This window comes from Nicotiana tabacum, chromosome 3 (assembly GCF_000715075.1).
Source record: "Nicotiana tabacum cultivar K326 chromosome 3, ASM71507v2, whole genome shotgun sequence".
In the NCBI taxonomy this organism is placed as follows: domain Eukaryota; kingdom Viridiplantae; phylum Streptophyta; class Magnoliopsida; order Solanales; family Solanaceae; genus Nicotiana; species Nicotiana tabacum.
Genome location: NC_134082.1, coordinates 172843897 through 172915985, shown reverse-complemented (window position 1 = coordinate 172915985; position 72089 = coordinate 172843897). Strand labels below are relative to the sequence as shown.

Genomic DNA, 72089 nt, shown 5'->3' with positions numbered 1-72089 from the left:
TTGCCGGGATAGTGCAGACCTTATTGATCCCTTGTCGGGACACTCGTTATAATTGTAAATATTATACATAGATCGGGTTGCACGCCGCAACAATATTATATATGGATTGGGTTGCATGCCGCAACAATATTATATATAGATCGGGTTGCACACCGCAATAATATTATATATGAATCGGGTTGCACGCCGTACCAATATTATATATGGATCGGGTTGCACGCCGCAACAATACTATATATGGATCAGGTTGCACGCCGCAACAATATTATATATGGATCGGGTTGCATGCCGCAACAATATTATATGTGGGTCAGGTTGCACTCCGCAACAATATTATATGTGGGAGTGGGTGGTACGCCTACCACAAGATGTAATGAAATGGGTGCGGGTGGTACGCCTACCACAATATATAATGAAATGGGAGCGGGTGGTACGCCTACCACAAGATATAATAAAATGGGAGCGGGTGGTACGCCTACTACAAGTTGTAATGAAATGGGAGCGGGTGGTACACCTACCACGAGATGTGAAAAGAAAGTGAAATCTGCCTTTGTTTTCATTACTCTTGTTAGTGGTTGGATTTTGATTCCTTTATAGTTCTTGTGATAATCTGTTCTTACCTATTATTCCCCGAAGCATGTTTTCCTCTCCCATCTTTACTTGTTTATTTCTGCTTTACTTTCCGCTGTATATCATATAACTGCACATATTTATTTGGTAGTCTGGTCCTAGCCTCGTCACTACTTAACCAAGGTTAGGCTAGGCACTTATCAGCACATAGGGTCGGTTGTGCTGATACTACACTCTGCACTCTTTTGTGCAGACCCCAGTGTTGTGGACTTCGGACCGCAGTGAGATTGTTGATTCTTGATCATCAGGCGACCCGAGATAGTCCTGCAGGCGTCCGCAGGCCTTGGCGTCTCCTTCTATCTACTATTCCTGTTTCTTTCTTGCATTTCTAGAGACAGTGTTGTATTTATTCCTTTCAGACCCTTTATTAGTAGTATTCTTAGCCGTCTGTGAAACTGTGACACCAGTTCTGAGTAGCTGAGACTCAAACAGTTGTATTAGATATTCATGTTCAGATAACTTAATGTTTCTTTCTTCCGCTCGTGTTAAATTCCGTTATTTAAATGTTATTATTTCGAAATTGTTAATGAATATAAAATGGGTAAAAAGGTAAATTGTGCAATTAATTGGCTTGTCTAGCTCGTACTAGTAGGCGCCATCACGACTCCCGTGGGTGGGAATCCGGGTCGTGACAACATATCAAAGATCGGATCTAAGACATACCTGGTGAAGAGAATCTTGTTTCAAAATTTCTTCGATAGTGCGAAGACCCTATGCGTATCCACACCGAGATTGGTCCTTGCTATCAACTCTTTGATCAATGAAACCACCTGAACAAATTGAATGAAAATATTGTGTTGAAATATTTCTCAAAAATCTCAACTCATAGGTAGAAAAACAAGAAACAATTTTCTTGTACTAGTATTTTCTATCTTGGTTTTATATTGCACTATTACTTTCTCAAAGTAAATTTTCTTCTTAAGAATAACTCTCTTGGTTTCTTTACAATATGTATAAGATTTATATGTCACTAATTCTCAATTAGGACACACACACACACACACACATATATATATATATATACACATAATTTCCATTGGAAAATACAAATCACATGTCTTATGGTAAATATTTAAAAAAAAACATGTAACTTATTTATGGAATTCAATTGTAAATTGAATTCTACAACTTAGTCAACATTTTAAAATAAAAACATGTGCTCATTTATAGAATTCAATTCTAAATTGAATTCTATAACTTAGTCACCATTTTAAAATAAAAATATTTAACTCATTTATGGAATTCAATTCTAAATTGAATTCTACAACTTAGTCACCATTTTAAAATAAAAACATGTAACTCATTTATGGAATTCAATTCTAAATTGAATTCTATAACTTAGTCACCATTTTAAAATAAAAACATGTAACTCATTTATGGAATTCATTTCTAAATTGAATTCTATAACTTAGTCAATATTTGAAAATAAAAACATGCGACACATTTATAGAATTCAATTCTAAATTGAATTCTTCTTATTAATATTTTCCTATTAAAAAATTAACTCCCATATCAAATGGGTTGAAAAATGTAGGCAATACCATAAGGACTTTCCATGTTGATTAATCCAATTCAAAATTGAATTTACTAAGAAGACTTTATTAATATTTTATATAACATCTCTTATATAAAATAAGCGCTAATTATATATATATATATATCACATATATATTTTAACCAAGAGATATAATTTCGTTTTTCTATTCCAAATAGAATATTTTAATTTGTTCACAATATTAATTATATCCTTTGTGCTAGCAAAGAATATAATAATATTTCATTTGGACTAATAACTAAATTTATTTGACTAATTAAATTCTTTAATTTAATTATCAAATAATAAAGTAATTAATCCTTTAGCAAAGATCAGAACACTCGTTAGTGTGCGACCCCATAGGTTCAATACTAAGCCGGTAGTAAATTGATCACATCAATATACTAATCAAGGGTGGCGTCTAGCAACACTCCTTAACGACCGGATAGCATGAAGTATTCAATTTACTCTCAAGAACCTGTAGAAGAATAATATATTAATTCCTTCTGTCATTATAGCTCTGGGTCACCCTAGGATATGGTTCAACTGTCAAATCCTAATAGGCGACCAACTATGTGTTCATGTCAAAATATAATCAACCATTGAATGACCCAAGAAACTCTTTTCTTCTTTCATTCAATAGCTCTGACCAAGGTCTTAATTTGGTCGGTTATAATTCATGACAATATGGAGCTTAAACTCATTACCAAGAGTTGACAGATTCCATCTTGATCAATCACTAATTCTACAAGTATTTAATCATACCTAATATCCTTTCAACTATCGCCCTAGGGCCATAGGTGTCTAGTATCAAAGTACAATAAATAACTTGTCAATTACTATGATGATATCAGGTCAAAGGAAGTTCTTACATCACATTCTTCCAGAGAATATCCCATTGATAGTTTATGGTAATTCTAACCATTAGGAATTATCCAATGAGTCAGTTCAATGATCATATCTCTATATGGATCATCTATCTATGTGATTTAGTTAATGAGATCAACTAATCTTTATCCTATAAAGATGATCACATAGATATTGATCTAACCGGATTATTAATGTCCAAATTAATAATCCTATGATCAAGAACATAATTTAGATTAAATTATAAGAGACTTCACTTTCATTATCATGATCTTCATCACAATGTCAAGTCTCAAAATTTAATCAAGGACTTTATCAAATTAATCAAGCAATTAATAATAATGATAAAAGAATATCAAATGCCATATATATATTTTATATGAAATAACGTTCACAAAAAAAATATGTTCAAATCATCAGATATGACATTGGATCTCGGGCATATCTAATATATCTCTAACGAGCATTTAGTTCAGATTTGTATATTCTTTGAATTGCGCATTAGTTATCTAAGCGATTATATACGAGTGCTCGTCTGCTTTATATTTTATTACTATATGGTTTGCTCTTTGCTCCACTTTATTATTGTACTTTGACTATCAACTTTATCAAACTATATATGAGGTTACTTCTCAGTTCACTGTATAAAACCGGTAGCATTAATCTCTACATCAGATATGTTTACAAACATTTATAATCACCTAGATTTTACTCCTGCTAGAATTATGAGGAATTGTGAGGAAGATGATGAGAAACTTGGCTCTTTTGTTTCCTTGGGCCACCTGACAATGAGCTGCAAATTACACAATTGGAAGAAGATATGAAAATGATCCATATCATTTGATGTGCAAGTGAGGTACAACCTCAAGCTTAACCCTGCCAAATGCGCATTTGGAGTTCCATCTGGAAAATTGCTGGGATTCATAGTCAGTCGGCGAGGCATCGAGTTAGACCCGTCAAAAATCAAAGCCATCCAAGAATTTCCACCTCCAAGGAACAAAACTGAAGTAATGAGTTTGTTGGGGAGGTTGAATTACATCAGCAGGTTTATTGCTCAGCTTACGACAACTTGTGAGCCTATTTTCAAATTGCTGAAAAAGGATGCTGCAGTCAAATGGACCGATGAGTGTCAGGAGGCGTTTGATAAGATAAAAGGATACCTGTCGAACCCACCCGTGTTGGTCCCGCCAGAGCCAGGAAGACCTCTGATTCTTTACTTAACAGTCTTGACAAATTCATTTGGTTGTGTATTGGGGCAACATGACCTCACCGGCAGAAAGGAACAGGCCATCTACTACCTTAGCAAGAAATTCACAGCTTATGAGATTAAGTATACTCATCTGGAGAAGACATGTTGCGCCCTGACTTGGGTAGCTCAAAAATTGAAACACTATTTGTCATCCTACACTACTTACCTCATTTCGCATCTGGATCCGTTGAAATATATTTTTCAAAAGCCTATGCCAACGGGAAGACTTGCAAAGTGGCAAATATTGCTCACAGAATTTGACATCATCTATGTGACTCGAACTGCAATGAAAGCCCAAGCACTGGCTGATCATTTAGCTGAAAACCCGGTCGACGAGGAGTACGAGCCGTTGAAAACCTATTTTCCCGATGAAGAAATAATGCATATCGATGAGATGGAGCAAATTGAAAAACCTGGCAGGAAACGTTTCTTTGATGGGGCCGCTAACATGAAAGGAGTCGGGATAGGAGCTGTAATCATTTCTGAAACAGGGCATCACTACCCTGTTACGGCTCAATTACGATTTTATTGCACCAATAATATGGCTGAATATGAAGCTTGTATTTTGGGTTTAAGGCTAGCCGCAGACATGGGTATCCAGGAAATCTTAGTCATGGGAGATTCAGATCTGATGGTACATCAAATTCAAAGAGAATGGGAAACCCGAGACTTGAAACTCATACCATACCGACAATGTCTACATGATCTTTGTCAGCGATTTCAATCAGTGGAGTTCCGGCATATTCCAAGGATCCATAATGAGGTTACCGATGCATTGGCTACCCTGGCATCAATGTTGCACCATCCAGACAAAGCTTATGTGGATCCACTACATATTCGAGTCCACAATCAGCACGCTTATTGCAATATGGTTGAAGAAGAATTTGATGGTGAACCATGGTTCCACGACATCAAGGAGTATATCAGAATTGGAATATATCCAGCACAAGCCACAGGAGATCAAAAGAGGACCATTAGGCGATTGACAAATGGATTCTTCTTAAGCGGAGGAGTTTTGTATAAAAGAACACCAGACCTTGGATTATTAAGATGCATAGATGCCCGACAAGCTACGACTGTCATGTCTGAAGTACATTCGGGAGTTTGCGGACCCCACATGAGCGGATATGTGTTGGCAAAGAAAATTCTCCGAGCTGGTTACTTTTGGCTTACCATGGAGCGAGATTGTATCAGTTTTGTGCGCAAGTGTCATCAATGCTAGATACACGGGGATTTGATTCATTCTCCACCATCCGAGTTGCACACAATGTCGGCACCGTGGCCTTTCGTCGCTTGGGGCATGGATGTGATTGGACCAATTGAGCCGGCAACATCCAATGGGCACAGGTTCATTCTGGTAGCTATTGATTATTTTACCAAATGGGTTGAGGCCAAAACATTCAAATCAGTGACCAAGAAAGCTGTGGTCGATTTTGTCCACTCAAATATCATATGTCGATTCGGAATCCCAAAGGTGATCATCACAGATAACGGTGCTAATCTTAACAGTAACTTAATGAAGGAAGTATGTCAACAGTTTAAGATTACACATCGCAACTCTAACCCATATTGACCCAAGGCGAATGGAGCAGTCGAGGCAGCCAACAAAAACATAAAGAAGATACTTCGGAAAATGGTAGAAGGTTCAAGACAATGGCACGAAAAACTACCATTTGCGTTATTGGGATATCGCACTACTGTTCGCACTTCAGTAGGAGCAACTCCTTATTTGTTGGTATATGGCACTGAGGTAGTAATTCCTGCAGAAGTTGAAATTCCTTCCCTTCGGATCATCGCCGAAGCTAAGATTGATGATGATGAATGGGTCAAAACCCGTCTGGAACAGTTAAACTTGATTGATGAAAAATGATTGGCCGCAGTATGTCATGGTCAATTGTATCAAAGAAGAATAGCAAGAGCATACAACAAAAAGGTGCGTCCCCGGAAGTTTGAAGTGGGTCAACATGTGCTGAAACGTATTCTTCCACATCAGGTTGAGGCAAAAGGCAAATTTGCCCCGAATTGGCAAGGACCATTCATTGTGACCAGAGTATTATCGAATGGTGCACTATGCTTAACAGATATCGAAGAAAAATGCATAGACATGACTATCAATTCTGATGCGGTAAAGATATTATGCATAACTTTTTGAATGTTTGAATTTGGCATTATTTCGAAGATTGGAATGACAAAGGCAATTTATTCTGTTATCCAAACACTATACCCTTTGCTTCCCCTTTGAGCCACATTTGTTTCTTTCCTACCCTCTCTTGGAATCAATAGAAATCAAATATGAAAAATAATTTAAAAAAAAAAATCACTATTATTTTAGTGAACTACGTTTGACCTGATTCCTCAAAGAAGGATACGTAGGCGCCTCACGACTCGGTCATAGGGTGCACGATATGTATAATGTGCACAAAAAGAAACATCAAGAGACCCCAATCAAGAAACTGGGGCAGGAATTGTATTGGAAACAAGAAAAAGATTCCAAGAGTTGTAATTTTAAACCCATGTCAAAACTGTTTAACTTTTTGATACCTTTCCATTCTAACCACATACCAAAAAGACCTTTAGATCAATCTTAGAAAAATACTGTGTCAAGCAAATGAAGATGGTTCATAACACTCTGGTCCAAACAAGAAAAGAAAGTAAAAATGAGAGAGTCTTATAGGTGAAAACCCACACGGGCACCATAAGACGACGGAAGTTGAGAGAAAGTAAAATGAGAGAGTCTTATTGGTGAAAACCTTCGCAGGCACCATAAGGCGAAAAGGAATTAAGAAATGAACAAGTGAGGAAGGTTTGTCGGTAAAAACTCTTTAAGATATTGCAAGTCAAACAGGTCTGTAAAATAAAAAAATGAAGTTGGGTTATGGAAATTTTGGGAAAACAAAATGAGACAATTGAAAGGAGATTGATTAAAAAACTGGGTTGATTAATCCAAAATGCATACCATGATCATTGGCGCCAGTGACTCCAATCAGATAAGTCCTTTATTCTTTCTCCAACAATCATCCAAATTTGGATTTTTCTTTTCATTTTTGATTGTCAAAATCGTCATGTTTTCGTCACTAATAATCTTACTCTTCTAAAGCTTTTGAGATGAATTTCGTTCCAAACAAATAAGAAGGAATGTCAAGGTATACTACCAAGATTCAAAATTGCATAGGACAAAATACGACCATGATGGGCAGGAGGTAATAGGATAAAAATAAGATATGGATGTAAGAAAGGTGGAATCAAAAGTGGTTCAGCAATGTCAGGAGAGACATATGACTACAGTTGAATATGTTTGAAGTGAAAACAACAGTTGGGGATCCTATAAGATTAATTAAAAGGACAAAACAGTCTTCTCAACCATTCCAAGGCAGTAAAAACAAGACAAAGAGAAACCCCACCATCGGCAAGAATGCCCCAGCTAACCACCCTGCTTTAAACTAACAAAGTTTTCTTTGATTGGAAACAGGGGAAAAAACAACATTTGTGTCAGGAAACACCCGGTGAAAAATTTAAGAAGAAGTCAGGCGTCCACCTGGAGAATTAGGATAAAGAATTTAAGAAAAATTCAGGCGTCCACCTGGAGAATGAGGATGAAGAAAAGATAAAGAAGAAATCAGGCGTCCACATGGAGAATGAGGATGAAGAATTAAAAAAGAAATCAGGCGTCCACCTGGAGAATGAGGATGAAAAATTTAAGAAGAAATCAGGCGTCCACCTGGAGAATGAGGATGAAAAGATAAAGAAGAAATTAGGCGTCCACCTGGAGAATGAGGATGAAGAATTAAAAAAGAAATCATGCATCCACCTGGAGAATGAGGATGAAAAATTTAAGAAGAAGTCAGGCGTCCACCTGGAGAATGAGGATGACGAATTGAAGAAGAAGTCAGGCGTCCACCTGGAGAATGAGGATGAAGAACTAAAGAAGAAATCAGGCGTCCACCTGGAGAATGAGGATGAAAAGATAAAGAAGAAATCAGGCGTCCACCTGGAGAATGAGGATGAAGAATTAAAAAAGAAATCAGGCGTCCACCTGGAGAATGAGGATGAAAAATTTAAGAAGAAGTCAGGCGTCCACCTGGAGAATGAGGATGAAGAATTGAAGAAGAAATCAGGCGTCCACCTGGAGAATGAGGATGAAGAATTTAAGAAGAAGTCAGGCGTCCACCTGGAGAATGAGGATGAAGAATTAAAGAAGAAATCAGGCGTCCACCTGGAGAATGAGGATGAAGAATTAAAAAAGAAATCAGGCGTCCACCTGGAGAATGAGGATGAAGAATTAAAGAAGAAGTCAAGCGTCCACCTGGAGAATGATGATGAAGAATTTAAGAAGAAATCAGGCGTCCACCTGGAGAATGAGGATGAAGAATTAAAGAAGAAATCAGGCGTCCACCTGGAGAATGAGGATGAAGAATTAAAAAAGAAATCAGGCGTCCACCTGGAGAATAAGGATAAAGAATTTAAGAAGAAGTCAGGCGTCCACCTGGAGAATGAGGATGAAGAATTTAAGAAGAAATCAGGCATCCACCTGGAGAATGAGGATGAAGAATTAAAGAAGAAATCAGGCGTCCACCTGGAGAATGAGGATGAAGAATTTAAGAAGAAGTCAGGCGTCCACCTGGAGAATGAGGATGAAGAAATAAAGAAGAAATCAGGCGTCCACCTGGAGAATGAGGATGAAGAATTTAAGAAGAAATCAGGCGTCCACCTGGAGAATGAGGATGAAGAATTGAAGAAGAAGTCAGGCGTCCACCTGGAGAATGAGGATGAAGAATTAAAGAAGAAATCAGGCGTCCACCTGGAGAATGAGGATGAAAAGATAAAGAAGAAATCAGGCGTCCACCTGGAGAATGAGGATGAAGAATTAAAAAAGAAATCAGGCGTCCACCTGGAGAATGAGGATGAAAAATTTAAGAAGAAGTCAGGCGTCCACCTGGAGAATGAGGATGAAGAATTGAAGAAGAAATCAGGCGTCCACCTGGAGAACGAGGATGAAGAATTGAAGAAGAAGTCAGGCGTCCACCTGGAGAATGAGGATAAAGAATTTAAGAAGAAATCAGGCGTCCACCTGGAGAATGAGGATAAAGAATTTAAGAAGAAGTCAGGCATCCACCTGGAGAATGAGGATGAAGAATCGAAAAGGCAATCAGGCTTCCGGCTGGAGAATAAGGGAATACAATTGAAGGATCAGCAGTCAGACGCCCACCTGAAGAACAGAATGGCAATGTAGTTTGACATTACGGATGAAGTCAAAAGCCCGCCCATGTGAGAAAGGAGCACACGTAAAGTCAATAAAGCAGAGGAGTTCAACCAAATCCCCAGTAAGAAACAACAAGAGTCCCAAACAAATAAAGGAAATACGAGACACAATGAAAGGAAATGCAGAACAAGTCAGAAGCAAAAGATGCCCAAAAGTCACCAAGACATCAAGACAACAAGAAACGCAAGGGCATGATCTAAATAAGATCTGTAATTCATATACCATAGTCTAGTTTAGCTTTTGTTTTACCTTTGAAGCAAGGTGTAATAAGGAGGTCAGCAAGCAGTAAAAGCAGCACAAAACAGCAGTAACATCACAGTCCCACGGTAGTCCCAGCTACCCAAAACTTCCTGAACTACATTGACCTGATTCCTTTATAGCCAAGGATATGTAGGAAACCTTTGAAGCAAAGGTTCGGTCAAATCTTTCAAAAAATGCTTCCCGCGGAGTATTTGAACGGGCAAAAATCGCTCGTATCCGCTCACTTTATCTTTGCACGAAAACTCTTCGAGTTTCCGCACAAAGAGGGGCAGCTGTGAGCACGTGATTTTTGCCTCACGAAAATTACTCCAAAACAAAATAAAATAAAATAAAATAATAATAATAAAACAATTTTTGCTTAGTGTGCAATTTTTAGAATTTGTATGGCGTTTATTAAATATTGGTGTTATGTCCGTAAATGTCTACTTTGTTTGTTAAAATGAAAAATAAAATAAAAAAAATACATGTTGCATGCATAATTAGGATTTAATTATGCATTTAAGAGTTAATTAAAAGAAAATCACAAAAATATGCATTTGTTCTAGTTTTAATGTTTCACTGTGTGATTAACGCTTTGTCTATGTGTTAAATAGTTGTTAAAAAGGTAATTAATATTGTTTTATAATTTTAATTAGGATTTTATAATTAGGATTAAAATTAGGAAATATAAAATAAATTTAAAAAGGTGAAAAAGTCGGACCTGGACTGAAATCCAGGCCCAAACAAATTAATTCCCCACAGCCCAGTCCAAACAACCCCAGGTCCGGTCCAATTCAAGGCTAATACCAAACGACGACGTTTGGTCATATTTCATCAAGGGCCGTTGGATCAAATCCATCCAACGGCTGAGATCTCACAACCCTTACCCGTAACCTCCTACCCGATCCACTGTCCCGATCTAGCCTGACCCCAACATTTAACCAAACGACATCGTTTGGTTAAATAAATTGATCTCAACCGTGCATATTAATTGATCCAACGGATGAGATCAATCCACCCCATCCCTATATAAATCCAAATCCCTACCCCGGCCCCCTAACTAAACACCCCCCTCTCCACTGTTCATCTTCATCTCCGAAAAAACACACCCCTAACCCTAGCCTCCCTCATTCCCCATTGCCTGAAACCTGGCGGCAACAACGCCGCCGGTCACCACCTTAACACCCTCGACTCCTCACAACCCCCTCTTCACAGATCCGGGGTTAGTTTCCCTCGAATCAGACCACATAGTCTCAAATCTTCGATTGAAGGTTGGTCTGAAAACCCAACCTTCTCCGATGACTTCCTAATTAACACCATAACACCTCCTAACCTGCCTCGTTATGGATCTGGTATTTGTTTGGTTCGAATCACCTCAGAGTGCTTCGAATCTTCTTTTGAAGATTCGAACCAAACATGAACTCACTCAGATTCGCTCCAAACTAACACCAAATGACCCCTAGGCCTCCCTCACCCTTGTGTCATCTTTGGTTCCCTTTGAATCTGCCCAGAAGTGTTCGAATTTAAGATCCAAGAATCAGAAACCCTAAAAATTTCAATTTTTGGATTCTGCCCCAAATTAAATAAAAGGTTGGGGTCTAATCGACCTTAGTCGAAGTATTTTCAGTTGAGAATACTTTGACTAAGGTCTGTTTGATTTCAAAGGTCCAAATCCAAGTTGACCCTGTGTCCGTGTGAAATTGAAGATTCAGAGGTATTTTTCTACTTCTTTTTGTTTCCTACATGTATATTGTTTCCTGTTTCAGTAGCTTGTGTAATTTATTTTTCACATTTTTATTTATTTGATTCTATGATTCTATCTCATACCTGTTTTATTTGATCAGAATTATAGCAATGTTTCTGTTTGTTGTGATTGTTTATAATGTGTATAATCGACTCGATTAAGTTCGTCGATTAGTTGTTTTGTAAATTCTAGTTTCCGTTAATGATAATTGTAATAGCCTGCTTATTTGTTTTGGATTGATTATTATCATTGAAGTCAGTTAATTAGTTCTTCCTAATTAGTTGATTCTCGTTTAATAAGTCAGAAAATTTGTCAATTATTTGTGTGTTGATCCCTGGGCAATAAATTTCAGAGCATTGTCAATATACTGACAATGCCCCTGCATCTGTTTGATCTTAGTCCAATGTTGAAGTCCAGTTTGATTTGTTATATTGAATTCAGTGTAATGTTGTTGTGATGTTAGGTTTAAATTCAATTTCACAAATGTTGATTAGATACAATTGTGTTAGAAAAGTGCATTCTCAGTTAAGATTCAGTCCAGAACTTAAGAGAATTGGTTATAGCTGTTTTAAATCAGGTTGATGATTAGGTTTGAACATATTTTTAAATCTGTTTTGTAATAGATTCTGATTTTTGTATTAAGGGCAGTAATAACAGTAGGATTTCAGGGTTGTTTTGGGAATGAAACAGTGAAAGTCATATGATAATGTTAGTGTGCTGTTGGTGGATTGTTAATGGCTATAATCTAATAGGATAATGGGAAACAAAGGGTAATGGGAATGCTGAAAATCAGGAAAAGATCACTTAATGGGATTTAAAGTAGTAAAAGCAGATTTTAATGGGATTTTCTGATTTTTAAAAGAACAAGGGGGTCCAGGCAGCACTGAAAGGAAAAAGGGGCAGACTTGTATAAATACAGGGATCTGTTTATAAAGAAAGGCAGTTTTTGAGGGAGAAAAACTGAGATTTTAATACACACAGAAATACATATACACAGAGAGAGACAGAGAGAAAATCCGGACAAAAATTAAGAGAGGAAAAAACACACAGAAGCAGAAATAGAGATCTGATTCAAGAAAAAGAAAGAAAACAGAAATAAAGAAAGAAAAATCAGAAGCAGGAAAAAACAGATTTCTACAATAGAAGCTAGTGTTAAGGTTGAATTTCTGAGATTGAAATTGTCAGTTTGCTTTCTCCTAAGTCCTGAAAAAATCAGAAATACTGTGTTTTATCTGTCTGGATTTGTTCAAATCCCATTGTTGAGTTTAAAGTCTGAAATTTCTTAAAGAGTCATTCTACGTTGTGTCTGGGTTCTCGGGTTCTGTATTATTGCTCAAATCTGTGGAAATACTGGCATTTTCTGCTGATTTTGTTACTGCTGTCACTGCTGAAATTTACTTCTTCTACCTTCATTTCCAGGTACATATCTGTAAACTCATGTCATGCAAAGCTTTCAACATGACAAATAAATGAAGCTCGAATTGTAATTATGTCTTCTATACATTTAAGTTCGTTAGTTTAAATTTCAGCTTTGTTTCATGTTGGTTAACTAGTAGTGAGTTCGACACGATGGCTATAAGTTAATTATCTTATTTTGAAATTCGTATAAAAGCTTTGTAATAATGTTATCCATTTCGAAATCTCATTAATATAGTTATATCTGAATTGTCAAGATAGGGAACATGGCATAAAGTTGGCCATTAATTAAGTCTTGTGACATTGTTAGTTAGGTACAGGATAGTATGGAAATGTCAAGAAAATACATTGTTAGCATATTTTGTTAATTATTTGGTTGTGGTTTAAGGCTAGATGATGTTGGTTGCATTTTGTTCATATATGGCGTAATAATGGTTATGTTTATAATCAATAGTCGAAAGATGCATTGATAAAATCCGTTAGGTTCACAATGTTGGAATATGGTGAATGGTGTAGGGGTATATTCATGTTATATATGATATCGTCTTATTAAAGACAACAGGTAGATTAGTTCTTTTCTTAATAACAAATGACCTAGTTATTTGAATGTAATCACCTCATTTCTATAAAAAATAATGTAAACAATAAGTCAACAATTTTTTTTACGTGTAAAGTTAGTGTTTGCTAATAGTTCGCATAGGTTGAGAATAAAAATCGTTTCGATTATGTACATCCCAAACTCAATCATAAGCAGAATTAACTAAAATAATCATGCATATCGGATTAAGAACAAGTGATGTGGAAGGAGATTAGGCTTATAAATTGTAACAATTTTAAGAATGTAATATAGCATTCGTTACAAATAAAATAATGAAAATTCTTCGAAAACATCTCTTCCTTTCATAAATCAATTTTTTTAGTTTCATACGCAATTCACTTTTTGGGTATACATATATTATATTTACGAGAAAAATGGTAGTATTAATCACACTTTGTTTATTTTTACTCCTAAAATTTGAATGGCTCGGAAGAATATAATTCACATGTAAAAATATAATCAGCGGTCAACATTTAATAAATTGTGAATTCTTTTCAAAGAATTTAAGGGCATCTCAAATGGGGATTTCTCATGATTTTCACATAAAAAATTTGTGGGTGTAATAAACAATTTGTGGAAAATCCATAATACCATTAAGAATATTTTGCGTGATTAGGGATGCGTTCGCGTAACCTGATTATATTTTTAAAAGCAATTCAGATTATGCGTTCGCGCAAATTCGAGCAATTTTTTAATAAAAAAAAAAGAGGTTCTCCGAGGATGTTGAAATAATTTCATATAACCCGAGATATGCAGTTCACTGTTTAATCATACAAGGGCGACGATGTTCTTAATTTTATTTCTAATTTCGAACGTATGATTTTTTTATAATAAAAATATAAAAAATATTATCAACCTTTTTGTGAACACGTATGCGTGGCACGATTCTCTATGATTATAAAAGGTATATAATACGAATATACGTATGCGTGATTCGTTTATATAATTGTAAACAATCTAAACAAAAGCGGTAATAAAATCAGGTAAAAAAAAAGGGTATTTAGTAAATCAAGATAATTAAGCCAAGAATAAGAACAGTTAAGCGACCGTGCTAGAACCACGGAATTCAGAAATGCCTAACACCTTCTTCCGGATTAACAGAATTCCTTACTCAGGATTTCTGGTTCGCAGAATAACAAACAGAGTCATATTCTCCTCGATTCAGGGATTAAAACTGGTGACTTGGGACGCCTTAAAATTCCCAGGTGGCGACTCTGAAACAAATAAACAAATCCCGTTTCGACTGTCCTTCAATTGGAGAAAACTCCCTACGCCCTCGTGGCGCGGTAAAAAGGAGGTGCGACACTGACTTGGTCAGCCTATCAACAATGACCCATACTGCGTCGAACTTGTTCCGGGTCTACGGGAGTCCAGTAACGAAGTCCATAGTGATCCGCTCCCACTTCCACTTGGGAATCTCAATCCTCTAAAATAATCCACCAGGCCTTTGCTGCTCATACTTAACCTACTGACAATTCAAACATCGAGCCACATATGCAATGATATCCTTCTTCATTCTACGCCACCAATAATACTGCCGCAAATCCTGATACATCTTCGCGGCGCCCGGATGAATAGAGCTCCGAGAGCTATGGGCCTCCTCTAAGATCAACTATCAAAACCCATCCACATTAGGCACACAAACTCGACCCTGCAATCTCAAAACTCCATCATCATCTAAGGTAACCTGCTTGGCACCTCCGTGGTGCACCGTGTCTCTGAGGACACATAAATGGGGATCATCATACTGCCGATCTTGGATATGCTCCAATAATGAAGAACGAGCGACTGTGCAAGCTAACACACGGCTGGGCTCAGAAACATCCAACCTCACGAACTGATTGGCCATAGTCTGAACATCCAAAGCAAGCGGTCTCTCACCGACCGGAATATAAGCAAAACTGTCATACTGGCTGACTTCCTACTCAAAGCATCGGCCACCACATTGGCCTTTCCCAGATGATATAAGATGGTGATATCATAATGTTTCAACAACTCCAACCACCTCTTCTGCCTCAAATTCAACTCCTTTTGCTTGAACATATACTGAAGACTCTTGTGATCCGTGGACACCTCACATGCCACGCCATACAGATAATGCCTCCAAATCTTCAACGTGTGAACAATGGCTGTCAACTCCAAATCATGAATTGGATAGTTCTTCTTATGAATCTTCAACTGCCGCGAAGCATAGACAACGACCTTGCCATCCTGCATCAACACTGCACCAAGTCCAATATGAGATACATCACAATAAACTATATAAGGCCCTGAACCTGTGGGCAAAACTAACACCGGTGCCGTAGTTAGAGCTATCTTGAGCTTCTGAAAGCTCGCCTCACACTCATCCGACCACCTGAACTGGGTACCCTTCTGGGTCAACCTGGTCATCGGGGCTGCAATAGATGAGAACCCCTCCACGAACCGACGATAGTAGCCTGCCAATCCCAAGAAACTTTGAATCTCTGTAGCTGATGCTGGTCTAGGCCAGTTCTTGACTGCCTCAATCTTCTTCGGATCAACCTGAATACCCTCTGCTGATACAACATGACCCAAGAATGCAACTGAACTCAACCAGAACTCATACTTCGAGAACTTAGCATATAACTGACTATACCTCAAGGTCTGAAGAACCACTCTAAGATGCTGCTCGTGCTCCTCCCGGCTGCGGGAATAAATCAAGATATCATCAATGAAGACTATCGAACGAATCCAAGTAAGGCCTGAACACTCGGTTCATCAGATCCATAAAAGCTGATGGGGCATTTGTCAACCCAAATGACATAACCAAGAACTCATAATGCCCGTACCGAGTGTAGAAAGCTGTCTTAGGGACATCGGATGCCCTAATCCTCAATTGATGGTAGCCAGATCTCAAGTCAATCTTCAAAAATACCTTGTCACCCTGAAGCTGATCAAACAAATCATCAATCCTCGGCAACGGATACTTATTCTTGATCGTAACCTTATTCAACTGCCGGTAATCAATACACATTCTCATTGAACCATCCTTATTCTTATCAAACAAAACCGGCGCACCACAAGGCAAAACACTGGGTCTAATGAAACCTTTCTCAAGCAAGTCTTGCAACTGCTCCTTCAACTCTTTCAATTCAGGTGGGGCCATACGATACGACGGGATAGAAATGGGCTGAGTGTCCGGAGCCAAATCAATGCAAAAATCAATATACCTATCGGGTGGCATACCTGGCAGGTCTGAAAGGAATACCTCAGGAAACTCACGAACAATGGGCACATAATCGATAGAAGGAACCTTAGCACTGGAATCACGAACATATGCCAAATAGGCCAAATACCCCTTCTCGACCATACGTCGAGCCTTCACATAAGAGGTAACACTACGGGTAGAATGACCGGGAGTCTCTCTCCTCTCTAAACAAGGCAAACCCGGTAAAGCTAAGGTCACAATCTTGGCATGGCAGTCCAAGATAGCGTGGTAAGGTGATAACCAGTCCATCTCCAATATAACATCGAAATCCACCATGTCTAAAAGCAACAAATATACACGAGTCTCAAGACCTCCAATCACAACTATACATGAACAATGGACGCGATCCACCACAATAGAATCCCCACCAGCGTAGACACATAAACATGGGCACTCAAAGAATCACTAGGCATGACCAGATACAACGCAAAATAAAACCGAAGCTTCTCTACCAGAAACCAGAATAGTACCTGCACCTCTACCTCTAATACCTTTACCTCCACCTCTAATACCTCTACCTCCACCTCTAATACCTCTCTCTGAGTGATGTAGAGAAACTTTTCCAGGAATAGCTGCGTGAACTGTTCTCAAGTCAAAACTGATGACCAAACTGGTATAGCCAATCAATAATCTCTCCAACAGGTCTTGGCGGATCCAGACAAGCGAAAAGTAGCAAAATCGACCCCATTGGTCTCCACGATCCCCATGTTCCTGAGAACCTCATGATATCTGTCTAGATAATGTTGGGGATCCTCATAAAATGCACCGCTGAAAGTAGTAGTGAAGAGCTTGGTAAAACCTATCCAACCTCTACAAAGCCTCCGAAGACATAGCTGATCTATCACCGATCTGTGTTGCTGCTCGGCTGAAGAAGCGGTACATGACCTTGCCATTCGTGAAAGGACAAGAGTAGAGGTTTCAATTAGCATTGAGAAACCAAAATCGCACGACAGGAAAGAATAGATGTGAAGTTTTTTCCCCTAACTCTGTAGCCTCTGGGGGATAAATACAGACGTCTCCGTACCGATCCCTTAGACTCTACTAAGCTTATCTGTGAACTGTGAGACCCATGTAACCTAGAGCTCTGATACCAACTTGTCACGACCTGGATTCCTACCCTCGAGAGTCGTAATGGCGCCTACTAGTACGAGCTAGGAAAGCCAATTAATTGCACAATTTACCTTTTTACCCATTTTATATTCATTAACAATTCGAAGTAATAACATTTAAACAACGGAATTTAACACGAGCGGAAGAAAGAAAAATTAAGCTATCTGAACATGAATATCTAATACAACTGTTTGAGTCTCAACTAACCAGAACTGGTCTCACAGTTTTACAGACGGTCTAAGAATACTATAAATAAAGGGTCTGAAAGGAATAAATACAATATTGTCTCTAGAAATGCAAGAAAGAAACAAGAATAGCATATAGAAAGAGACGCCAAGGCCTGCGGACGCCTGCAGGACTATCTCGGGTCGCCTGATGATCAAGAATCAGCAATTTCACTACGGTTCGAAGTCCACAATACTGGGGTCTGCACAAAAAAGTACAAAGTGTAGTATCAGCACAACCGACCCCATGTGCTGGTAAGTGCCTAACCTAACCTTGACAAAGTAGTGACGAGGCTAGGACCAGACTACCAAATAAACCTGTGCAATTATATAATATACAGCGGAAAGTAAAACAGAAATAAACAAGTAAAGATGGGAGAGGGAAACAACTTCGGGGAATAACAGGTAAGAACAGATTATCACAAAAACTATAAAGGAATCAAAATCCAACCACTAACAAGAGTAAGGAAAATAAAGACAGATTTCACTTTCTTTTCACATCTCGTGGTAGGCGTACCACCTGCTTCCATTTCGTTACATCTTGTGGTAGACATACTACCCGCTCCCATTTCATTATATCTTGTGGTAGGCGTACCACCCGCTCCCATTTTATTATATCTTATGGTAGGCGTACCCCCCGCTCCCACATATAATATTGTTGTAGTGTGCGACCTGACCCATATATAATATTGTTGCGGCGTGCAACCTGATCCATATATAATATTATTGCGGCGTGCAACCCGATCCATATATAGTATTGTTGCGGCATGCAACCCGATCCATATATAATATTGTTGCGGCGTGCAATCCGATCCATATATAATATTGTTGCGGCGTACAACCCGATCCATATATAATATTGTTATAGCGTGCAACCCGATCCATATATAATATTGTTGCGGCGTGCAACCCGATCCATATATAATATTGTTGCGGCGTGCAACCCGATACATATATAATATTGTTGCGGCATGCAACCCAATCCATATATAATATTTACAATTATAACGAGTGTCTAGACAAGGGATCAATAAGCTCTGCACTATCCCGACAAGGGATTCGACGACATAAGTAATTACATCCCGGCAATGGAGAAACAGCTATAACCAAACTTGTTACAACACCTAACTACCTCATCTATAACCAAACTTGTTCCAACATCTAACTACCACAACTATAACCAAACTTGTTACAACACCTAACTACCTCAGCTATAACCAAACTTGTTACAACACCTAACTACCTCAGCTATAACCAAACTTGTTACAACATCTAACTACCACAGCTGTAACGAAACTTATTATAACACCTAACTACCTCAGCTATAACCAAACTTGTTCCAACATCTAACTACCACAACTATAACCAAAATCCTTACCCAACACAATGAATCATCAACCTAAGCGTCCGTAATATCATTTAAGAACACAATGCAAGGGAACCACAACTTAATAATAGCCCGGCAAGGGGGCAACATAATGATCTCTTCTCTTTCTCACTTTTACTTCACAATTCACTTCACAACTCGAGCCAATGCTCTAGAGTTTCAATTATCACATATACTTTCACAATTCATTATACAATTGGAGCCAATGCTCCTCATTGTTCATAGGTCACAATTCTTTCCACAACTCTACACAACAAATAGAAATCTTCACCAAGGCATGAATAATACAACAAAATCATGAAAATCACAATATAAGACTCACGGTCATGCTTGATACCAACGTATAGATACTCGTCACCATGCCTATACGTCGTACTTAACAAGAAACAAATAGCAAATAGGACACAACTCCTACTCCTTCAAGCTAAGGTTAGACCAAACACTTACCTCGATGCCACGAACACAACTCAAGGTTCAATTATAGCTTTACCCCTTGATTCCACCGCCAATTCGCTAGTATCTAGTCACAAATTACTTAATTACATCAATAAACACTAAATGAATCAACCCCAATGCATGAAAATGAGTTTTTCAAAATTTTACCCAAGAAGTCAAAAATCGCCCCGGGCCCACGTGGTCAAAACCCGAGGTTCGAACCAAAACCCGATTACCCATTCCCCCGCGAACTCAAATATATAATTTGTTTTGAAATAATCCCCAATTTTTGAAAAACCTAGGTTCTACCCAAAACACCCAATTTCCCCCATGAAAATTATTGATTTGAAGTTGAAATCATGTTAAAAGATGTTAATGATTGAAGAAAACTAGTAAAAAATGACTTACAATTGATTTGGAGAAGAAATGTTGTTTGAAAAATCGCCCCTTATGTTTTTGGGGTTTTGAAAAATGAAACATAACTGAAAATCTCGTCTATTTATTCCCCTCTCAGACCCCCTGTGCGGACTGCACAAAATGGACTGCGGCGGCACAAGCCTTCCTGAGGGTACTGCGGTCTACTGCCCTGTGCGGACTGCACGAAATGGACTGCGGCCGCACAGTCCTCCACCGCGCAAAGCCGAACGCGGACCGCAGTCCTTTCAGCGGTCGCACACGCTTTTGTGCGGACCGCACTGGCGGGTTCAGAGACCTGTAACTTCTCTGAACCTGTCACAACTGTGTTTTTAGGCCTAAGGCATCCCAGAACCTACCCGAAACTCACCCGAGCCCTCGGGGTTCCAAACCTCAAAAACATCCTACGGACTTATTCGTGTAATAAAATCATCAAAATAACATCATGAACATCAAATTAAATCTCGAGATCAATGAAATCTTCTCAAAACTTCTTTAAACATCAACTTTGCGATTTAAGTCCGAATCACGTCATATGACATCCGTTTTTCATAAAATTTCACAGAAACATCTTAAATCATATATAAGACCTGTACCGGGTGCCAGAACCAAAATACGAGCCCGATACTAGCATGTTCTAATCAAATTTCATTTCAAATTTCCTTAAACAATTTCAGAAAACAATTTTCTTTGAAAATTCATTTCTCGGGCTCGAGACCTCGGAATTCAATTTCGGGCATTTGCCCAAGTCCTATATTTTCCTACGGACCCTCCGGGACCGTCAAATCACGGGTCCGGGTCCATTTACCCAAAACGTTGAACGAAGTCGAATTTACTCATTTTATAACCAAAATTTTATCATTTTTCACAGATTTTCATGTTTAAGCTTTCCGGCTATACGCTCGGACTGTGTACACAAATCGAGGCGACTCTAAATAAGGTTTTCAAGGCATTGACGACACAGAATTCAATTAAAAGTAAGTGATGACCTTTTGGGTCATCACATATGTAAATAAATTTTAAACACGAAAAGTTCTACCGGGGATTGTTATTATCTTCCGCTGCATGTTATGAATACCTCTATACGATCCTACAGTGGTTCTCGTGTTTAAAATTTATTTACGAAATATTTTATGATTATATTTGAAAAGTTCAAACCATAATACATGTGTCTTGTGCACTAGACAAATTGTTTGAATGCATGGATTGATATTATTTTATTATGAATAAAATATGTATTCATAAAAGTTAAACTACTGAGATAGTTCGTAACTTAAATTTAAAATTTCGTATAAGATACGACGGTAATCTATAATAGGTTACTAGATTATACAGTTATTTAAATTGTTATTAGTTTATGAGGTATTAACTAATAATAATTTTCTGGCATGAATTATTTTATGTGATATATAAGATAAACATGTTAGAAGTATGTTGAATTTTATTTTTATGTCACATGCTTGTTAGACATATGATTTTGAATTATTTATTACATGTGATGTAAATTAATTTAGGACAAAACATGTAAACAACTTAAATCAAATTCATGTGCTATGAAAGATTTGATCATCATGTTATTAAAAGTTGTTTTAGTAACAATTCCCTCTTACTAATATTTGAGTTCTTGAATAATAAAATATAAGATATTTTATTATAGAGCTATCTATCAAAGTAAATAATTTTACTTATCTCTTGTTTATTAGGAGCGACCTGACTACCAGGAGACTTATAGTTCGAGAATATGTTAAAATTGTTTATTTGCATTAGATGTATGGATTGAAAGAATTATTCAATTTTACACTAGATGCCTGGACTACCCGGGGGAGTATAAAATTTAATAAGTTCTTTGCTATCATGATGGTTGAACTCAACTATGCCAATAGGATCGACCTGACTACCAGGGGACTATTTGACATAGAGCTATTTAAGGAAATTGTATAGGGATACAATTGGTAAGAGTACCTACCTTTAAGATATATGTGAGAAACGACTTGACTTCCAAGGGGCTCATACATATTGTTGAAGGATTCATTTACTCCACTAATAGAATTAAAGATTTCTTAAACTATAATGGGGGTAAATAGTTTAAAATAATTAGTGAAAATATCATTTAGATAAAAGTCCATATCTTTATGATATATGTAAATATGTTCTTATATTATTGCCTTTTCTTTTCAATATTTTTGATTTCTCAATATGTCTGTTATATCACTGCGTGAAATACTTGAGACTAACACGTTGGTAGGACCAAACTTTGATGACTGGTATAGAAATTTGAGAATCGTTCTCATGCATGAAAAGCTTATTAATGTGATCGATAAGCCTGCAAAGATAATCCCACCAGAGAATGATGTTCAAGGCACCAAGGTTTATCAGAAACACTTGGAAGAATGCCTTGCTATTAAACACATCATTCTCACTTCTATGAGTTCTGAACTCAAGAGGAAACATCAGAATATGGATCCAAATGCAATTATTGAATATCTTAAGAAGATGGTTGATATACAGTTGGACATTGAAAACTCTTCGGTTGGACCCCTTGTCAATCATGTGATTGTTCTTACCGAAGAACATGAGAAGTTGGGATATAAGATTGGTAAAGAGCTTTCTGAAGATTTGATCTTGCAGTCAGTATATGATGATGAATGTTTTTACTGTAAGAAGAAAAGATATTGGAAGAGAAACTGCAAGGAGTATCTTGCAACTCTAAAGGACAAGAAACAAGGTGAGACATTAATGAAAAATGTTTTCAAGGTTTCTTTAGCTACTACTAATTCTTCACTGTGGGTATTATATACAGGCAGTGGTTATAACATCTGCAATATGTTGCAAGAGTTCAAGATAAGTAGGAGACTAAAGAAAGGAGAAATTAATCTACAAGTTGGAAATGGTGCAAAAGTTGCAGCCATAGCTGTTGGATCAATTTCCTTACTAATGCCTTTGGGCAAAGTACTTATGCTAGATGATTGTTATTATGTTCCTAAATTTGTTTCGAACATAATTTCAGCTTCTATGTTGGACAAACGTGGTTTTCACATAAATATAGGCAATGGTATTTGCTCTATTTTGTTATGGTGAAAATTTATATGTGAATGGCTATCTCCAACATGATGTTTATGTCTTACCTAATGTAAATGCTAATTCAATTTGCATGTTTCAAGTCTTAAGAGAAAAAGAGATGATCAAGTAAATCATACATACTTTTGGCATTGTAGGCTTGGTCATATTGGAGAGAAAAAAATTAACTAGTTGTACAAGGAAGAGTACCTTGACAAATATAATTTTGAATCATATCCAACTTGTGAATCTTGTCTCAAAGGAAAAATGACCAAATCTCCATTTACTAGAAGTGGAGAAAGAGCTGCTGAATTATTGTGACTAATTCATATAAATGTCTGTGGGCCCATGAAAATTCAAGCTAGAGGTGGATATTCTTACTTTATCACTTTCACTGATGATATGTCAAGATATGGATTTGTGTATCTTATGAAACACAAATCTGAATCTTTTGAAATGTTCAAAAGGTTCTATAGTGAAGTTGAGAAACAGACGGGTAAAAGTATCAATGTACTAAGGTCTGATAGAGGTGGAGAATATCTTAGTGAAGATTTTACTAAATATCTCAAAGAAAATGGAATTCTCTCATAGTGGACACCTCCAGGAACACCACAATATAATGGTGTGTCTGAAAGGATAAATCGAACCTTATTAGATATGGTGAGATCTATAATGGGGTTCACTGATCTTCGAATAAATTTATGGGGATATGCTTTGGAAGCCGCAACGTACTTACTTAATAAAGTTCCCACTAAGTTAGTCTCTACGACACCATATGAGATATGGAAAGGATATAATCCTAACCTTAAACATATTAAAGTTTAGGGTTGTCCAGCTTATGTTAAGAGAATGCAGCTTGATAAACTTGACTCAAGATTTGATAAGTGTAGGTTCATTGGGTATCCCAAAGAAACAATGTGATATTATTTCTATCACCCTTCCGACCATAAAGTGTTTGTGGCTAGAGGAGCAACCTTTTTGGAAAGGAATTTCTTTTAGAAGGAAATTATAGTGGAGAAATAGAACTTGATGAAGTTCAGGAAACTAATGAATCAACACAAAATAAAGATCATGAGACCCAAGTTGAAGAACCTTTATTGGATGTTTGAAGTTGCCAAGGAAGTTGTCATCTTCAACGATTGAAGTTCAAGAACAGGTTAATGGACCAGTTACAAACCAAATTGAACAACAATCAAATCCAGCACAAGGTGAACAAGTTGTACAAGTACCTCTTAGAAGGTCTAGCCGTGAACGTCATGTACCAACTAGATTAAATCTAACGGTACAAGATGATGTATCAAGTGAGGTTGATCATAATGATGATGACCCTAAGACCTATGAAGAGGCTATACAATGTTCTAGCTATGAGAGATGGAAAAAGACCATGGAATCCGAAATAGAATCCATGAAGAAAAATAAAGTATGGATTTTAGTTGAACCTTCAAAGGATATAAAACCTATAGGGTGTAAATAGGTTTTTAAGAAAAATATTGGAGCAGACGGAAAGGTCAAGACCTACAAAGCTCGTCTTGTTGCCAAGGGATATCGTCAAAAGGAAGGCATCGACTATGGCGAGACTTTCTCTCCTATGGCAATGCTCAAATCAATTCGGATTCTACTTGCTATAGTGACATACTATGATTATGAAATATGGAAAATGGATGTGACAACAACTTTCCTTAATGGTGAGCTAGAAGAGGATGTGTATATGACCAACCTGAAGGTTTCACATCTCCGTTTGATCATAATAAAATTTGCAAGCTACAAAGATCCATTTATGGACTAAATCAAGCTTCTCGAAGTTGGAATATTCGCTTTAACAAGACAATTGAAAAGTTCAATTTTGTTAGATGCGAAGAAGAAACTTCTGTGTACAAAAAGGTTAGTGGGAGCGCAATTATATTCTTAGTATTATATGTTGATGATATATTGCTCATAGGGAATGATATACCAGCACTGCAAAGTACCAAGATTTGACTATCTGAACAGTTCTCCATGTAAGACTTGGGAGAAGCAACTTATATATTGGGAATAAAGATCTATAGAGATAGATCGAGGAAGTTGCTTGGACTTTCCCAGTCTTTGTATATTGATACCATTTTGAAAAGGTATAACATGGATAATTCCAAAAGAGTCTATCTATCGATAGGCACTGGAATTACTCTTAGTAGGGAGGATTGTCCAAAAACACCTGAAGAGAGAGAACGCATGAGTAGGGTCCCATACGCTAGTGTAGTACGAGCTATCATGTATACCATGACATGTACACGTCCCGATGTGGCTTATGCACTAGGAGTGACTAGCCGATATCAGGCAAATCCTGGTGAGGAACATTGGAAGGTGGTCAAGACCATTCTTAAGTACTTAAGAAGGACTAAATACCAATTCCTTATTTATGGAGATTCTGAGTTGAAACTTGAAGGTTATACTGATGCAAGTTTCTCTTCAGATAGAGATGATAGCAAATCTATTTCTGGTTATGTATTCACCATAAATGGTGGTGCAGTGAGTTAGAAGAGTTCCAACCAAGCTACAATAGCTGATTCAGTGACTGAAGCAGAATATATAGCAGCTAGTGAAGCTGCTAAGGAAGCTGTATGGATGAAAAAGTTCTTAACTGAACTTGGTGTGGTTCCTTCAATAAAGGGTGCAATTCCATTGTTGTGTGACAATACTGGAGCCATTGCTCAAGCAAAAGAACCAAGATCACACCAAAAATCCAAACACATTCTGCGGAGGTATCACTTGATAAGAGAAATCATTGAACGTCGCGACGTCGAGATTCAAAAGGTTGATGAAAAAGAAAATGCTGCAGACCCATTCACTAAAGCTCTTGGAGCAAAGGAGTTTGACAAGCACAAGTGGAAATTAGGAATGAAGTACAAGAGCGATTAGCTCTAGTGCAAGTGGGAGATTGTTAGGGATATATTAGATATGCCCTAGATCCAATGTCATATTTGATGATTTGAACATATTCTTTTTGTGAACGTTATTTCATATAATATATATATATGGCATTTGATATTCTTTTATCATTGTTATTAATTGCTTGATTAATTTGATAAGGTCCTTGATTAAATTTTGAGACTTGACATTGTGATGGAGATCATGATAATGAGAGTGAAGTCTCTTATAATTTAATCTAAATTATGTTCTTGATCATAGGATTATTAATTTGGACATTAATAATCCGGTTTGATCAATATCTATGTGATCATCTTTATAGGATAAAGATTAGTTGATCTCATTAACTAAATCACATAGATAGATGATGCATATAGAGATATGATCATTGAACCGACTCATTGGATAATTCCTAATGGTTAGAATTACCATAAACTGTCAATGAGATATTCTCTGGAAGAATGTGATGTAAGAACTTCCTTTGACCTGATATCATCATAGTAATTGACAAGTTATTTATTGTACTTTGATACTAGACACCTATGGCCCTAGGATGATAGTTGAAAGGATATTAGGTATGATTAAATACTTTTAGAATTAGTGATTGATCAAGATGGAATCTATCAACTCTTGGTAATGAGTTTAAGCTCTATGTTGTCATGAATTATAACCGACCAAATTAAGACTTTGGCCAGGGGCGATTGAATGAAAGAAGAAAAGAGTTTCTTAGGCCATTCAATGGTTGATTATATTTTGACATGAACAAATAGTTGGTCGCCTATTAGGATTTGACAGTTGAACCATATCCTAGGGTGACCCAGAGCTGTAATGATAAAAGGAATTAATACATTATTCTTCTACAGGTTCTTGAGAGTAAATTGTATACTTCATGCTATCCGGTCGTTAAGGAGTGTTGCTAGACGCCACCCTTGATTAGTATATTGATGTGATCAATTTACTACCGGCTTAGTATTGAACCTATGGGGTCGCACACTAACGAGTGTTCTGATCTTTGCTAAAGGATTAATTGCTTTATTATTTGATAATTAAATTAAAGAATTTAATTAGTCAAATAAATTTAGTTATTAGTCCAAATAAAATATTATTATATTCTTTGCTAGCACAAAGGATATAATTAATATTGTGAACAAATTAAAATATTCTATTTGGAATAGAAAAACGAAATTATATCTCTTGGTTAAAATATATATATATATATATATATATATATATATATATATATATATATATATATATATATATATATATATATATATATAATTAACACTTATTTTATATAAGAGATGTTATATAAAATATTAATAAAGTCTTGTTAGTAAATTCAATTTTGAATTAGATTAATTAACATGGAAAGTCCTTATGGTATTGTCTGCAAATTTCAACCCATTTGATATGGGAGTTAATTTTTTAATAGGAAAATATTAATAAGAAGAATTCAATTTAGAGTTAAATTCTATAAATGTGTTGCATGTTTTTATTTTCAAATATTGACTACGTTATAGAATTTAATTTAGTATTGAATTCCATAAATGAGTTACATGTTTTTATTTTAAAATGGTAACTAAGTTGTAGAATTCAATTTAGAATTGAATTCCATAAATGAGTTACATGTTTTTATTTTAAAATGGTGACTAAGTTGTAGAATTCAATTTAGAATTGAATTCCATAAATGAGTTACATGTTTTTATTTTAAAATGATGACTAAGTTGTAGAATTCAATTTGGAATTGAATTCCATAAATGAGTTACATGTTTTTATTTTAAAATGTTGACTAAGTTGTAGAATTCAATTTAGAATTGAATTCCATAAATAAGTTACATGTTTTTTTAAATATTTACCATAAGACATGTGATTTGTATTTTCCAATGGAAATTATGTATATATATGTGTGTGAGTCCTAATTAAGAATTAGTGACATATAAATCTTATACATATTGTAAAGAAACCAAGAGAGTTATTCTTAAGAAGAAAATTTACTTTGAGAAAGTAATAGTGCAATATAAAACCAAGATAAAAAATACTAGTACAAAAAAATTGTTTCTTGTTCTTCTATCTTTGAGTTGAGATTTTTGAGAAATATTTCAACACAATATTTTCATTCAATTTGTTCACGGGGTTTCATTGATCAAAGAGTTGATAGCAAGGACCAGTATCGGTGTGGATACGCATAGGGTCTTCGCACTATCAAAGAAATTTTGAAACAAGATTCTCTTCACCAGGTGTGTCTTAGATCCGATCTTTGATATGTAAATAAATTTTAAACACGAAAAGTTCTATCGAGGATTGTTATTATCTTCCGCTGCGTGTTATGAACACCTCTATTCAATCCTACAGGAAAATCAAAATTGTGAAAGAACGTGGACCTCAGACTCTGTAATAATGGATCTGTAACAGGTAGCAGGGAGCAAGCAACGACACTCGACTTGAAGAGAACTCAAGGCCCATAGCTTATGTGCTCATAAGAAAAATTGATTCATTTCTAGCAACTTTTATATTGATGGAAAAAAAAAAAGCAGCACCTCTTATATTCATGTGAATCGTAAGGCTAACAACTATGGTAAATATGTGGAAGGAAAACCCATACGGCAAATGATTATAGCAAATAAGCTACAACCCCGGAGCAAATTCAACCTTTCATTGGTTTCTATATGGAGCACTTAATTGATAAATTTTCTGTAGCAAGAAATGCCAATGACAGTTTAAGGCCATCGGCAATATGTTCTAAAGCAAGCAAATACAGTAATTACTTTCACCAATGAAAGAGTTCATTTGCAAAAAAAGGTTATGATACTTTTCTGCAATATGAAAAATAGGAGTAAAATGGCAAACATTGAAACAGTATGCAGACGAGACATCTTGATGCAGGACGTAACCAGTAATTCATATTGTTACAAAATCCCCACAAGAAGCAGTGGAATGTACAGCTCAAAATACATAGATCACATTACAAGAGCTGGAAATTGACAGCAACCAAGTAAACAAGAGAACAAAACTAAAAGTCCACCTCTGATGAAACAGGGAAAAGCTAAAAAGACAGCCTTTACAATAAATAAAAGGAAATGCTCGGAGGTGGCTCCATATGAGAATATTATTCATAACATAAGGACATTAACTCCACAAGATATTGCACAAATCATCAGTGCAACATTGACAAGAAACCATATTTCCTGCACACAGGGAAAACCATAGTACTTGATTAATATTCAGACCATAACAAACCATTTCTTGAACTTTACCATTCTGTCTCTCCATAGTAATGTCTTCGACAACTCTTCCACGTAAACAGGTTAAACATAACCTCGTAGACAGTGAATAGGAGTGTATTCGAAATGGAGGAACAACTACTAATAGTTAAATGGTACATAGTGAAATATACAGCTGGCTACTTTTTTTCATTCTTCCAAAAGGGATATGGAAAGTACCTGATGTCATGGCGCTGGGTCGTTCAATAACAAGAAGAAAGCTTTTGTTTGATCTTTTTCAGTGCTGCTACAACATCAATCATGTTATCCTTTCCACTGGAATATTAGCTGTGCAATTCATGGCTAACTCCATGATGGATGCCACACATTGCATCTTTCGGCTTAAGTTCTCTTCATCTACTGTTAGTAAGTCAGCATCTATAATTTGATCCAACTCATCAGGAAGCAAATTATGCACACAACTTCTCAAATTCATGTCTCCCACGAACATTTCATCATTAGGTTTCTTCTTTGTAAAAGTTTCCAGCAACATGATGCCATAACTATAAACATCAGACCTCTTGTATACAAGGCCTTCCATACCATACTCTAAAAAATATAACTTAAAATACGTTAGCAAATAAACTTAAAATGCACTAATCCATAATACTGTTACAAGTTAAATAGGGTATTCACCTGGAGCAATGTAACCAATTGTGGCAAAGGTTGTAGTGTGAGCAATGGATTCTTCCATAGTTAAAAGTTTTGCTATGCCAAAGTCAGTCAGGTGTCCCAACCATGTCGTTGTCAAGTAAGACATTGCTAGGCTTCAAATCACAGTGAATAACCGGTACTGAATAACCATGATGGAGATATTCCAGAGCAGATGCAACATCGACCATGATATTCAATCTTTGCATTATATTTAAACAATAATCTCGAGAATATAGCAACTTGTCTAAACTCTCATTTGGCATGTACTCAAGTATCAATGCTTTAAAATCCAAGTTACAACAGCTGCTAATGATCTTAGTGAGATTTCTGTGACGAAGATTACGCAAGATATCACATTCTCTATCAAAAGTTTGAAATGTACTTTCCATCTGCACATTGAAAACTTTAACCGCTACTATTATCCCATCTGCCAAAGTTCCTTTGTAAACAGAACCAAAACTTCCACTACCTAGCAAGTTATTTCCATCAAAGCCCTGAGTTGCTCTTTGAAGTTCATAGTAAGAAATTCTTTGTGGTGCTACCTCAGGCAACCACTCATCTTCAGTATTGGTTGTTTTACCCCGACGTCTCATCAACAAAAAGACTATTGCTGAAGCAAGCCCTATTACAGAGAAAACTGAAGATGCAACGACAACCCGCATCAGTCTTTCTTTCTTTGACTTTGAACGATCCTTTGAATTTGAAGGACAAGTTGGGACATGATTTTGAGAGTTACCACACAATCCTTCATTTGACATGAAAGACTGGTAAGGGAGATGAACAAAAGGTCCTTCATTCGTAATTTCTCCGTGTAACCTGTTAAATGAGACATTAAAATAGTGAAGATACTTAAGTGCCTCTAATGATTTTGGGATTACACCAGACAAATTGTTATACGAAAGATCCAATACTTCTAAAGATTTGAGCCCTCCAAATGCCTCAGGAATAGATCCTTCAATTCTGTTATGAGCCAAAAACAGATGAGTCAATTTCTGTAGACTTCCTAATGTACTAGGAATGTTTCCTAAGATTTGGTTCCAGGAAAGATCCAGAAGTATTGCAGCCTTGAGGTTTCCAACTTCAAGTGGTAAAGAGCCATTGAAGAAATTAGAAGACAAGTTCAACTTTAAAATGTCTTTGAGAGTCCATAGACTTGAAGGTATTATGGCAATGAAGTTATTTGAATCAAGAGAAACCTCCCTTAGAGAAGTCATGTCCCCCAAGCAACTAGGAAGACTTCCCCACATTTGATTTTGTGAAAGGTTTAACAAAGCCAAGTTGGATAGCTCACATAAAGCAATTGGAAAGGGACCACTTATTCTATTTGCACCAAGTGAAAGCCGTTGAAGGTTTTTCAACGAGCTTATTGTCATCGGGACAATTCCATTAAAGTCATTATCTTCTAGCTCCAAAGAAGATAAATTTCTCAAATTTCCGACTTCATTTGGAATATGGCCCTTGAGGTTACATCCTGTCGCCAAAAACATTTCAAGAGAAGAAAGGTTGCCGATGGATTTCGGAAGCATTGCATTTAGGGGATTGGAAGACAATATCAATTTTCTCAAGTATTTACAATTGGCCAAAGGAGTAATAAAGCTTAATTCACTGTTGAAGGAGTTACTGGATAAGCCAAGAACTTCCAGAAGTCTTAAATTTCCTAGAGATTCAGGAATTGAACCTGTAAGTTCATTTCGATAGAGTTCGAGATACATAAGCTTAGACATATTTGAGATTGAACTAGGTAAAACACCATTAATGTTGTTTCCAGATAGATGAATTCCTTCAACATTAGGTAAGCCATGGCCTATAGTGGAAGGAAGATTAGCTGAAATGTGGTTACCTGCGAGCTGAAGATATATAAGAGAGGAGATATTGAAGATACCAATTGGGATTGACCCTTTGAAATTATTGTAAGACAATGAGAGGTCCTCCAACTCTTGAAGGTTACCGATTCCATGTGGAATTACACCTGCAAAATTCAGTAAGATTAGGATCAGTAGAAGTATCTGAAAAACTGGAACTCTAAAATGAAAATGGATTAGTTATTTTTCCATACCTGTCAGGTTATTCATTGAAAAATCAAGTACTTGAAGCATACTCAAATTTCCAACTTCTCTAGGTAAAGGTCCTTCAAGCTTGTTTTCACCGATTGATAAATATTCAAGTGATGAAATGTTGAATATGCTTAAAGGGATTGAGCCTGTTAATTTGTTTCTTTCCATGCTTAAGTATTCCAATTTATAAAGACGGCCAATCACATAAGGGACTGAGCCTGTTAACTTATTGTAATCCATGGCTAAAAGCTCCAAGTTATAAAGATGGCCAATCTCATAAGGTATTGTGCCTGTCAAATGAAATATCACATATATTGATATATTTAGCAACTTCTACACAAAACTGCTCATAGAAAATCAAACCAACCATATATATATTATAGAGATTTTTACACTATGTATCATTGGCCCAAGCTTATAACCAAAATGGTTCCATATTTTCAGATCTTATCCGATATAGCCCATTTTGCATATAATTTGAAACACATTTTCATGATAATAGTAACTCCTTTTTCTCTTTTTTTCGCTTGATTAATTAGCGAATCCACCCTTGTTTTTATAGACAAACAGCAAATTCATACTTGTTTTCACATTCAGATTCGGACTAGGAGGCGCAAATCTCAGAATCTTCATATCTTCAAACTTCAAAGCATCCGAAACTTGTGAGTTCTTAATGACTAAAGTTTTAGTTAATAAACTGAAGTTAATATATATGACTACTTTATGCTCTTATGAAATGTCAGTTACCGGCGACTAAAATATGAATCCAGCTGAGCAAGGGCAGATCCAATAGTTCACTATGGGTTAAATTGAACCCACAACTTTTATCATAGACTTGGATTTTCTATATAAAATTCACTAAAATTGCTGAAATTATAAACCTATAACTCAAACAAGACGATGGATTCAGTAGTTGAAACCGAAATCTTGAACCCATAAAATAAAAATTCTGAATCTGCCTTATGTAGTTGAGCCGAAACAACTAAGCAATAAGTGAAAACAAGCAAATTTTGAAGTCTCACATCTTCTCTCACAATTACAAGTCTAGCTATTTTATTCAAGTCTTCTAAAAGTTGTTTATGCATTTATTTATAGAGTAAATTTTATGGGTGGTTATTCAATTTTGTATTTATTTTCCAAAAATTATTTTTTTTAAAAGTAAAAGTCATTTAACTTTGTGTTCATTATACAAAAGTCACTCTTTCTTTGTTATACAAAAATTATTTTGTTTTACTCTAGTTATCACAATAATCACTTTGGTCAAATTTTATAATAGTTTTACTTAAAATGCCTATTATGCCCTTGACATTATAAATTTTCCTGTTTATGTAATACTTATATATATTTTTACCTAGGTATTTTACTTTATAATTAAAATAACTTTATATTACTTTGTTTATTATTTCTGTAATATATCTATACATTTAATTTTCCCATGGCACTCAATTTGTTTAATCATATTTAAACGGGGACATCTTTTAAAATATAAAAATGACAAAAAATATTTATTTAAATAACAAAAATAGATTTGTTTGACAAATAATTTTTTATAGTCAGTAAAACTATTTAGAAAAATTCAAAGACATTTGTATTTAATATTAAGTTTATTTACAGCTTTGTCTGCTAATATTATTTATTTGAAAGTATTAATGTGATGTGTCAGTGTTCTACATGTGGGGATTTTGTTTATTAGGTTAATGAATATGACTTGAAATCTGTGAGGTTTGATTTTATAATTTTCATTAAAAACGTTTCATTCGGCATAGTTAAGGACGTTAACTTAGATTTGTTCACAGTAATATTACTGATAAATTTGATAATACTACATATATATATATATTGAAATTATCGTTAAGAAAAAATTAAATGTACGAATATATTACAAAAGTAAATAAATAAAATAATATAAATTTTATTTAACAATAAGTAAAATACATAGATAAAAATATATAATATAGTATATAATATAGAAAACATTACGTAAATAAGATCCGAATTTATAATGTTAAAGGCATAATAGACTTTTCAGGTGAAACTTTTATAAAATCTGATCAAAGTGACTATTGTGATAACTAGAGCATAGTAAAATCATTTTTGTGTAACAAAAAGAAGAAAAAAAAATGAATTTTGAGTAATGACCACAAAGTTAAAGAATTTTTATGTAACAAAAGAAAATAATTTTTGGGTAATGAACACAAAATTAAATGATCATCCATGAAATTTACTCTTATTGAATTTCTATAAAATTGAATCCATAAGTAAAGTTAAACTCCCCGGAAAAATGGTAAACGCATACCTTCAAAATTGTTAAATCCAATATCCAAAACTTTCAGCAGCTGTAAGTTGCCTAGTTCTCCTGGAATTGTTCCAAGAAAGTTATTTTCCATCAACGCTAGGACTTGAAGTTCCGAGCATTCTGATATGCTTCTTGGTATCTCTCCACTTAACATGTTGGAGCTAAGAAAAAGCTTTTGCAATCTGGGAAGGCGACGGCATAAATCAGATGGAAGATCACCGGTTAAACTAGCATCCATCAGACCCAAATAGTCTAGTGATGAGATGTTGAACACGGAAAGCACATTGGAGCCATTGAGTCCATTGGAACTAATATCAATGGCTATCAACTTTCGCAAACGAGACAACTCTAGTGGAAGTTCACCATGGAAATTGTTGTAGCTTAGATCAAGAGAAATAAGAAAAGAAAGGTTGCCAAGTTGTGGTGGGATGGTACCAGTAAAACCCATACCTGAAATATTGAGTACAGTAACTCGTTGATGACGAGAGCCACAAGTGATTCCAATCCAGTTACAAACAGAGGTAGAAGAAGACCAGTTTTTTGAAAGAATATGGTAAGGGTCTGGAGTGACGTGGGCTTTCAAGGCTAGAAGAGAAGATTGATCAGTGCTGATATTCATGGCTAAGCACGTCGCTATAATGTGAAAAGAGATTAATAAAAATGCTAATAGCCGAAAGGAAGAGGAGGATGTATTCTCCATTAATGATATCCTTGAGTCCACGAAATTAGGAAATGCGTCTGTTGGTTGGATCTTGTTTAACAATATAATATAATCTCTACAGAATTGCAACTGATTAAATGAATAGGAGTAATTAAGAAGATAACGCTAACCTTTTTATATTATTGAAGCTAATAATTAAGAACATAACGCTACAATTATTAACTTAGTTAGTGCAAGCTTCGTGCTAGGAAAAAGAAAGGTTGGAAAAATGTTCACGATCTGGTACTAAATGCTAACACATGACAACAATTTATGGGTTTCGTTATTAAGCTCTTGATTTATGGCTGTCACACTCCAATTAAAGTGACATTATTTGAATAGAGATAATTTTATTATTTTAGGAGTCGCCACTTATAATTGAGTATTTTCAGTGTTCCAAGTCACCAATTATTTAAATCTCTAATCAAAGAAAGTTTTGGCTCCATTGATGACTAGCGAATATAGAAGAACGGATAAGAAATTCTATTGACCGAGAAAATGGTGTAAGGCACTTTCCGGATCACATGGTTCTAGCACGGTCACTTAATTAATTTAAACCCGACTTAAACTAATCTTGGATATATGTCTTAAGGATTTTGCCTTTTTTATCCGCCTTTATTTGCTTGATTATTCGTAAATGTACTTGTCTTGCTTGTGTGCCAAAATCATGCAACGTGTACGTGTACATAACTTAAGGACATATGTATTGTTTTAAGGAGTTTAAATAAGCTGCGTGAACACATGCTTTGCTCTTTAAATTTATGGATCATAGCTATGTTATGCAGACGGATACATAGCCATGCTAATTTGAAACGCGCATAAAGCATGAATCCTCCTACTTAATTTGAGATTGATGTAAGGCTAAGAGTTATGGATAAAATATTATCGCGATAGTGAAATACAAGTTTAATTGTTAACAAGTCACTAAGCTTATAATCATTCATGCCTAAATTGAGCATATCCCTTGCACAACAATTGAATGATGCACTATGCCATGTTTGGAATATGGAAAGACTATTCTGCAACCCAAAAGGCACTTATGTAACTTTAATGACCCATTATTTCAATTCAATGGCTGCAACTTTAATGCCCATTTTAATAGCAATTCAATCGTTGTAACCGTTAGTTGAATTGTTTGTACGTACATTCTCGCTTCCCTTCTCAATGATGCTCTTGGCGACATTAATATTCCCTTCCTTTCCTGGTTTATTGGAAATTGATGAACTGCTTACTCATTACTTCTCCATGGTTTGTCTTGATCCAATTTATTTTAAAGTTATTTTCCAATTTTCTGGTACACTATCTTTTTTCATAAAAAAACTCCTTGTCCTTCATTCCAAAAGAATCACATATAAGAATATAGAAGAATTTATCTAGGAAATAATGGAGAAATCATCCCTTATAACAAATACAATTGTATCTCTAAACAATGTGCGGGAATATCCCTATTGGACTTCTAACTGAGTACCTATCAGAAGACCATGTTATGTATCCTTGGGAATCTGCTATAAGAGGTGAAGGCTTAACTGTTACATTATATGACGCCTTCTGGTTCAAGGCTGAAAACTTCAGGATGGTTGGATTAACAGTCACCTCAACACCATCAAGTCCAAATACTTTAACTGTGTATGTTGAATTAGCTTCACCAACATTAGTCACAGTCCTTGTATATGTTTGAGCCCCTGATTTCAGAGGAATAGAAAATGAAGGATAGTTCAGCTCCGATTCAGGTATGCTCGACGTGCAATGTATCTTTCTTTTCACAATTGCACTAACTTGTTGATCTGTGTAATTCAAGCCACATAAGTAGGGCACATAATCTTCGGGCTGAATGTCATAAATGAGTCCAGGATCATTTGCTCTTGATGGGTCCACGTGCCCTGATCCTGTTGCAAGTAGATTAGCAGTTTTAAATCTTTCGTCCTGGATCGGATCATTTCCAAGGTTGACGAAATCAGCAGTGGTCATGATTGCAGATTTAATTGCAGCTGGAGACCAATCGGGATGTGCACTTTTTAACAATGCTGCTACTCCGGCAAGGTGAGGACAAGCCATCGACGTGCCAGAGAGAATGTTAAATGTTGATGTAGCAGATGTTATCTCCCCTACAGAGGTTCGCCACGCTGCAAGGATATTTACTCCAGGGCCAATAATATCAGGCTTTACTATGCCAATGCTAAATGGTCCCCGTGAAGAGAAGTCAGCAACTGCTGGCGCGTGTTTGTCTCCAATTCTTGTTCCTTTGAATGATATTGTTGCAACTGGGGCTGTTGTTGATTTCATATAATTTAAGATCTTTTGTCCATCAGCATAACTAATATGTGTTGCAGGAAGGACATGAACATCTGCAATTGTTGTATAGCCACGCCATTCGTTGTTCATGAGAATCATGGCAGCACCACCGGCATCTTTCACATTTTGTCCATATTGAACTGCAGGGTAACCGGTGTTGCTTCTCTCACACAACACTATTTTACCCTTGACATCAATTGTAGACAAAAATTCACAATATTCAGGATTAACAAGTGGCAGTAACTTTTGTGAAAAATTTGATGGTTGATAGACTGATTCGCCCTCATATTCTGCTCCATTACCCAAAACTGCTACCGCGCTTATCTTTCTATCTGTTGTGCTAGCACCAACAGTTAGCAACCAGGGGGCTGCATTCGTTACGGAATCATCAACCGGTCCTGTATTTCCTGCCGAGGCACTTACAAAAATCCCCTTCTCAATCGCACTATACGAACCAATTGCTACAACATCATCATATAAAGACATAGAAGCTAATGATCCAAGGGAAATCGAGATCACATCCACACCGTCTTCAATGGCAGCATCAAGACCAGCTAAGATATCGGATTCTTGACATTTTGAAGCACAAACTCTGTACATGACCACATGAGCACGGGGCGCAATGCCAGCAGCAATGCCATTAGCTTTACCAAGCAAATTGGCACCCTCCACAAAGTTTCCAGCAGCTGTGCTTGAAGTATGTGTCCCGTGTCCATCGTCGTCCTCAGGTGACGTAGCATTTTGGGCCAAATTTCGTGCTCCAATAAGCTTGTTGTTACAGACTGTGAGATTGAACTCACATTTGCCTTTCCATTTGGCAGGGGGAGGAGGCATTCCATTGTCATTGAAAGAAGGATGTTGTGGAGTTATTCCAGTATCGATTACACCAATAATCACACCTTTACCAGAATTCGAGGCATTCCACAAGCCAACATTCTGGTGCAAACCAAGAAAATCTGGACTGTGTGTGGTATGCAACTGCAGTACCTGCTGGCGACGCGCAGATACAAATCCTGGTTTCTTTTCCATTATCTTCACTTCATCTGATGACAACACAGCAGCAAATCCGTTAAATACATGACGATAAGAATGTACAATGCGCGACGAGTGCTCAGAATTTGTTGAAGTTGTAGGCAAAAATGACTGATGCCAGAGATATAATTCTCTTGAATCAGTGAAAACTAGATCATCAGGAAACTCAAGAATTACTATATAAGTATCTATATCGCTTTGATTTGTAAAATGGTCACCAAATGTTTTTGATGAAAGAAGTAAGGCAATGCAAAGAAAGGTTGAAATTACGAGTTTCAGATCCATGTTGATTTTCGGCGATGAACACATTTAGGCAAAATGTGAATATATAATGCTTGTTTGATGCTCTGCTCGATTTAGTATGTAATCATTTGGTTACGTATCTTTTTATAGATGTTCCAAATTTGGATCAATTAGATTACCTTATAAACTGAGATTAGTATAAACATATCTATTTTTTCTCTCACTATAAAATATAATCATGATTGACCATATCTTTTATGGTCAGCAATTCAATTTTCTGCCAAATATCCATATTTGCCTATTCAAATAGTTGTTTGATTTGGAAAAAGAATTATTCTAATTGTAATCCATAGTTAATAAGTTGACTGAACAGTCATAGAAACAAGAACAATATACTAATTATTATAACGAAAGGAAATCCTATGAATTCTTCGAAAGTAATTAATTTAATAGTTTGATATTTTATTTACTTGAACTTAAAATCTCTTAATCTTCGTTATGGGTATCCTAACAAATGTCAATAATCTCATTTTTTTAAATTTTCTTTTACAATCCTTTGGAACCTTTTAATTTTTATTGTGAGCCATCACCTCGTTGTAGCTTGAAACTGCCTTCCACGAAAATAAATAAATCAGATCTTTCTTTAATTATTTTTTTTCATTTTTCTTTATACCATTGAATTTAGAAATAAATCAAAGAACAATAATCACAACAAGAAACTAACTATTTGTTCTGGTATAGAAGTGTAGCAACGTAACATATGAAACATAAAACAAATTACTCTATGAGCCATTTAATACTTAGCTCTCGCTTGGACATAGATTTTTATATTTTTCAAAGAATAAAAAAATTATTTGTTCGTGGAATTTGATTAGTTTTAAAAAAAAATCGTAGAAAAATTTTCAAGTTCCAAACTGATTGGGTAAGTTTTTGGGTGAAATTTTTGCTTCCGCTCACAAAGCTTCAACTTTTCTTTCAAGTTACAGCTTGTTTGGATGGTTGTTACATATCGTTTCATAATGTATCGTATTGTATTGTATTGTGTTGTATTGTATTGTATTGTATTGTACTGTATCGTTTGATGAATACAATGTTTGGATGGAATGTGTTGTTTTGTCGTCGTTTCATCGTATCATGCACCAGTAATATGATGAATAAACTTGCAATATTATAAAGAAAAATTATGAGATGATGTATAAAAAGGTAGGGTAAATGATAAAATAAAATTATTTAATAATAATAAAGGGTGAGATTGAGAGAAAAACACAAGGAAACGACGCGACCACACCAAATCGGTCGTTACATAAAGTGGCACATTTCATCGTTACGTAACGATGGATTTAACGATACGATACAATAAAATTTAAGTAACAATCAAAACAAACATTGTATTTAAAGTAACAATATGATACAATACAACTGGTAACAACCATCCAAACAAGTTGTTAAGTGCATGTCCAAAAACAATTTCAAAAATTACTTTTTTTCAAGTTTCAACTAAATCTATATCCATACACTAGGTTATTTTTAACTGAAAAAATGTGCACACCATCAAGCTAATTAGACGAGGTGATGGATAAGAAATAGGGGTGTCAATGGTTCAGTTCCATCTGCTATTTTATAAAATTTACACTATACTAATTTTTTGGTTATTCTATTTTGTGTAACTAAAATTAAAATTTTCAAAATTATCTCAATCATCTCAGTTTCTTGTCACGACCCAAATTCCATATTAGACCGTGACAGCGCCCAACACCGTTGTTAGGCAAGCCAACGCTAATCAACTAGAGAATTCTCGTTTAAATAATTAGTACGTGATAACTTCTCCTTATTTATAAAAATAGATTAGGAGTTTAAGGTTTAAGCATAAATAAATGGAAGCAATAGTTTCGAATTTAAATCATGAAAGTAAACCAAAAATCATAAGTCTACTAATGTGTGTGTCAAGACCCGGTGTCACAAGTATGTGGGCAATCTAGTAGAATATATAAAACCATACTATCCTACTGTCTGGAAAGGAAATAGACAGGAAAATAAAGACATAAGAGAGACTCAAGCTGCTGCAGAACGGCTCAAAAGGGCAGCTCACCGGGAAGTCTCAAGCTGAAGAGTCAAATCTACGCATCGGACTGATGGTCAGATGCACCTATCTCAAAGCCTGTACAATCAAGTACAGAAGTGTAGCGTGAGTATATAAAAATATGTACCCAGTAAATATCCCATCTAACCTCGAATAAGTAGTTACGAGGGGTCGATTCCAATACTTACAAGGGCCAACAATATAATAATATGAAGTTCCAATTCTTAAAGCATAATGTATGTAGATACAATCAAGCTCAAACAAGAATGATAACTTAGAAACCCTTCCATCATATTTAAGAAGTCAAGGCACTTTCTTTATTTAAAACAAGTGGCCTTTCAATCAACAAAGCATACAACTATAAAGAGTTCCAATTCTATTATCACACACAAATACCATCGAGGTCGTTCGGCCCGATCCAACATAAAAGTAAAATTTGCACTACCGAGGGTCGAATGGTGCGAATCATAGATGTATCTATTTACCCCGCTCGTGAATCATACATGCGACACGGTAAAAATATGACCCCGCTCGTGAATCATACGTGCGATGCAGTCAAACATAATTTTATCATTTAAATCATAACCCTTCCTTGATTCTTTTTCAAAAATGAAGACAATTCAACTCGAAGCCTTTTAATCCTTAGAATTTTCTCAACTTAATTGCTTTCGTAACAATTAGCACATATAATCAAATAATAGTGTCCACAAAGCATGGTATAAACCTAGAACTACTCAGACATAATAGAAATAGTACTACGTACGGACTCTCGTCACTTCGTACGTAGCCCCCCACAAATAATCACATATTAATTAAGTTCACCTATAAGGAATTTTCCCTCTTACAAAGTTAGAAAAGAGGCATACCTCGTTTCGAGTCTACTTCCAACTCAAGAATGCGCTCAAACCCTCAAACCGGAGCCGAACACTTTGAAACTCTTCAAATAGTGTAAAAACCAATCATTATAGGTTCACAAGTTCATATTCTAGCTATTAAAGTGATTAACTTACCCCAAAGGTAATATTCCTAAAATTCACCCCCGGGCCCACGTGCCCATATCCCCGAAATTTTCGAAGGAAGTTGTTACCCATAAACTAAGGAACATAGATATATGATTATTACTAAGTTTCATGGTAATTTTCGTGGTAAAAATCTCATTCTTGCCAAACCCTAGGTTTTCCTCTAATCCCATTATTTTCACTAATCTTTACATGTTAATCTACCCAAAATCTAAGTATTTAATTCACATATAGTAGGAAATACTTACCTCCAAAAGCTTGGTGAAAACCCCCTCTCAAGAAGCTCTAAAATCGCTCAACAATGGAGTGAAATGAGCCAAAAACGTCAAAGGCCCGTATTAAATGAAGGCCACTGCCTTCAGCGATTACCGTACCTGCAGTCATGGACTGCACCTGCGCCCTCGCATCTGCGGACAATGGTCCACTTCTACGGAATTCACTAGGTCGGCTGGGGCTGCTTCTGCGGAAGTCCCACCGCTTCTGCGATTCCGTTTCTGCGGAGAAGGGGCCACATCTGCGGTTCTGGGCTGCTCACCTTTGGCTGCATCTGCGAGTCAAGGCCTGCACCTCACACCTTCGGCTTACCAACCGCAAGTGCGGTTATTACAAAAGCTGGGGCTTCATCTCTAGCTCAAGTTTTTTAACTTAGTCCAAGCCTTGTCCGATTAACGCTCGGGGCCCCGCCTGAACATACCCACAAGTTTGGAATGATAAAACGGACTCACTCGAACCCTCAGAACGCCCGAAACAACATTAAAACTAAGAAGCACACCCTATAACCAATTGAATTAAATATATGAACTTCAAGTTCTTCAATTTATTGCCAATGTGCCAAAACATACTTATACTACTCGGATTGACACCAAATTTTGCGTGCAAGTCTTAAATGACATTACAGAACTATTCCCAGTCTCGAATCCCGTCGGACCTCGGTATTATCAAAAAATGCTCTAAACCAAATTTAAAGAACTTCTAAGATATTTAAGAACCAACTTTCACCATTAGGTGTCGAAACGCTCCTGGATCTTTCAAAACCCAATTCGGGCATATGCCCAAGTCTAAAATCATCATATGAACCTGTTGGAACTGTCAAATCCTGATTCCGAGGTCGTTTACTCGAAATGTTGACTGAAGTCAAACTTGGCCTTTTAAGCCAACCTTAAGGAACCAAGTGTTCCGATTTTAACCCAAACTTTTCCAAATCCCGAACCAACCATCCCCGAAAGTCATAAATTAGTAAAAGCAAGTACGTGAAGTCTTATTTAGGGAAACACAGTTCTAGAAAGTAAAACGACCAGTCAGATCGTTACATTCTCCACCTCTTAAACAAACGTTCATCCTCTAACGGGTTTAGATTTATACCTGAAGTGCTAAATAAGTGTGGATATCTGCTCCGCATGTCCTCCTCGGACTCCCAGGTCGCCTCTTCGGCTAGTTGGCCCCTCCATTGAACCTTTACAGCAGAAATTCTCTTGGATCTCAACTGGCTCCTCCTCATAACCCAAGCTCTCATCTAGCTGAATAGTACTGAAGTCTAACACATGAGACAAGTCGGCATGATACCTCCGCAGTATAGACACATGAAAAATCGGATGAACTCCTGATAGGCTAGGGGTAACGCAAGCTCGTACGCAACCTCCCCAACTCGCGTCTACACCTCAAATGGTCCTATAAACCTGGGATTCAACTTGCACTTCTTCCCGAATCTCATAATACCCTTCATCGGTGAGACTTTCAAGAGAACTTTCTCACCGACCATGAATGATACATCATGCACCTTCTGATTTGCATAGCTCTTTTGTCTGGACTGTGCTGTGCGAAGTTTCTCCTAAATCAACTTTACCCTTTCCAATGCATCCTTCACCAAATCAGTACCGTATAACTTAGCCTCGCCGGGCTCAAAACACCCGATAGGAGAACGATATCACCGACCATATAAAGCTTCAAATGGAGCCATCTCGATGCTGGACTGATAACTGTTGTTGTAAGCAAACTCGGCCAAATGCAAGAACTGATCCTATTGTCCTCCAAAGTCAATCACACATGCTCTCAGAATGTCCTCTAATATCTGAATTGTCCGCTCCGAATGTATATCGGTCTGAGGATGAAATGATGTGTTGTTCTCTACACGGTTCCCCAACTCACTCTGTACAACTCTCTAGAATTGCAAAGTGAACTAAGGGCCCTATCTGATATGATGGAAACAGGCATACCGTGCAACCGGACTATCTCCTGAATATAAATTTGGGCCAACCTTTCTGAAGTATAGGTAGTCATAGCTAGAATGAAGTGTGCCAAGTTGGTCAACCTGTCGACAATGACCCAAACTGCATCAAACTTCCATAAAGTTCGTAGCAACCTAACTACAAAGTCTATAGTAATGTGCTCCCGTTTCCACTCCGGTATAGTCATCTGCTGAAGTAGGTCACCTGGCCTCTGGTGCTTATACTTGACCTGGTGGCAATTTAGGCACCTCGCTACATACTCCACTATGTCTTTCTTCATTCACCACCACCAATAATGCTGTCTCAGGTCACGATACATCTTTGTAGCACCTAGATGAATAGAATACCGTGAACTGTGTGCCTCATCTAGAATCTTCTCCCTCAATCCATCGATATTTGGAACACATAGGCAAACCTGGAGTCGCAGAATACCATCCTCGCCAATAGAAACCTCATTGGCACCACCCTGTAGTACCGTCTCTCTGAGAACTGCCAAATACGGATCATCAAACTGTCGAGCCTTGATCTGCCCTAATAATAAAGACTGGGCAACAACACATGCAAGAACTCGGCTGGGCTCTGAAATGTCCAACCTCACAAGTCTGTTAGCTAAGGACTGAACGTCCAAAGCTAGTGGCCTCTCCTCTGCTGAAATGAATGCCAAGCTACCCATACTCTCTGCTTTCCTGCTTAAGACCTACGCGACCACATTTGCCTTGCCCGGATGATAAAGAATGGTAATGTCATAATCTTTCAATAACTCAAGCCATCTACGCTGCCTCAAATTGAGATCTCTTTGCTTGAATAAATGCTGCAAGCTGCAATGATCAGTGTAAACTTCACATGAAACTCCATAAAGGTAATGCCTCAAGATCTTAAGAGCATGCACAATCGCCGCTAACTCCAGATAGTGCACAGGGTAATTCTTCTCATGAATCTTCAGCTAGCATAAAGCATATGCAATAACTCGCCCCTCCTGCATCAATACACAACCCAAGCTAAGACGTGAAGCATCGCAATACACCATATACATCCCCAAACCGGAAGATAACACTAGAACCTGTGTTGTAGTCAATGTTGTCTTAAACTTCTGAAAGCTTGCCTCACAATCATTGGACCAACGAAATGGAGCACCCTTCTGGGTCAATCTAGACAAAGGTGCTGCAATGGATGAAAAGCCTTGCACAAACCCGCGATAATAACCTGCTAATCCTAGGAAACTCCTGATCTCAGTCACCGAAGTGGGACGTGGGCAACTCTGAATTGCCTCAATCTTCTTGGAATCCACCTTAATACCCTCTCCTGATAGAACATGCCCCAAGAATGCCACAGACTCTAGACAAAACTCACACTTGGAGAACTTAGCATATAGCTCCTGTTCTCTCAATGTCTGAAGCACCACTCTCAAATGCTGCTCGTGCTCCCCCAGGCTACGTGAGTAAATCAAGATGTCATCAATGAAGACGATAACAAAAGAATCAATATAAGGCCTGAACACCTGGTTCATCAAATCCATAAACGCCATTGGGGCATTAGTCAAGCCGAAGGACATTACTAGAAACTCGTAATGACCATATCTAGTACGGAAGGCAGTCTTTGGAACATCTGAATCCCGAATCTTCAATTGATGGTACTCTGATCTCAAGTCGATCTTAGAAACACCCTAGCACCCTACAACTGATCAAACAAATCATCGATACGCGGAAACGGATACTTGTGCTTGATGGTGACTTTGTTCAACTAGCGGTAATCAATGCACATCTGCATAGTCCCATCCTTCTTCTTCACAAATAACACTGGTGCACCCCAAGGTGATACACTTGGTCTCACAAACCCCTTTGCTAACAACTCCTCAAGCTGCTCCTTCAACTCTTTCGGATCCATATGGTATGGTGGGATAGATATAGGCTGGGTACCTGGAGCCAAATCAATACAGAAATCAATGTCACGATCTTGAGACATGCTGGAAGGTCAGAAGGGAACACATCGACGAACTCCTGGACTACTGACACTGAATCAATCATCGGAGACTCTACAGTGGTGTCCCAAACATATGCTAAATATGCCAAACACCACTTCTCAACCAGATGTCAAGCCTTCAGAAAAGAGATAACCCGACTACATGTACTAACGGAGGAACCCTTCCACTCTAATCTTGGTAGCTATGGCATCATTGAAGTAACAGTCTTGGTATGACAATTAAGGATGACATGATATGGAGATAACTAATCCATGCCTAGGATGACCTCAAAGTCGATCATATCAAGTAATAGAAGGTCTGCTCTAGTCTTATAACCATAGAATGTAACCACACAGGACCAGTAGATCTGATCCACAACCACCCACAAGAGTGGACACATAGAAAGGAGTACCCAAAGACTCACGAAGGATATCCCGGAAATGAGCAAACAGAGCTGACACATATGAATATACAGACCCTTGATCAAATAATACCGAAGCATCCCTACCGCAAACAGAAATAATACCTATGATCACAGTATCTGAGGCCACTACATCTGGTCTAGCCAGAAAAGCATAGAATCTAGATGGAGCACCGACTGGCTGGCCTTCTCTTGGCTGAACAATAGCAGGCTGACCTCCCCTTGCCTAGCCTCCACCTCTAGGACGACCCCTACCAGCCTGTCCCCCACCTCTGGGCAGTCGAGCGGCTGGTGCTGCAATCATGGGCTGATGACCCTACTGTACTACCTTACCCCGAAGTCTAGGGTAGGTCCTCTTTATGTGACCCAGATCTCTATACTCGTAACAACCTCTCGGTACCATAGATTGCTGACCCGATGCTTGACCCTGATGGCCTGAATACCCACTAGAAGAACCCTGAATGGTTGGTGGGCGGTATGAACTCTCTGGCATGGCACTGAAATAGGCACTAGAAGAACCCTGATGAACTAGTGGGCGGTAAGAACTCTCTAGCATAACGCTTAAATAGGGTCACGCTGGAGCACCCCGAGGAGGTGGTGGTTGTCACACCTCCTTTTTACGCACCCGAGGGGGCGCGAGGGAGTTTTTTCCAATTAAAGGACAATCAAAACGGGATTGGTTTATTTATTTCAGAGTCGCCACTTGGGAGGTTTAGGGTGTCCCAAGTCACCAATTTTAATCCCGAATCGAGGAAAAGAATGACTCTATATTACAGTCTGCATACCAGAAATCTAGATAAGGAATTCTGTTAACCCGGGAGAAGGTGTTAGTCATTCCCGAGTTCCGTGGTTCTAGCACGGTCGCTCAACTGTTATATTTGGCTTGATTATCTGATTTTAAATACAATATGAACTTATGTGCAAATTTTATCTTTTAACCGCTTTATTATTATTGTTTTTACGAGAATGTGAACGTCGCTTAAAACATAGGTCTTTGGACTGCGTCACATGAAATGCACCCACAATCCGGAACATATTTTATTTGACGTTTTGGGATTTGGATTTGGGTCGCATGAAATGCACACCCCAAGTTTTAAGAAAGTAAATTATTAAACACGCGCCTAAAGAGACTATCGCGTCATTATTTTGCGGAGGCCGTGAAATTCGCTAAACGACCCTCCTGAATTCTAAGTAATTTTAAACAAGTATTTACTGAGGGCCCCGCAATTTGCATTTTTGTTTGTCGAGGCTCGTCTCATTCTATTTATTTAAAGGAATTTGCAACGTCATGGAAATGCATCTCAAACCACGTCACAATCAATGCACCCGTGATTAGAGACATATTTCGATTTCGTTGAGATTTGGATTTGGGTCACATAAATGTGCACCCGAGTTTAGGGAGATACATTATTAAGACGCGCCTAAAGCAACCAACGCATTATTATTTTTGGGGAGGGCCGTGAAATTTGTTAAACGGCCCATCCCGGAATCTAAGTATTTAATACATATATTTTGTGAGGGCCCCGCAATTTGTCCCTTTTATTCGGCGAGGCTCGTCTCATTTTATTCTTTATTATTATTATTATTATTATTATTATTATTATTTTTATTTTTTATTTTTTAAAAGGATGCCATTTTTATGTCTTTAACAATACTAAAACTTACGGCCTCTTTACAACTAAAATCCCATGACTTGTTAGAAGTTTAATGAAAGGAGTTTAGTGAATGAGTGTTTCGGTAGTAGTAACAGCATGCACTAATACTATTTTTTTCGAATGACCTAACCAAAGGAAAGGACGAACAGATTAACGTCAAACTTGTGTCATAGAACGACTAGTCCAACTTAATTAAACGACATCAAATAAACAAGAATAACATAACATGAAAATGAACCAAAATGCAGACAATGAAACATAGGCAGAAAATTTCCATACCAATTTTTATATTGCATCTCAAACATTCAACGTAAAGTTTATTTATCTAATACACCGAGGTTTACTGACCTTTGCGCCTCGACAAACTCAGAACGACAAACTCGATTCTGACGGAACTCAAGCCGGACCTCTCTGAACGAAGAACAACGACGGAACCTCGGACAGCACCTCGACGTACCGGACCTCGACGAACCAAAGTCGACCTTGACGGAAAACAGAAAACTCGGCCAAGCAAGATCGCAGCAACCCACCGCTGCTCGGAGACGCAGCTACGACTGCTTGGCATGCAGCAATAGCTGCTCGTCGGACTGAAAATGGCGGACTGGTTCTTGGCTACGGCGAAGGAGAAAAATGGTCGTGAGGCTGCTTGGTTCAGCAGGTGGTGATGGAGGTGGGAGTTGGTTGTGACAGGCTGTCGACGATGGAGCTAGGAGGAGGAGGAAGGGTCGTAGGCAGTTTGGGTGGTTTGACGATGCTGAGGAAGCTGGTGGCGACGTGAGAAGATGGTGGTTGACGATGGTTATGGCGTTTAGACAGTGGTAGACGATGGAGGAGTTGGGTGGTCGTTCATGGAGGACCTGCAGGCAGTAGGTGGTTTCATGGGGTGTTGATGGTGGTTTTGGGCAGAAGCTGTTGGTCGTGGGGCGGAGAGGGGATCGTTTGTGGTGGTGTCGGACGGTGGTGATGGAGGAGGAGGGTGGTAGTTTGGACGACGCAGGCAAGACGGAGAGGGGTCAGCTGGCCGGGCAACGATGGTGGTAATGGAGGTTGCTAGTGGCGGGCTGCTTGGAGGTTGACGACGGGCCTGTTTGGTGGTCTAGCGTCGGGTTGCTGACGGGGAGGGGTCAACTGGTGGTTATGGTGTCGTTTGGTTGGTGTTTTTACGTGGAGATCGGTGGGGGAAGGTGATGGGTTGAGGAGGAGTGAGCTAGTAGGGTTTCGTCTTCTTCTTCTCAAAGAAGAAGATGAACAGTATTCCTTGCCCAAAATTTTCCAAATCCTCCCTTCGTTCCTTTGGCCTTTTGTCCGTGTTTTGTAACACAATGCCCATAAAAATGAGCCCCACGCGTGGTGGGGTTCAAGGCATATGTCCCCCACGCGTGGTGGGGTTCCCCACGTGTCCTGGACACGGTTTATTATGGGCTAGGTCCGAAAATTAGGCCTAAAACTGGGTAGTTTGAACCTGAATATTATTCTTTTGCCCGGACCCGAGAAATAGGAAAACGTTGCTTAACTAGTCCTATGTAAGCAAAATAACTACCAAAAATAAGACTAGTATTCAAACAAAACTATATATTTTTTAAATATTTTTTCAAGATTTAAAATAGCTACAAAATATTAATAAAACTATTTTTGTAATTTTCGTTTTTTAAATATTAAGATAAAATATGAAGTAATATTTTTTTTGTATTTTTCAAAATTATAATGTCTGCAAACATTAATAGAGCTATATTTTTTTGTAATTTTCGAAATTATATACAGTACAAAAATAAAGTGCAATTTTTGTATTTTTCAAGTTTATGAGAGATACATAAACTAAAATTTATATATATATTTTTTTGAAATTTTCTTTTTGCAACGAAATAAAGTAAAAATAGTTAAAATAGCTATACTAGACCCAATTTCACATATTCACGCTAAAAATGTGAAAATTTTCGGGGAGGGTCAAAAATCACGTGCTTACAGCTGCCCCTCTTTGACTGGAAACACGAAGAGTTTTCCGACAAAGAATGACTAGACGTGTTTTTGACCCGACCATTACTTGGACGGACTACACTTAAGGAAAGGGAGGGAATGTGACCGAGCCCTGGTATCTGAGCCGCCTACATATCCTTGGTTATACAGGAATCAGGCCACGTGTAGTTCGGGATGAGAGAGATAGTGAAGTGTACCGAGGTGGAGAGCCGATCGAGGTGCCGTTCCATTGAGGTTCCGATCCGCGGTCCTGTCATTACAATAAAAATGAAAACTGAAAAAGACTAACTAAACCTATCAGCTGCTAGTTACAAGGATTCCTATCTCTTAAGTCTTCTGAAACTTGGTCTTGAGTCTTGAATGGTGCTTCATACAGACTTTGGATTTGAACCTTGATCCTTGCTAGTTGTAGGCGCTAGTTCTTGAGCAGATCACATCTGTTCTCCACTTCCGTGCTTTGGATTCATTCATTTTTTTTTTGTTTTTGTTTTTGTGACTAGCTTTTGTTGACCCTCTCAGACTGTTGACTCGCATTCTTGGGGCGAGCTTCTTGTTGCTTCTATCTTGGATTGAGTGCTGGGGATTTTTGTTGTAGCCTTCTGCCTTCCAATGGGTTACGGTTTGACTTTGAACGATCTCGCTGTTCTACAGGCGGACCCCTAACTTCTTCAAACTTTGACATATAACAATCTTCTGCTCTACAGGCAGGCCCCTGACAATCAAAGCAAACAAAACAAACAAAATTTCCTAACCCAGTTTGCACTGGGAAGGTTTGTGAGTCGTTAGCAAAATCGTAGCCCACTGATACTACTGATGCAGTGCTGAGAGTGAACTAAACACTAGATTAGGATGTATTCCCTTGTTATACAGGTGGGCGCCTAACTTCAATGCTTGAAATGTAAGGACTGAAATGTATTCCTCTGTTCTATGGGCGGGCTCCCAACTTCAACACTTGTAATGAAAAAGACTGAAATGTATTCCTCTCGTTATACAGGTGGGCGCCTGGATTTAGGAAAATGACTCTTTTTTCAAAATGTTTTTTTTAGCATCTTAGGAGAAAGATTCATCGGACTAAGATTTTGATCCTAGGAGAAGGTTCGTCAGACTAGGTCTCTATCTTAGGAGAAAAATTCGTCAGACTAAGATTTTGATCCTAGGAGAAGGTTCATCAGACTAGGTCATTTTTGTTTTTTGGTTATCTTAGGAGAAAGATTCATCAGACTAAGATTTTGATCCTAGGAGAAGGTTCGTTAGACTAGGTCTCTATCTTAGGAGAAAAATTCGTCAGACTAAGATTTTGATCCTAGGAGAAGGTTCATCAGACTAGGTCATTTTTGTTTTTTGGTTATCTTAGGAGAAAGACTCATCAGACTAAGATTTTGATCCTAGGAGAAGGTTCGTCAGACTAGGTCTCTATCTTAGGAGAAAAATTCGTCAGACTAAGATTTTGATCCTAGGAGAAGGTTCATCAGACTAGGTCATTTTTGTTTTTTGGTTATCTTAGGAGAAAGATTCATCAGACTAAGATTTTGATCCTAGGAGAAGGTTCGTCAGACTAGGTCTCTATCTTAGGAGAAAAATTCGTCAGACTAAGATTTTGATCCTAGGAGAAGGTTCATCAGACTAGGTCATTTTTGTTTTTTGGTTATCTTAGGAGAAAGACTCATCAGACTAAGATTTTGATCCTAGGAGAAGGTTCGTCAGACTAGGTCTCTATCTTAGGAGAAAAATTCGCCAGACTAAAATTTTGATCCTAGGAGAAGGTTCATCAGACTAGGTCATTTTTGTTTTTTGGTTATCTTAGGAGAAAGATTAATCAGACTAAAATTTGGATCCTAGGAGAAGGTTCATCAGACTAGGTCATTTTTTGTTTGTTATCTTAGGAGAAAGATTCATCAGACTAAGATTTTGATCCTAGGAGAAGGTTCGTCAGACTAGGTCTCTATCTTAGGAGAAAAATTCGTCAGACTAAGATTTTGATCCTAGGAGAAGGTTCGTCAGACTAGGTCTTGTTTTTTTTGGTATCTTAGGAGAAAGATTCATCAGACTAAGATTTGGATCCTAGGAGAAGGTTCATCAGACTAGGTCTCTATCTTAGGAGAAAAATTCGTCAGACTAAGATTTTGATCCTAGGAGAAGGTTCATCAGACTAGGTCATTTTTTGTTTGTTATCTTAGGAGAAAGATTCATCAGACTAAGATTTTGATCCTAGGAGAAGGTTCATCAGACTAGGTCATTTTTTGCTTTTTGGTTATCTTAGGAGAAAGATTCATCAGACTAAGATTTTTCTTTTTGTTTTTTTTTTTGTTTTTTTTTTTTATCTTTAACAACCACTTAGGAGGAAATGCATCTCCTACGGGTGAAACTGAAACTAAAACTTAGGAGGAAATGCGTCTCCTAGGGGGTAAAACTTAAATTAGGAGGAAATGCGTCTCCTATGGGTAAAACATAAACTTAGGAGGAAATGCGTCTCCTATGGGTAAAACTAACTTAGGAGGAAATGCATCTCCTATGGGTAAGACTCAAACAAACTTAGGAGGAAATGCGTCTCCTATGGGTAAAAACTAAACTTAGGAGGAAATGCATCTCCTTATGGGTAAAACTAAAACAACCTTAGGAGGAAATGCATCTCCTATGGGGTGAAACTAAAACAATCTTAGGAGGAAATGCATCTCCTATGGGTAAAACTCAAACTTAGGAGGAAATGCATCTCCTATGGGTGAAACTAAAATGAACTTAGGAGGAAATGCATCTCCTATGGGTAAAACTCAAACTTAGGAGGAAATGCATCTCCTATGGGTAAAACTCTAACGATTTCAAACTAGGAAGTGCGTCTCCTATTAATGAAACCTTCGCTTTCTTTTTTTTTTTGAATTATTTACTTACCTGTGTTGTCTTCCCTCGAAACTGTTGGGGATTATTTAGACGGGGATGACTTTCCTTTTCTTTTTCTTTTGTTTTGTTTTGTTTTTTTTTATCTTTTTATTCTTTTTGTTTTTCTTTTTATTATTCTTTTTTTTCTTTTTTCTTGTTTTGTTTTTGGATAGCTTCTTCCTTCAAAGACTACATCTCTTGATCTACTTACCTGTTGGGGGGTAAAATGTTATCAGCTGGGGGTACCTGACTTCCAGAAAATTTTCTAAATGGAAGGAAAATTTTCTGCCCCAGTTTGATAATATCCCTTGTGGCATGCGCTTCTGCATCAATGCCATTTCCTTTACCTGTTTCAAATCAAATAAAATTTGTTAGTTTAAAATATGGTGGTTGGCTGTGATACTCCTATTGGGATTGCTTTCCCTTTTTCCTTCATTGCGCTGTGCTCCACGACTTGTTGGGGACGATTTTATTTGCTGGGTACAATCCCTTTCTGATGGGAATATCCCTCTTCTTTTGTGGCATAGCTCGGAAACTGGCATTTCCCCGACCTTTTAGTCTAGTATGGATTTCGCCAAATCATGCTCACTGCTTTCCTTGCTTTGTTCATGGGCCTTGGCCTTTGAGGTTTATAACCTTGGGTTTGGCAAGGATATCTCTCTTGACGCTCGTCAATCCTTTTGTCAATTCCCTTTTGCTGGGGATATCTTTATTGACGCTGGCCTCACGCTTGTTCCTTGCTGACTATACCATTTGGATGTACTAGTCAGATCTCATCTTGAAAAGCTGATGGCATATTTGAAGTCATTTCATACTTGTTCTGGCCCGACAGACTCTATTGGGGAATTTTTCTATGAAAGGAGAAAGATAAAAGAAACAAAATAAAAAGACAAAGGAAACGAATGACTCTTTTACAAAAGAAACTATAAATAAAAATCTATCAAACGCAGATACCGACTCTAATGGCCATGACATGCGTATGTGGCCTATCCTCCGCCGTCAATCATCTTTTAAGATCTTCAATTGACGATTCCCCCTCTGATTCTCAATCTTATTCGACTTGTAGGGCCCGAAGGGTTTTCACTATCAAGTCTCTCTCATTTTTGGGTTCTTCTCTCAGCTTTCATCGCCTTATGGTGCCTGTGAAGGTTTCCACCAATAAGACTCTCTCGTTTTATATCTCTCTCCAGCTGGGGATTTGGAGTGTTGCTGGTATGACTCTTTCTATTGGAGATTAGAGTCCTTTCTGCTGTGGAACAGAATGTTATGTTCGTCGGTAAGACTCTTCATTTGTCTGACTTGACATTTTTTGAAAACTGATCAGAAGGTATTTCTTTGGACCGTAATGTGAGTTTTTGGATATGGCTAGAAAGAAAAGGTATAAAAGGCTCAAAAATGAATGGATTTTGGGTTATTAATTACAACCTTCGGAACTAGATTTATTTACAACAAACGCAACCTTTGCCCCAGTTTCTTGCTTGGGGATTATTTTAATTGATTTTTTTTCATTTTTTTCAAAACTATGACCGAGCCGTGAAGCGCCTACGTATCCTCTTTGAGGAATCAGGTCAAACGTAGTTCCCACTTCCTCTTTTCATTCCGACTTTCTTTTCACTCATTTCTTATCTTTTTTTTTTGTTGTTTTCTTTCTTTCTCTTTTTTTTTGTTGTTGCTGATTCCGAACGAGGGGTATGAAAGAAAAATAAATAAGGCTCAAAAAGGGGTAACGAAGGATAAAGTGTTTAGGTAGCAGAACAAAATGCCTTCGTCATTTCAGTCTTCAAAACATGCCAAGCGCACACTTTAAATTTGTAGTCTCTTCTGATGGTGCTGGACTTGACAATTGTGTTAAACATTTTATTTTTCCTTTGTCATTTCTAAGCACCGTTGGGCGACACTCTCATTATCATGACCGACCCTCATGCCAAATTGGCGAATCTTGTTTTTAACGGTTTTCTTTGTGCTTAACTTGCCCCAGTTCCACATGACTCGGGCTCTGAATAATCTCAAACCGTCCTTATTTTCTTTAAATGGTCTGATCGCCTTTCCAGGGTTTTATGATTAGCTTTAAAGACTAGGCCCAAAGTGTGTGCGCATGTCATGTCCCTAGAATCGGCATTGAATGAAATGATAAAAGGACTAAACAAAAGACGACTGGAACTAACAAAAGACCGACTTTGTATTAGACTACCGGCGAAATGGTTTGAATAATAAAACAAACAAAACAACCAGAATAAAATCCTGACACAAACTGGACAAAATTTAAACAAACTGCTATGACAAAATGGAAAGATAAGAAGGTTTGACACATGACAAAATCCCAATTACAACCTTAATAATCCGAACAACAGAAATGACCACAAAATAAGCCACCACAAGCTTCTCTCTTGCTGACCGAGGAACGAAGCGTCCTCCCCAAAAAATTGGCATCTTAGCCACTGAGCTTTGCATCAATACTGCCAAGACCATTACCCGCTTCAACATCGTCACCCTCTGTCAACAAGTTCTCGATATGGTTCGAGTGCTCCATGTCACTGTTATTGATCACAATCCGCCCTTCTTGGACCATTCTTTCTATTTGTCTTTTCAAATCCCGACAGCTTTCAACATTGTGCCCCTGGACATTGGAATGGTATTCACACCTTTTAGAAGGGTCAAAGCTTCTTGCACGTGGGTCCACACGATTTGGAGGAATAGGTGCAATCATGTCATGATTCTTTAATTTCTCAAATAAGCTTTCATAGGACTCTCCTATTGGTGTAAAATTATCTTTCAACCTTTGTTCCCCTTTATACCACTGGCTTGGCTGTGGCTTATAGGGCGCCTGAAAATTTTGTGGAGACTTCTGGAGATTTTGTGATGCTCGTGCTCGCCTCCTGGGGTGTTTTGATGGTTGGACAACATACTGAGGTGGAGCGACAGAGTATTGAGCGTCCTGAGGTGGATAATACTGCTCAGGGGAGCCATAGAAAATCTGAGGAGGCTGCTCATACCTTCGAGATGTTCTCCTGGGACCTCTTCTAGACCCTGATATCATCATGATTTCTTCAATCTCCTCATTTGTGTCGCTGAGATTATCTGACTCAACCCGGACAGCCTGAGTTGCGGCTTTAAGAACAGCTTGACTTATAATTTTGCCTGTCTTAAGACCATTCTCTACCATTTCTCCAATTTTGATCGCTTCCGAGAAGGTTTTGCCAACTGTGGACACCATGTTTTGAAAGTAATCTGGCTCTTGCGCTTGAAGGAAGACAATGATTAGCTCGTGGTCATCCATGGGCGGCTTAACTCGAGCTGCTTGCTCTCTCCATTTTATGGCATATTCCCTGAAACTTTCACTTGGTTTCTTCTTCAGGTTTGAATGGGACATGCGGTCTGGGGGAATGTCGATGTTGTATTGGAACTGTCTGACAAAGGCCTGTGCCATGTCATCCCAGACATACCAGCGAGACGTGTCTTGATTCATAAACCATTCGGAGGCTACTCCCGTAAGGCTTTCCACAAAATAAGCCATCAACAATTTTTCATTTCTTCATGCACCTCTCAGTTGATTGCAATACCTTTTCAGGTGGGCTATGGGATCTCCATGCCCATCGTACTTTTCAAATTTTGGAGTCTTGAAACCAGGCGGCAAGTGGACATCGGGGAACATACATAGATCTTTGAAGGCAACGCTCTTTTGGCCTGCCAACCCTTGCATGTTTTCCAACCATTGTTCCAAGCTTTTCACTCTTTGGGTCATTTCTTCCTGTACCATCTTTCAGGCAGGCTTTTCAGTTTTTGCAGCAAGATCAAACGAGTACGAGTGGTACTCAAGAGAGTGGTACTGCTCTTGTTGTGTCGCAAATTGTGACTCATGACGAGGAACCCTCCGACTCTGAGTCTCTGGAGCACTTGTAACAGCTTCGACGTTAGTTGTCATTTTTCTTTGAGGCACAAACCAACCACCTCAACTTTCTTCACAATTCAAAACCAAATATGTTAGAATGGACTCAGTCGGTCCTTATTATTATCAATATATATATATATATATATATATATATATATATTTATTCTATTTTTCTTTTTCTTTTTGTTGTGGTCAAATCTTATGGAGATTGCCTACGTATCATGACCCCGCATGAATCATACCTTGCGTAGTTCGGACCAATAAAAGATAAACAATAATGAACATTTTTTTTTTCAATTTTCATATTGAAACAAACTGGGTTTCAAGGATTTAAAGATGACCCGCAAACTTGAAAATCAAACAACCCGCATGTTCTAATCAAAAGATTGGTAGACTCAAAAACAAAATTCCTGCTCCCTTTCTCTGTTCGACAAATGCAACCAAATGGTTATTTTTTGCAAATGTGGCCCCTTCCAAATTTCACATGAATTTTGAGGTCGGGGAGGATTATTTCGACACTTTACAAACTTGTCCATTCTTTTACGAAAATAACCTTTCGACAACTGAAAGATACTCTAAGGCTATTTCGGCAAGAACGGTTTAAGACGCGGCCGAAGCTGGCTCGACTTATTTTTGACTAAAAATTCAAACGGTATTCACCTAACCGCTGACTCTTTGTTTTTTTTTTCAAATTGCAATAAAAACCTGGTGTTGCAAACACGGCCCTTTAGCGCCTCGGGGACGAAGATTTATAAGGCTGTGTGGGTCAACTAAACCAACAATCCTAAACATGACCCAAAGGTGGCTATTTATGCAAAGTCAGCCTTCCGGCGTCCCTTTCGGGAACATTCGGCTATTTATGACAAAGCAGAATCACCTGGCTTATTTATGACTCTTTTTATCGTTTTTTGAATTTAGAAAAGTCAATATTGCAAACACGGCCTTTTGACGTCTCGGGGACGAAGATTTTTAAGGCTGTATGGGTCAATTGGACCAAGTCTTAAAAAATGACCCAAAAGGTGGCTGTTTATGCAAAGTCAGCCTTCCGGCGTCCCTTTCGGGAACGTTCGGCTATGTCTTGATAAAACAACGTCACCCGACTTCTTTATGACAAAAACTAAAATTTGACATGTATATTTTTTTATTATTATTATTATTTGTTTTTGGCTTTTTTAGCAAAAGGTGGGGTTGGACCCGATGAGGGTTGCCTACGTATCTCACATCCGGTGAGAATCAAACCCGCGTAGTTCGGGCAAATGAACTACCTTAAAAGAAGAAAGGAAGCATTTTTTGATTGATTTTCTTTTTACAAGAAACACTTCTAAGATATATTTTTGAATTTTCATTTGCTCTTTTTTTTTCTTTATTCTAAAGAAGAAGAAGAAAATATTTTTCGGAATTTTGCTTTTAATAAGAGAAATGCTTCTCAAAATGTTTTTTTTTTGGATTTTGAATTTTCTTTTCAATTTTGAAAAAGAATCAAAATATTTTCGGATTTTTTTATTTATTTTATATTATACTATTTTTTTTGAAAACAATTAGAAAGACTTCCTAAAGAAGTCAATAATGGAGAAAATATTTTTGGATTATTTTAATTTTGTCATTTTCATAAACAAATAAATAACACATATTTTAAAAACAAGACTCTTTTTTTCATTTTTATGGCAAGACAAACAATTTTCTTTTCTATTAATGTTTTTTTTTAAAAAAATAAAATAAAAATAAGACAAAACAATGGTTATTTTTTCTACTTTTCCTTTGCTTTAATAAAACAAACTAATAAGACATTCATTTTCATTTTCTCAAAATTTCGGCAGAGTTTCGATACTACTCGGACATTGATTTTTCTCTAAAAATAAGTGGTTATATCTCTACACTGTCATTTTTTCTCCTCTTTTTCACGATTTTTTTTTTAATCTGTGGAAAATAATGAAAACATACAAAATCTTTTTGAATTTTCATGCTTTGTTTTATTTGTAATTTTATTCTTTTATATTTATTATTTCTTTCAAAAATGTGGCATGAGAGACATAACGATTTCCAAGACTTCTTGGATTCCGCAAATGCTCCCCATGCGCTTTTCCCAACATATGAAGCGTGGGGGACATATGAGAATTCCAAGACTTCTTGGATTCCACAAATGTTCCCCATGTGCTTTTCCCAAAAAGCAAGCGTAGGGGACATAGGGAATTCCAAGGCTTCTTGGATTCCACAAATGTTCCCCATGCTTTGATTAAAATAACATCATGCTGGAAATGACCAAATGACCCATACGCCCTTGACTAAATACAACATGTAGCACATAGGATGCCGAAAGATTGTCTATTATTTTCAGGTTGCTTGTCCTAGACGGACCCAACCCCTATGTTGAGTCCCCTAAGTCAAATGCACATGATGCAAATAAACGTTCCTACTAGGGATCCGACATGTGGCTTTGTTATACTAGGTTCAAAAACCTGGGTGTTTGTTCTAGACCTGGCTTACCCGAGCGGACAGCTCGAGCCAAGGGGGGGCAGCGTACCGGGAATACAGAAGCTTCACCGGCTTAGCAACTTATCCGAACCTCGTTCTAAATTGGGGTTTGACGCTATACAGAAAAGAAGTCATACGAAGTATGCCCTTCTTCATGATTTAGAAGACTCAGAAAGTATAGGGGTTTCGACACAGTTTATATACAGTTCACGTAATATCAAAGCAGTAAAAGCAGCATTTAGCACATTAGGCTCAAACATGTAAAAATCAGATAATAAATAAAGCCAAATAATAACAATTATTCTAAGCTCGAATTCTTAACCCTGAACCAGTGGTTCTGGGTTTAAATCCCCAGCGGAGTCGCCAGAGCTGTCACACCTCCTTTTTACGCACCCGAGGGGGCACGAGGGAGTTTTTTCCAATTAAAGGACAATCAAAACGGGATTGGTTTATTTATTTCAGAGTCGCCACTTGGGAGGTTTAGGGTGTCCCAAGTCACCAATTTTAATCCCGAATCGAGGAAAAGAATGACTCTATATTACAGTCTGCGTACCAGAAATCTAGATAGGGAATTCTGTTAACCCGGGAGAAGGTGTTAGGCATTCCCGAGTTCCGTGGTTCTAGCACGGTCGCTCAACTGTTATATTTGGCTTGATTATCTGATTTTAAATACAATATGAACTTATGTGCAAATTTTATCTTTTAACCGCTTTATTATTATTATTGTTTTTACGAGAATGTGAACGTCGCTTAAAACATAGGTCTTTGGACTGCGTCACATGAAATGCACCCACAATCCGGAACATATTTTATTTGACGTTTTGGGATTTGGATTTGGGTCGCATGAAATGCACACCCCAAGTTTTAAGAAAGTAAATTATTAAACACGCGCCTAAAGAGACTATCGTGTCATTATTTTGCGGAGGCCGTGAAATTCGCTAAACGACCCTCCTGAATTCTAAGTAATTTTAAACAAGTATTTACTGAGGGCCCCGCAATTTGCATTTTTGTTTGTCGAGGCTCGTCTCATTCTATTTATTTAAAGGAATTTGCAACGTCATGGAAATGCATCTCAAACCACGTCACAATCAATGCACCCGTGATTAGAGACATATTTCGATTTCGTTGAGATTTGGATTTGGGTCACATAAATGTGCACCCGAGTTTAGGGAGATACATTATTAAGACGCGCCTAAAGCAACCAACGCATTATTATTTTTGGGGAGGGCCGTGAAATTTGTTAAACGGCCCATCCCGGAATCTAAGTATTTAATACATATATTTTGTGAGGGCCCCGCAATTTGTCCCTTTTATTCGGCGAGGCTCGTCTCATTTTATTCTTTATTATTATTATTATTTTTATTTTTTATTTTTTAAAAGGATGCCATTTTTATGTCTTTAACAATACTAAAACTTACGGCCTCTTTACAACTAAAATCCCATGACTTGTTAGAAGTTAAATGAAAGGAGTTTAGTGAATGAGTGTTTCGGTAGTAGTAACAGCATGCACTAATACTATTTTTTTCGAATGACCTAACCAAAGGAAAGGACGAACAGATTAACGTCAAACTTGTGTCATAGAACGACTAGTCCAACTTAATTAAACGACATCAAATAAACAAGAATAACATAACATGAAAATGAACCAAAATGCAGACAATGAAACATAGGCAGAAAATTTCCATACCAATTTTTATATTGCATCTCAAACATTCAACGTAAAGTTTATTTATCTAATACACCGAGGTTTACTGACCTTTGCGCCTCGACAAACTTAGAACGACAAACTCGATTCCGACGGAACTCAAGCCGGACCTCTCTGAGCGAAGAACAACGACGGAACCTCGGACAGCACCTCGACGTACCGGACCTCGACGAACCAAAGTCGACCTTGACGGAAAACAGAAAACTCGGCCAAGCAAGATCGCAGCAACCCACCGCTGCTCGGAGACGCAGCTACGACTGCTTGGCATGCAGCAATAGCTGCTCGTCGGACTGAAAATGGCGGACTGGTTCTTGGCTACGGCGAAGGAGAAAAATGGTCGTGAGGCTGCTTGGTTCAGCAGGTGGTGATGGAGGTGGGAGTTGGTTGTGACAGGCTATCGACGATGGAGCTAGGAGGAGGAGGAAGGGTCGTAGGCAGTTTGGGTGGTTTGACGATGCTGAGGAAGCTGGTGGCGACGTGAGAAGATGGTGGTTGACGATGGTTATGGCGTTTAGACAGTGGTAGACGATGGAGGAGTTGGGTGGTCGTTCATGGAGGACCTGCAGGCAGTAGGTGGTTTCATGGGGTGTTGATGGTGGTTTTGGGCAGAAGCTGTTGGTCGTGGGGCGGAGAGGGGATCGTTTGTGGTGGTGTCGGACGGTGGTGATGGAGGAGGAGGGTGGTAGTTTCGGACGACGCAGGCGAGACGGAGAGGGGTCAGCTGGCCGGGCAACGATGGTGGTAATGGAGGTTGCTAGTGGCGGGCTGCTTGGAGGTTGACGACGGGCCTGTTTGGTGGTCTAGCGTCGGGTTGCTGATGGGGAGGGGTCAGCTGGTGGTTATGGTGTCGTTTGGTTGGTGTTTGGACGTGGAGATCGGTGGGGGAAGGTGATGGGTTGAGGAGGAGTGAGCTAGTAGGGTTTCGTCTTCTTCTTCTCAAAGAAGAAGATGAACAGTATTCCTTGCCCAAAATTTTCCAAATCCTCCCTTCGTTCCTTTGGCCTTTTGTCCGTGTTTTGTAACACAATGCCCATAAAAATGAGCCCCACGCGTGGTGGGGTTCAAGGCATATGTCCCCCACGCGTGGTGGGGTTCCCCACGTGTCCTGGACACGGTTTATTATGGGTTAGGTCCGAAAATTAGGCCTAAAACCGGGTAGTTTGAACCCGAATATTATTCTTTTGCCCGGACCCGAGAAATAGGAAAACGTTGCTTAACTAGTCCTATGTAAGCAAAATAACTACCAAAAATAAGACTAGTATTCAAACAAAACTATATATTTTTTAAATATTTTTTCAAGATTTAAAATAGCTACAAAATATTAATAAAACTATTTTTGTAATTTTCGTTTTTTAAATATTAAGATAAAATATGAAGTAATATTTTTTTTGTATTTTTCAAAATTATAATGATTGCAAACATTAATAGAGCTATATTTTTTTGTAATTTTCGAAATTATATAAAGTACAAAAATAAAGTGCAATTTTTGTATTTTTCAAGTTTATGAGAGATACATAAACTAAAATTTATATATATATTTTTTTGAAATTTTCTTTTTGCAACGAAATAAAGTAAAAATAGTTAAAATAGCTATACTAGACCCAATTTCACATATTCACGCTAAAAATGTGAAAATTCTCGGGGAGGGTCAAAAATCACGTGCTTACAGTGATCCAACCCTAGTGTGGGCCTGCTGGGCTGACCCCTCCCAAACTGACCTCTGCCCCTAGTTGGGGAACTATTGTCCTACTGCATCTGCTCTCTACCCCTTTGGCGATAGCCATCAATACTCCAAGAAATCTCCACCACTAGCTGATAATCAGTCCCCATCTCAATCTCTCGGGCCATGCTAGCCCGAATACCGGGGTGTAGTCCTACAACAAATCTCCACACTCTCTCTGCGTCCGTAGGAAGTATCATAAGTGCATGGCGAGACAACTCATAAAATCTTGCCTCATAATCGATCACGGACAATTGACCCTGCTTGAGTTGCTCGGATTGACACCACAACTCTTCCCTCTGAGAGGGCGGAATATACTTGTCCAATAGAAGTCATGTAAACTGATCCCATGTCATGGGAGGAGAACCTACTGATCTGGCAAGAAGGTAAGACTGCTACTATTTACGGGCCCTGCCCTCTAACTGGAAGGCGGTGAATCTACTCCATGGGACTTCAATATCCTCATATTGTGCAGTCTGTTCCTACATTGATCAATAAAGTCTTGGGGGTCCTCATGTCGCTCACCCCCGAAGATGGGAGGGTGTAGCCTAGTCTATATGTCTAGTAGCTTCTATGGATCACCGTCCGTAGCTGGTCTAGGCTCAAGTACTTCTGTGGCAACTGGCTAGGCACCGCCCGCGGGTAGTGTACCTGGAGCATGATATACGATAGCTACATGCCTAGGAGCCTGAGTAGTAGGGGTTTGTGCTCCCCTTCCTGCCTGAGATGTGGCTGGGTCTACTAGAAATAAACCAGCCTAAGTCATAGTGTCCATGAATCGCTGCATACGGCCCATGACCTCCTGAAAGCTCGGTCTTGTCATTAAGTCTACCGGGGCTGGCTCTGGAACAAGCACCTCACCCTACTCCTCGATGACGGGATCCTCCACTGGATTCGCTGGTGGTGCTATTGGGGCAGCTCTAGGATGCCCCCGTCCCCTAATTCAGGCTGATGCCCTCCCCCGGCCTTTGCCTCGGCCTCAATCAATAGGGAGAGCAGCTCTCCGGGGTCTGGAACATCCGCCGTACGCGTCCTCACCATCTGTGAGAGAATAGAAGAAGGAAATTTAGTATACCATCAACTGCACGATAGAAGATGAATAAGGAGAAGTTTCCTAACACTTTATAACCTCTCGAAGATAAGCACAGACGTCTCCGTTCCGATCCGCAAGACTCTACCAGGTTTGCCCATAACTTGTGAGACATACGTGAACCCAGTGCTCTGATACCATATTGTCACGACCCAAATTCCATATTAGGTCGTGACGGCGTCCAACACCGTTGTTAGGCAAGCCAACGCTAATTAACTAGTGAATTCTCGTTTAAATAATTAGCACGTGATAACTTCTCCTTATTTATAAAAATAAATTAGGAGTTTAATGTTTAAGCATAAATAAATGGAAGCAATAGTTTCGAATTTAAATCATGAAAGTAAACAAAAAATCATAAGTCTACTAATGTGTGTGCCAAGACCCAGTGTCACAAGTATACATGCAATCTAGTAAAATATATAAAATCATACTATCCTACTAACTGGAAAGGAAATAGACAGGAAAATAAAGACATAAGAGAGACTCCAGTTGCTGCAAAACGGATCAAAAGGGCAGCTCACCGGGAAGTCTCAAGCTGAGGAGTCAAATCTACACGCCGCATTGATGGTCAGATGCACCTACCTTAAATCCTGTACATTCAAGTACATAAGTGTAGCGTGAGTACACAAAAATATGTACCTAGTAAGTATCTCGTCTAACCTCGAAGAAGTAGTGACGAGGGGTCGACCGACACTTACTAGGGCCAACAATATAATAATATGAAGTTCTAATTCTTAAAGCATAATGCATGTAGATACAATCAAGCTCAAACAAGAATGATAACTAAGAAACCCTTCCATCATATTTAAGAAGTCAAGCTACTTTCTTTATTTAAAACACGTGGCCTTTCAATCAACAAAGCATACAACTATAAAGAGTTCCAATTCTATTATCACACACAAATACCACCAAAAACGTTCGGCCGATCCAGCATAAAAGTAAATGTGCATTGCCGAGGGTCGAACGACGCAAACCATAGATGCATCTATTCACCCCGCTCGCGAATCATACATGCGACGCGGTAAAAACATAACCCCGCTCGCGAATCATACGTGTGATGCGGTTAAACATAATTTTATCATTTAAATCATAACCCTTTTCAAAAATGAAGAAAATCCAACTCGAAGCCTTTAAATCCTTAGAATTTCCTCAACTTAATTCCTTTCATAACAATTAGCACATATAATCAAATAATAGTATCCACAAAGCATGGTATAAACCTAGAACTACCCAGACATAAAAAAATAGTATCTACGTACGGACTCTCGTCGCTTCGTACGTACGTATCCCCCCATAAATAAACACATATTAATTAAGTTCACATACGGAGAAATTTCCCTCTTACAAGGTTAGAAAAGAGACTTACCTCATTTCGCGCCTACTTCCAACTCAAGAATGCGCTTAAACCCTCAAACCGTAGTTGAACAATACAAAACTATTCAAATAGTGTAAAACCAACCATTATAGGTTCACAAGTTCATATTCTAGCTATTAAAGGGATTATCCAACCCAAAGGTAAGATTCCTAAAGTTCACCCCGGGCCTACGTGCCCATATCTCGGAAATTTTCGAAGGAAGTTGTTACCCATAAACTAAGGAACATAAATACATGATTATTACTAAGTTTCATGATAATTTTCATGGTAAAAATCTCATTCTTGCCAAACCCTAGGTTTTCCTCTAATCCCATTATTTTCACTAATCTTTACATGTTAATCTACCCTAAATCTAAGTATTTAACTCACATATAGTAGGAATTACTTACCTCCAAAAGTTTGGTGCAAAACCCCCCTCAAGAAGCTCTAAAATCGCCCAACAATAGAGTGAAATGAGCAAAAAATGTCTAAGACCCGTATTAAATGAAGGCCACTACCTTCAGCGATTACCGCACCTGCGGTCATGGGCCGCACCTGTGCCCTTGCATCTGCGGACAATGGCCTCTTCTACGGAATTCACTAGGCTGGCTGGGGCCGCTTCTATGGAGGAGGGGCCGCATCTGCAGTTCTAGGCTGCCCACCCTTGGCTGCATCTGCTAGTCAAGGCCTGCACCTGCGAGCTCGCACCTGCGGCTTACTAACCGTAGGTGAAGTTATGACAGAAGCTGGGGCTTCAACTTTTGCTCAAATTTTTCAACTTAGTCTGAGCCTTGTTCGATTGACTCTCGGGCCCCCACCCGAACATACCCACAAGTTTGGAATGATAAAACTGATTCGCTCGAACCCTCGGGACCCGAAACAACATTAAAACTAAGAATCACACCCTAAAACTAAATGAGTCAAACATATGAACTTCAAGTTCTTCAATTATTTCCAATGTGCCGAAACACACTTATATTGCTCGGATTGAAACCAAATTTTGCGTGCAAGTCTTAAATGACATTATGGAACTATTCTCAGTCTCGGAATCCTATTTGAACCACAGTATCATCAAAACCCGCTCTAAACCAAATTTAAGGAACTTCTAAAACATTCAAGAACCAATTTTTACTATTAGGCGCCGAAATGCCCCGTTCAACCAAAACCCAACCCGGGCATACGCCCAAGTTTGAAATTATCATACGAACCTATTGGAACCGTCAAATCCCGATTTCGAGGCCGTTTACTCGAAACGTTGACTAAAGTCAAACTTGACCTTTTAAACCAATCTTAAGGAACCAAGTGTTCTGATTTCAACCCAAACTCTTCCAAATCCCGAACCAACTATCACGATCCAAAATCCATTAAATGTCGTGATGCGCCCAAGACGTTGTCAGGCTAGCCAATACTAAATAGTTAATTAAATTCTCTTTTTATATTTTTGAAATCATAAAGTTTCCTTCAATTCCACTAGTAACAGGTAAACTTTACAAAATGAATAAAAATATTTACCATTTCATTACTGAATATCCCATCATCATCCAAGAACCCGATGTCAAAAGTGCACGAACAATTACTAAGAAATAAAATAAAATACAATAATTGCTCGAAATACAAATTGGACAGAAAAGAAAATGCAAATACTCCGAAAGAGGCTCTGCTGGCTGCGGATCATCTCATAAGATGAAACTCACCTAAGTCTCCGTATCAATCATGTCGCCGCCCCCACGAGGCCACTAGACATACATGTTTCTGTACAACAAAATGTACAGCAAGTGTAGTATGAGTACGAAATCAACGTGTACCCAGTAAGTATCCAATCTAACCTCGAAAAAATAGTGACGAGGGGTCGACTTCGACACTTACTAGTGGTCCAATAATATCAGGTGCAGTAAGAAAGTGAATAAATATGAAATAGAGTAAATATATGAAACAAACAAGTATAAAATACATGGTACAATTCCTCTTTTTACGATTTTCTCAGGCTCTCAACTAGCAAGTCCCCTCCGTAACCGGAGCATATATATAGATACAGTGGATTTCATCAAAAAAGTTGTCATAATTAAAATCAGGGAAAAACCCTTTGATACACTGGCTTCTTGCCAAATATTACGCACGATTCCATGAGGATATTTTATATATATATAGGAAATGCCGAGACATATGGCCCGATCCAATATAAAAGTAAAATGTGCACTGCCGAGGGTCGAACGACGTGAACCATAGATGTATCTATTAACCTGGCGACGCGATCGGCCCGCTCCCATGAGAGTAGTAGAAGGAGTTACCTCGCTCATGAATCATACTTGCGATGCGGTCAAATATAAGTTTAAGGGATTTCCCCGCTTGCGAATCATACTTACGACGCAGTCAAATACAAGTTTAAGGAATTATCCCGCTCACGGATCATACGTGCGACGCGGTTATACATAGATTTCTTAAATTATTAAAGTATTCCTCAATTCTTTTCAAATTACGAATTTCAGGTGAAAACTTTTAAGTTCCCAATTTTTCCTCAATTTTGAATCCTTTCAAAAACATTTAATAAGCAAACTCAATCTTGTTTCTTCTCAAGGCAAAAAATAAACATAAATCAACAACAATATCAGCAAGGCATGATGTAAGCCTAAGACTACCCGGACATAGGCATAACTAGTAACTACGTACGGACTCTCGTCATCTTATGCGTACGTAGCCCACACAAATAGAAGCACATAATAATTTAGTTCACCTATGGGGTTAATTCCCTCTTACAAGGTTAGAAAGGAGCCTTACCTCGCTCCGAAGTTTCATGACCGGCTCCCAAGCCCTTCCGATGACTCAAACTGATGTCCAATGCTGCAAAACTAGTCAATAATTATGCATACCCATTAATATATATTCAAATACCCATTGTAATCCTATTTACAACAATTTTTAACTTCGCTTGAAAAGTCGATAAAATCATTCTTGGGCCCACGTGCCTGGAATTCGAAAATTTTGGAAGATAAACTTTAACCATAACACCACGAATTCAAATATATATTTATTCCAAGTTCCATGTTCAACTTCGTGGTCAAAGTCAAAAAATATAAATTTCTAGGTTTTTCTTAAAAACCCTAAATTTTCACTAATTTCCCATGATATTTCATATTAAAATCTAGATATAATCCAAGTAATTAACTTGCAATAGGTGGGAATCACTTACCTGACATAGATGATGAAGATGGGGCTCCAAAATTGCTCCTAGGTCGTCTCCCATGGAGGATATGTGATAAAATGAGCCAATCCCATTTTTACGAACTTATACACTGCCAGGAAACCCTTCTTTGCGTTCGCGGGCCTCCCATCACGTTCGCGATGAACAAAATTCTCGAAAGCCATTCTCAAACTCTTTTCAGACAGCCTTTAGTATAATGGTGATAACTTTTCATACAAAACTCTAAAGGACAAATAGTTTACTTTTCTGAAAATTAGATACAAAGGACTACAATTTTCATTTTTGGATCATCTCCAAATTCCTTATAGATTGCGAGATATGAGCCTCCGAAGTCAGACCCTTGCAACAGAGATTTCCTTCTTCGCGAATGTGAGAGTCTCATCGCGAACACGAAGAACAAAATCCCAGAAGTCAAATCCTTCTTCGCGAACGCGAAGAACAACACCAGATATTAGTATATCAGCATCCAAATTAGCCCTAAATAATCCAAAACACATCCGAGGCCTCCGGGACCCCATCCAATCAGACTAATCTGTCCCAAAACATGGCACGAACTTGCTCAAGGCCTCAAATCACATCAAACAACATCGAAATCATGAATCACACCCCAATTCAAGCTTAATGAACTTTAGAACTTCAAACTTCTACATTCAATGTCGAAGCCTATCAAATCACGTCCGATTGACTTCACATTTTGCATACAAGTCGCATTCGACATTACAGATATACTCCAACTTCCGGAATTGGTATCCGACCCCGATATCAAAAGGTCCACTTCCAATCAAACTTCTCAAAAACTTTCAAATTTCTAACTTTCGCCAAATGACCCCAAAATGACCTACGGACCTCCGAATCGACTTCAAGATGCGCTCCCAATACCAGAATCACCATACAGAGCTATTTCTAAACTCGAAATCCCAAATGAACATCGATAACATTGAAATGCACTGCAACCCAAATTTTATGAAATTCTTCCAAAATGTCAACTTCCACAATAGGCGCCGAAACGCTCACGGGTCATCCAAAACCTGATCCGGATATACGCCCAAGTCCAAAATTATCATACGAACCTGTAGGAACCTTCAAATCCTGATTCCAAGGTCGTTTACTAAAAAAATCAAATTTTAGTAAATTCTTTCAACTTAAAGCTTCCGAAATGAGAATTTTCTTTTCAAATCAACTCCGAACTTTTCAAAATTTAATTCCGAGCATGCGTGCAAGTCATAATGCCTGAAGTGAAGCTATTCATGGCCTTAAACTGCCGAACGACGCGCTAGAGCTCAGAACGATCAGTCGGGTCGTTACACCAACCATCCTCGCAAGTCATAAATCTGTAAAAACAAGTACGCGAAGTCTTATTTAGGAAAACGGAGTTATAGAAAGCAAAATGACCATTCGGGTCGTTACATTTCTATTCGTTATCGTTACAGTTTGGTTAATTTTTTTTATATCTTTTAAACGTCAAGTAAGAGTTATTAGTAAAATTTAGAATGTGATAACACGCATACTTGCATATGACTTAAACAAAACTCTATAAACATTCTTATAATTTGCAATGTGATGAATCAAGAGAATATATGAACGATGACTAGAATAGAGATGCATCTCACTATTCTACAGTAGTTTAAAATAAATTAAACAAAGACAACAGATATATAAATCACATGAGTGAAAAGATATTGAGTTATGAATCAAGAATAGATCCTATTAAGAAGACTAAGCATCCAATATGGGAAATTTAAACCGTGCAAGAGGTAAAATATACAATACCTTGTGGCTTGCTACTCAAAATATTGGAATTAATTTAGCTTCAGTCGAAGTAGCAGAATATGTTTGGGAGTTGGGATTGTGGGTGTTAATTACCTATTCACTTATAGCCATTTCTGTAATCCCAAGGTCCAAGGAAAAAATTTAACGCCTTGTTATTTTTAAAATTAATATATAATATATAAATTTATTCGGTACGATTCAATATTTTTTATTTCTTTATAAAATTAAAAACCTACTGCAATTATTACGTATGGTTATGAATTTATATGACAACCTATGATTTTATCAAGAGAAACCTAGTAGTTGGTCAACCAGTTTTCAAGATTCATTGACATCCCTAATCAGAAATAATTAATGAAAGAGTCCAAACTCCAAAAGATAGTAAAAGAATATTACCCCATGTAATATGAGTAGCATACTTTTCTTTTTAATTTATCCAAAAAAGATTGACACTTTTCGATATTTAAATAATTTAATTTTAAAATTCTCAATTATACTCTAAAAGGATAATTTATAATAATATAAATGTTTATTGTTTGTTAAAGATTATAAATTTCAAATATTTTTTTTAAATATGGTCTCCATTCAAACAATACCACACAAATTGGGATGGTTGGAGTAAACAAATTGAGAGTATTGGCATTTGCAATTCAGTTCTAACCAATGTTTTAAAGGCGGGGGCGTGAGGCGAGGCGTTTTACCTCTAACGAGGCAAAGAGTAAGCCTTGAGACATGGGGTGCAAGTCCCACGGATATTTAAATATTACTAATTTCATGAATTTTAAGATAGTATAAAATCAAAAATAATTATAAAAAATACATTAAAATAAAAAAATTATAACAAGTAATCTATTTAAAATACTTATAAATTGTAATTCAACTATGAATAATACAAAAAGTATGACATATATCATAATATACAATTAGCTGCAACATCGTTATAACTCAAACATCAAAAGTAGCGTATCAATGTGAAATCTTATATGTATCTCTTAAGGAGTAATGACTCTTGAAAGAATTTCGATATTATAATTTGATATATTTTTAAAAATACTCCTTTTATTTAATATGATTTCTATTTGAAAGAGAATTTATGTAAAAACATAATTCACAATTTAAATATGGTTCTCTAGCATCATTTATTTTTAAGTTTTAACAAGTTAATAAAGTGACACATAATTCACCATACTATACCATGATAACTATTTATTTGTAAATAATTACTAGCTAATACTGAGCTATTAAGTTAATAAGTATTGTATTTCATAATGATTTATGGTGTCACACCTCTTTTTTCCTACACCCGAGAGGGTATAAGAGAGTTTTTCCAATTTAAGTGACAATCGAAACGAGATTATTTATTTATTAAAAATTCAGAGTCGCCACTTGGGATAATTTATGGTGTCCCAAGTCACCAGTTCAAATCTCGAATCGAGTAAAAGATTAACTCTGTATTACAGTCCGCGAACCAGAAATCGGGGTAAAGAATTCTGTTAACCCGGGGGAAGATGTTAGGCATTCCCGAGTTTCGTAGTTCTAGCACGGTCGCTCAACTGTTATAGTTGGCCTATTACTTGATTTTAAAACACTTTTGAACCTATGCGCATTTTAACTTTAAACCGCTTTTAATTAAGTTAAGAAAGATTTCAACGCCATCTAAAACATGTCTTTAGACCACACCACATGAAATGCACCCGCAATCTGAAACACATTTTATTCAACATTGTTAAGATTTAGATTTGGGTCACATGAAATGCACACCCGAGTTTAGAAAGGTAATATTATTAAAATAACGCGCCTAAAGTAACTACACGTTTTTAACTTTGCTAGGGACATGAGAAATTTGCTAA

General features: G+C 37.7%; 1 protein-coding gene and 1 pseudogene across 1 annotated transcript; both read right to left on the bottom strand.

The window, feature by feature from the left end:
• Positions 1-29764: 29764 nt before the first annotated feature.
• Positions 29765-35184, bottom strand: LOC107818530 (uncharacterized; annotated as a pseudogene).
• A 1503-nt stretch (positions 35185-36687) lies between these two features.
• On the bottom strand, positions 36688-38874 carry LOC107818529 (subtilisin-like protease). The gene has a single exon (XM_016644557.2). It carries the CDS (start codon positions 38872-38874, stop codon positions 36688-36690), a length of 2187 nt encoding a protein of 728 aa, XP_016500043.2.
• Positions 38875-72089: the final 33215 nt, after the last annotated feature.

Bases quoted from the DNA above. Each gene is read 5' to 3' on its own strand.
- LOC107818529 (XM_016644557.2), bottom strand. From the start codon at position 38,874: ATGGATCTGAAACTCGTAATTTCAACCTTTCTTTGCATTGCCTTACTT.